Here is a 72089-nt window from a genome sequence, read left to right on the forward strand (position 1 = left end):
TGCAAATATCTGGAAAGAAGTCAGGATTGATTTTGCCTCCTTTGTTTTTGTGATAACTCAAAGCTCTATATTGAGTAAAAGCTCTGCGGTTTAGAGACTCTTGATCAAATTCGTTTGATTTTCCTTGAAGATATAGACACATGTGACATAAGAAATCTCTATGACAGACAAAGATTTGTCTATTAAGATAGAATAATTTCCTCCTTTTGATAAAAGCCTTTGAGCTCAATGGTTTTCTCTTCAAGTTGACATGTTGATGAAGATTCTTCTTTCTTAAGATGTGAAGAATGGTCATATAGTTTGACACTTTTGTTATTTGCACTTTGTTTTTGATCTCTTGTTTTTGAAAATGTTTGTTTTGGATGAATACTTGTTCTGGATTTGGATTTTATGATGTTTCCTTGATAAGAAAACAAAGCAAGCACACAAACACAAGAATGTTGCCTCAAAAGGCACAAGTAAGTATGGGTCTAGATCAACCCAATATTTTGAACTTTTATGACCCTTTCCTTCAAATGTATTTTAGGTGTTTTCCAAAGCCTGAAGTCGGCTTAATTTGGACTGGTCTTGACTCAAAAAATGAAAAACACTTCAAACACTATTTATCCCTAAGGTCAAATGGCCAGTTGCGATAATTTCAGCCCACATCTTGATATTTATTCAACTTTGGTACTACATAGCTTATGAATCTCATTGTGGCAGGTAAGGATGTGATATACTAAGTCTTGCACGAGCATAACAAATAGATGATCCCTATGATGGGGGATTCACCACTTTTATCGAGCTACAAGTAACCTTTCAAAAAGATATGTTTCTACTCAAGGAAATATGTATGGTGAGTATCTTGGGAGCAAAACCTTCTATGCTCTTGCACTGAATTTATCACAAATATCCTCAATTAATAGAACGGGTGGGCTACTACTTAGAGGTGTTTAGTAATTTTTGATATTTTAGGACATAAGTTCATTCTGCAGTGACTCACTTAAGAGCCTTGTAACTTGTGGTGGGGTCCATTTGTCCTTTTGGCAAGTTACACTGTAGGAACAACTATACCCAAGGCTACAGCTTTTGCTAACACCTAATTTCTATAGCAGCTCAAAGGATTTACCGTGCAAGGTCGTTCCCAAGAGTGATGTGTCTCTTGGCAGGCCTCTCTTAAAAAGATAAAATTTGAGTGTTACTAACACTTTTCTCTTGCACCTAGGACCATGAAAGCCAAGGGAGAGGATAGTGTGTGTTAGAAGTAGGACCACTCGACAAACGCTTTTTGCACAAGTGTGCCAAGAACAAAATACACTTGTTCTTTTTAACTTGTCATTGCAATGGTGTTCTATCTATTTGGAGATGTTGCTCCAAAAACCATGATGTTCTTTTTAACTTCAAAGGCAATATGTTTTAGTAAAATAGGAATTTGAAATCTGGGTCAACTGAAATTGAAACACGTATGCATGAAGTAAATCATTTTCACAAAATGAAATAAGTTGATTGTTCTTTTTACTTGGACAGAATTGAAGTGTTGGTTGTGAATTTCCTTAAGTTTGATGCAAGAAATGAGATTTGTCTTGTTTTGTTTTAAGCACCAAAATAGAGTGTATCCTAACTTGCAATGAAAGCAAATTTGTGGGATTTTGAATTTGTTGTTCTTTTTAACTTGGACAAATGAAGTTTGTTTTTAAACCCAAGCTGAAAAGTGTGATTTAATTTTTAGAACCCAAAATGAAGTGTGAAGTTCAATTTTAAACAAAAATAAAAAGTGAATTCGTTTTAAGACCAACTTTGAAAGGAAAGTTAGTAAAACAAATAAATCTCCTTTTTAGTCTAATTTAAACTTGCACAACAGAGAAAAACAGTTAGTAAAATCCGCCTATATGGTGGGCTTCAACAAGCCTACAAAAAAAAAAATTTATCGGTTACAAGGCCTCTTTTACAATGTTCTGTTACAATAGTGCTACTATATGTGAAAACAGAAGTGCTACTTAGCACAAATGCGCTAAAGTAAAAACAAAAGTGCTAAAACATTATATTTATGCAGCAATACAAAAGCACCAATGACGAAATAAATGCGCTAACTAATGAACAAAAGTGCTACACTATTAACAAAAGCGCTAAGTTTTGGACAATAGCGCTATTGTAAAAAAAAAGCGCTAGAAGACCAAAACCGATAGCGCTAAAGCACGAACAAAAGCGCCAAAGCATGACTTGTGTGTCAAGCTAAACAGTCAAAAAGTTAGTTTGTCAAAAAAAAAGTTGTCGTTTGATTCACATCGGGTTCACCAAATGATGCTCTGTAAAAAGGAGATTGTTAGGATGACAAAACACAAACAACGAGCGTTAGTATTAGCAAATCAAAATTTAAACAATAGCCTAATCAAGCATATCAAGAGAGATACTAAATAAGAAATGGAAAGCATTCAAAGATACAAGAAATAAAACTAAATTCCTCCAAATGCTAACCAAAACATCATAGTGGCTCCTCCCGTGTTCCTCTCCTCTCCAAGTTCCCAAATGAGTGTAGCTCTCAGTAGCTTTTTGCACTATTTTTGGATGTCTTATGGAGATTCAAGATTGTGAAATAAAAAGCTCATGAAATGCAAACATGAACAAACTTAGAAATGAGATTATTATCTAATCTAGTGTTGATTTTAGTCCAAAAGAGTAAATGTAAATGCTTATGCTAAATGCTCTCTAAAATTAAATGCATACAAGTTTTCAGGATCTGGAAATATGAAGAAATGGGCTCTATTTATAGGAAAAATGGAGCAATGGATGGTTGAGATTGAGAAATCTCAACAAGGGACAGGATTGAATGATATTCAATCCATGTGAGGGCTTTCAACCCAATCCTAAGATGACAAGTTTCAACATGAGATGAGTTGAGAGGAGAGGGAATAAGAATTAAATGCTTGACATGACCTGAGAGTTAACTTGGGAGTTAAGGTCAGGGTTGGGTTAAGTGAATAAATTCATTATTCAAAGAATAATGCTTTTATCCAATGGATAAACTCTTATGCAAAGGTTAAAGGGATAACCATGGTCAAAGCAATAAATTCCTGAGGAGACACATGGGTCACATGAGGATTGAGTTAGGGGTCAAAGTCTCTAACCATGGGTGCAAGTGGAATTAACCATAAATGGTTATGTAAGAGCCATTAATGGTCATGTAAGAGCCATTAGTGGTTTGGAAGACTTTAGACATTAAATTGTTGAACACACAAAGCATTTAATGCTTTTCAAAGTATTTGGAGTCTTTGAGAAGTGACTTCAAGTTGCTCAGGAATGTGACAATAATTAGGGGATGGATTAGGCTAATTAGGAAGGGGTTAGAAGAATCTATAAGGGGGTTAGGATTGCAAGTGGGTTTGGTGGGTGAGAGAATAGGATTTAAATTTAAAATAAATTAATTTATTTTAACTTGTGGTTGCAACTTGCATTTGTAGGAAAATGCAAGTGGGGGGGTGAATGATTTAAATAAATGTTTTTAATTATTTATTTAAAAGAGGAAAGGGGGATTTAAATTGAATAAATAGGATTTATTCATTTAATTGATTGTGAATTTGGTTTAATGAATTAATTAAAATAAATTGAATAATTTATTTAATTAACAGGAGAATGTTTAAAGATGAATTAATTAAATATTAATTTAATTAACTAATGGCTAGTGGATTTTAAATCAAATAAATAGCGAATATTCATTTAATTAAAATGGACAAATTTATGTAATGTGATTACAGAATTCAACAAAGCTAAAGGTAATCTAAAAAATAGAACTATAGAAACTACCGACGACACATATACTCACTCTAAAGTAGGTCTAATTCAATGGGTAGCTGACAGAAGATCTAGCCTTTTGCAAGAAGTTAAACCCTAATCATCAGAAGCCGCAAGCTTCAGATGTGGACAGAAATGCAACACCAAATGGGAAAATAGACATACAATTTAATATGAATAAGGGTGGCTTTATAATAAACACTGGACAACAAAGGATTGAGAATACCCCAAAAACCACTCCCTCCCCGGTCTTGGGAATCATTAGTAACAAAACCCTAGAAATTCAGATCCTTAACAATGAAGAACAAATTAAAAATTAATTGAACAAGGTTATAGATAACCTAATGGGGAAATTAGTTGAGGAATATGTAGGTGAAATACTCATCGATACCCCAGCCAAATTGACAGAGATTGATAATATCCCCAATATAGAACAAGTTCAGCCCATCCACAGAATACCCTCTTTGATTGGTAACTCTAATAAAGAGGATCAAGAAGACATAACTCCAACCTTTACCAACCTAAAGGACTCCCCTCTGGTGGAAGGGTTGAATGCAAATGAGGAAAGAGATTTCATTATCAAGGAATTAATCAACATGTAGGTAGAAGATAATAACCCAAAAATAGATAATAACCTAATCAGTCCATCAATCAGAGGTATTATCCAGATAGGAAGTGAAAGAAAAACTCCTGATTGTGCAAAATCCATAAGCAACAAAAGAAAGTCTTTTTTAGACAAAAGAAAGATGGACAGGGATGCAACGGGGCAGGCCAAAATAATAGCATTACTGGGGCTAGGAAAATCTCCCCCTCCCTTGGCAAAGGTATAAACATACTTACCTAGAATGTTAGTGGCTTGGGAGCCCGTAACAAACAAAGCTTGGTTAAGAGAAGTATACTGAAATCTACCATGGATCTAGTTCTAATACAAGAAACAAAACTAAGTAAGAATGAAATAGATAATTTTAGTAAGAAATTTAATCAATGGCAAATGGAAGTAGTAGAATCTATAGGGGCATCAAGAGGGCTAGGTATAATGTGGAGAAATAGTATGGTTGCATTCACATGCCTATCCAAAATGTAAAATTGGATGGCTGGCAGGGTTAGAACACTCAGGTTTAACCTTGAGTTTATAATCATTAATGTATATGGTCCAATCCCAATAGAAAAGAAGAAATCAGTGTGGCAGGAAATCGAACAATTCTTAAGGATGCAGGAGGGATCACACATCATCACAGGTGGTGATTTCAATACAATATTATACGCATCGGATAAAAGTGGTGGTAATACAAACATGAAACAATCACAAAGAGACTTCATTAATTGGATAAATAACAATAACTTATTTGAAATTGCAACAGAAACTGGCTTCCACACATGGAATAATAGGAGAAAGGATTTCACTAACAATGTAGAACCATTAGATAGATTCTTCTTTAAGGGAGATCTAACTGAGTTCCACATAGAACTAGAAACCACGGTGCTACCCTGGTCAAGGTCTGATCACTTCCCAGTTCTCTTAGAACTTATGGGGGAAACAGAGCAAATGGGATATCCCTTTAAATTCGAGAGAATGTGGTTTACACAAAGACTTCCTCCCCAATATACAAAAATGGTGGAAGGAGAGTAATGTTTTAGGATCAAAATTATTTTGTCTGGTATCTAAGATGAAATAAATTAAGCACAAGTTACTAGATTGGAACAAAGAGAAATTTAAAAATATTTTTGAGAAAAAGGAAAGACTTGAGAAAGAATTAAAGACAATAAATTATGATGTGATGCAAAATAGGATTATTTCTGAGACATATGAAATTGAGAAGAGGCTCCTAAGTGAATATGAAAGAATCTTAGTAAGAGAAGAGATATATTGGAAGCAAAAATTAAAAGAATCATGGTTAGAAGATGGGGATCGGAATACAAAATTATTTCACAATAATGTTAAAATTAAAAGAGCAACAAATAGAATAACCCAAATCACCAATAACAGTGATCAAATTATAATGGATCAAGACCGGATTGCAAATGATGCAATCATGTATTTTGAAAACATTATCAACAATTGAGAACATTCAGAACTCACCAACAATACAATTTTAAAAAACAACATAACCAACCTAATAACAAAAGATGATAACAAAATCACATATGAATCAAGATAAAATGGCTTTGGATCAATTCCATGGAGATAAAGCCCCTGGACCAGATGGCTTTCTTGCTTGCTTCTTCCAAAAATGCTGGTACATCTTAGGGGACGAGGTAACGAATGCATTGGAATCTGCCTGCAATGCCGGAAGATTCTTAAAAGAAATTAACAACACTTTTTTGGCCTTAATCCCAAAGAAGGAGAATCCCTCAACATGGGATGAGTTCAGACCCATTTCGCTATGCAACATGATCTACAAGCTACTAGCTAAAGTCATGGCTAATAGATTAAAAATATTAATGCCTATCATAATATTAGAAGAGAAGACATGATTTGTACCCAATAGATCTATCTTAGATGGGATCATTATTGTGCAGGAAGTCATTCACTCCTGCCAAATCTAGGGGCAGTCCAATATGCTACTAAAACTAGACATCAAAAAGGCTTATGACAAAGTGGATTGGTACTTCCTATGCAATTGCATGAAGGCCTTTGGATTCAATAAACAATGGATAGATTAAATCTACGTCTGTGTATCAAACCCTAAGTTCTATATCTTACTAAATGGGAAACCGAAAGGCTTTTTTGAAACCTCCACAGGACTCAGACAAGGGGACCCTTTATCCCCATTCTTATTTATAATAATGTCTAAAACCCTGGGAAGGAGTTTGGAGGAAGCATGAAGGTCCAACAAACTATCCAGAATATAGATCACGAGTGGAGTAGACCCGTGTACCCATCAATAGTTTATGGATGATACAATTATATTGGGTAAAGGACAGCTAAAGAAAGCTAAGGAAATTTTAAAAAAATTACACCCCTATGGAATGGCCTCAGGATAAATGGTAAACAAAGAAAAGTCAAAAATATTTTTCTTCAATACAGGTCCATAGGAAGAACATAGGATAGCTTCATATCTAGGATACAAAAAAGAACATCTACCATTAACATATTTAGGAATGCCCCTAGACAAAGGCAATAGAATAAACAAACTTTGGGATCCACTGATTGAAAAAGTAAGGAAGAAGCTGGCATCATGGAAATCCCTATGGCTGACAGGGGTAGGTAGATTAACTCTCATAAAAATAGTATTATCAACAATGCCTATATACCTTCTATCTTGTTTACCTCTTCCATCAGGAACATATAAAAAACTTACTCAAATTATGAGAGATTTCTATTGGAATGGTGCAGAAGATAAAAATAAAATGAAACTAATTTTATTGGAAAACATATGTTGGGAAAAGAGTGATGGAGGAATGGGAATAAGGAAAGTATTATGGAAAAATAGGGCCTTAGGGGAAAAATTGGCATGGAGAATATATGCATCCTTGAAAGCAAAATGGACTAGAATCCCGAGGAGAAAATATATGTCACAAAATTGAAGAGAGGCTATCTTTAGGGAAGCACATTCCCCCAAGGGATCTAGAATTTGGAACTTTATAAGAGAAAGTTGGGTACTCATTGTGAAGTACCTATCCTGGGATATCTATAATGGCAAAATAACTTTGTTCTGGGAGGATTCCTGGGGTGGTCACCCCTCAATTGATAGCTTAATGGATAAAAACAACATTAAAGATCAAATGAAATCCTTATGGGGAAACAATGTAAGGGATTACATGGTGATGGCACCTGAATCAATAATAGTATGGACATGGAAAGACATGTCTCATCTATTAGAGGATAGTAAAGATCAAGTATTGTTGCAAATAATAGAAGGCGGGACATTAATTCTCAGACTTGGGTCAAATGAGCTTATATGGTCAAAATCAAGGAATGGACAATATAACTACAAAGAGGGTTTTAGAACCATCTATGAGGAGGAAAACTTAACCAAAGAATACTCCCCGAACACAATATGTTGGGATAAATTTGTACTTCAAAAAGCTGGCTTTTTTGCCTGGGTAGCATTCCAAGAGAAAGTTCTCACAATGGAGCAATTTAAACTCACAGGGTATGAAGGGTCATCAATGTGTGTCTTATGCAAGAAAGATGTGGAAACAAATGATCACTTATTCATAGCCTATAATTACACACAAGTATGATGGTATTGGTTGATGGCACAATTGGGCTAGTCAAGAGCCATCATCCCTAACCTAAAGGACTAGCTCAAAAATTGGCCATTAATAAAAAAGAATAGCATCTTCCATAACCTATGGATTTGTAGTCCAACAATAGTAATATGGGAGGTATGAAAGGAGAGAAATAGGAGAATCTTTTAGGATACTGAAATGAAGACATAAATACTGATAGCAAAAATAGAGGCCTCCATCATAGAAACCTCCAACAATAGGAATATGAACATACAACAATATGACATAGAATCGGATAACTACATTAGGAAGATGTGGAAAGGGATTAAGATTCCCCCATTCATTGGGAAAGGGAACAAAGATAAAACTGAGGATAGGAAAGCATGCAAATGGGTACCCCCGAAAATGGGATGGTGCAAACTCAATTTTTATGGAGCATCTAGAGGCAATCCAGGGGAAGCAGGGGTGGGGCTCATTATTCACTCACATGAAGGGATATGTATTGGATCGATCTCCTGATATTTAGGACATGCCATAAACAATAAGGCAAAAATATGGAGCCTAATAGAAGGTTTAAATCTATGCAAACAATTAAAGATAAACAAAATAGAAATAGAAGGAGATTCTACTATTATTGTTAATGCAATAAGGACCAGGACAATGGCAAATTGGGAGGTCAGAAGCTTATTGGATAGAGCCCTAGAGATTTTGGGAAGCTTCACAGATTACACAATCAATCAAATATACAGGGAAGCAAACACATTGGCAGATAACTTAACCAATATAGGGGTAGATGGAATCAACAAAATCACATAAAGCTAGCCAGAGATGGTAACCCACAATTAAAATAGAAATTGAGACATAACCACATACACATACACAACATTTAGGCAAAATGGAAGGTACACATGTACTCATGCACAAATAAATATATATATGCATGTATACAAATGTATTTATGCAACTATATATGTACATGTGCATGTATATGAAAATAGACATATATGGATGCACAGATGCACATATAGACATATATATAGTTATATACGGACATAGATATAGTAATAAGTGCATGCAAGCACATATATATTTAACAAGGTTACCAGAAATCAGAAAATATTTCCCACTATAGGCACACACATAAGCTAGGAATGGTGCGAGATAGAAAGAGGCTAAGACAGCATACTCATAACAAATTAGCATTATGCGGCCTGATTCCTTAGCAAATGATACCATTAAGACATAACACCATGATTCACTAACATTATGATATAACTGGATAGAGTCCTAACCACATACAGTATGGCAATTATTTTTTTATATATATATATATACCTACATTACTGCATGACAATACTATCTAGTGTTTTCTTTCTGATAAATATTATAGACTTGATAATCTTTCAAAGTAGGAACAACAAGCTTTGATGTTGACCAAGTTTGAAAGATACCTAGGCTAGAATATTAACAGGGAAGAGGGTACTAGAATAATATTCCATGCATGAATCCAACAGTATACTGGTATGCATATAGGGATATATACATACAAATATATGTATATATATAAAACAACATCCAAGTATATATGTATATGCACACACAGACATAGACACATCCCAAAATTACGTAGAGATACACAAAATATCTATATAGATGGACATCTATATATACAAAGGCTGAAATATGTAGACTCTCTATGTAGATTGTCAAGTTTTGGCATAGCCCCAGATATGTTCCTCCAATGGTTATAAGTTACTCCAATGAGCCCTCCTTCATAGTCCGCATCTTGTTGGACACATTGGGTCATCTTATCGGGTATCAGAATAACTCATTTTATGTTTCTTTGATGAACCGATGACATCGACTTCATACTTGTGTATCCTTTAAAATCTCCTTCTTGTCCATTGTGTTTCAAAGCTTATCGGGTGTCGGGACAACCTTTCCTATGTTTCTCTGATGACTCGATGAGATTGGGCTCTAGCTTGTCTATCTTTATGTTATTCTGGTCCATCGGCCTATGTCCCCCCAATAAGGTCTCATTTCTGGCAACTACCTCATCTTCCTCATCGGGTATCGGCATAGCGGAAAATGTTTTCTACTGAATAGTTGATGTTATCCCGATGACTTCACCTTGTTTCTTTTCTAGTCACTTCTTTCATTATAGGATATCTCGATGAAACATCAATTCCATCCGCCATAATATTTATCCTATCGGGTATCGAGGTAGCTATTTTGTACACTTTCCGATATCCCAATGACTTGTGCTTGACTTTTCTTCCTCAACGGGTAGTGGAATAACCTAAATCACCTTTCCCTGATGGCTTAAGTTGCCCTAATGATTCACCTGCCTTTTTCACCTAGTCCATTGGGTATTAGGGTAATATGACTTCTAATGACCTAATGACACCGCCAACAAGAACCTGCTCTATCTGACATTGGCATAGGCTATGCCGATAACCCCATCGGGTATTGGGGTAACCTTTTCTCCATGATCCCTCATCAAGTTTCAGGGTAACTTTCTAAAATAGCTCTCCCCTATGGCTAAAGTTACCTCGATGAATCACCTATCTTTGTCACCTAGTCTATTGGGTATCGGGGTAATATGCTCTCTGATAATCAGATGACACCACCAACAAGTTCTCTGACATCGGCAAAGGGTCTTTCGATAACCTCATCGGGTATCCGGGTAACTTTCTCTCTGTGTGAATCTCTGTGCTCAGCTTGTCTTCCTCATCGGGTACCAGAATAACCTGAAATAGCTCTCCTCGATGGTTTAAGTAATCTTGAAGACTCTCTTGCCTTTGTCACCTAGTCCATTGGGTATCAGGGTAATATGCTTTCTGATGACCCGATGCCACTGCCAACAAGTGTCTGCTCCATCTGATATAGCCATAGGACATACCGATAATATCATCGGGTATCGGGGTAACTTTTTCTTCGTGTTCTGATAGTGAATGCTATGCCGATATCTATGCTCGACTTGTCTTCCTCATTGAGTACCAATATAACTTGCAACATCTCTCCCCGATGGCTTAAGTTACCTCGACGACTCACCTACCTTTGTCACCTAGTCCATTGGGTACCGGGATCCCTCTAAATAGTCGATGTCATGACTGCACCTTGGTTCTCCTTTAGTCACTTCTCTCAGTATAGGTTATCCCACTGAAACCACATTCGCATCTATCATGATATTCAATCTATCAGATATCGAGGTAGCCATTCCCTATGCTCACCAATATCCCGATCACTCTGATCTGCAATTTCCTTCATCACTGTAAAGCACTCCAATATCCTCCATCTCTGTGCCTAACTTGTCTTCCTCATTGGGTATCGGTATAACCTGAAACATCTCTCCCCAAGGGCTTAAGTTACCTTGATGACTCACTTTAGGTAGCACCTCATCAAAGTAAGTCTAGCTGACAACACTATCTTTGCCACCCAGCACATCGGGCATCAAGGTAATATAGAATAGTGCTTTTTGATGACTCGATGACCTAGCCAACAAGTATCTGTTTCATCCAATATTGGCATAGGCTATAACTGATAACCTCATCGAGTATCAGGATAAATTTTTCTCCATGCCTCCGATAGTAAACCTATGTCGATGATCCTATTTTCTTGTCACACAGATAGATACTTACTTGTTGACAGTTTCAAATCATATAGTTACATTAAATAAGTAAATTTTTGAATACAGATAGTTTTTGAATCAGGCACATACTAGAATACAGTAACAGGGAGTACTTAAGTAAATTTGGCATATTGGTTTACTTCAGCATTTAAACACTTACAAGTCCCGACTACCATGGTAAGAGAAAGAAGTACAGGCTAGATAGGTTGTGTTATTATCAGCCCTTTGCTGACCAGTGTTTATACCCCTAATATTATTGTAGACAGGGTAATATTTCATAGTATGGCCAACAAGGGTAAGTATGCATAAATAATATTGGCTCTTCATCTTTGGCACTAACAGTTAACAAGTGGTTTTGCAGAAGGATTGTTTTGAAAACATGTTTTTACAAGATAATCAAAAGTTGACAAATATGGCAGCAGTGAACTAGGAAATTTGGTAGAAGTGAGATAAAATACAACAATGAACTAGGATGGTACCTATGGAGGGCTCTTTGATCAGCCAAAATGCAGAATTTGTAAAAGATGGCAACAGGGAACTAGGTTGATACCTATGAAGGGCTTTTAATCAGCCAGAATGCAGAATCTGTTAAAGATTATATGTAAATAGTCATTGACTGGACCTATGGTCCTGGGCAAGGCCGAAGGTTTTCTCCTCTCCGCTCTTTCCTACCGGTGCCCGCACTGAGTGGAGATTGTAATAATATTTATTAATTAATAAAATATGGCTCAAGCCTTTTACCAAATATATATATATATAAATAAATTTTATTTTTAAATATAAAATTAAATGTGTGAAATTTTTTACGTCAAATATATAGAATAAACTAAAAATATTTATTGAAAATTTAAATTCAAGTGACAATATTATATTTAATAAATAATATATATTACAAATTAATTTTTTTATTTATCTTTTAAATTATAATCTATAATTTATAATCATTGAGAAAAGTTACAACCACCTAATATGTATAATAAACTAAAAATATTTACTTAAATTTTTAATCTAAGTGATAGTATTATATTCAATAAATAATATGTAAGGAGGAGGTGACAAGGTCGAAGAGGAAGAAGCCAAGGAAGTGGAGATGATGGCCTAGCTACCTTGGTTGGTCATGGTCACCATTTTGCCTTCATAGGATAGAAGGCACAACCCTTACAGACCATAAGGGATGGAATTTTGGATCATATGGATATTTCAATGGTAGATAGTAGTGCAAAATATATAAATGTAAAAAAAAATTGACTTAATATAATGCATGTCCTTAGAAGCTAATTTTTTTTTAAAAATTATTATTTTTTGTTTATTCTTTAATTTATAATCTATAATTTATAATCTTTCAAATTTATTTAGTAAGTTAGTAAATCTTATGTAAAATAGCATTGCCATTTCTAATCTTGGTAAAATTATTACATGATTTTAACTTATTATTTATAAAAAATGTACATATTATATATCAAATATATATTTATTAGATAATTTTAAGGTTTCATTTTTCTTGTAAAAATAAATATTCAAAGGACTTGAATTATGTTTATTGTCTTGTTTAAATATTTTTTAGTTTATTTCTAACTCAAATGATATATAGTCATATTTAATAAATAACAAGTTAAAAATTGAATAATATGTTGAATACCATCTTTTATGGAAATGTTTAGAAATTGATGTTTTTAAAAAGATATTATGTGATAAGGACCTAATATTTAATAAATATTTGGGCAATAGTCTTAAGTTTCAAATTGCAAGGGAGATGAACACATTTGAGAAGCATCTTCAAAGTATATATTGAGAATCTTGTATATTGGCATCCAATATGGGAGTTAAAAGAAACTTTCCTTCCAAAATAACTTATTTTGAGACTTTCCTTTTAATGCATTTCAAGTTTGGGTGCCCAAGCTGTAACACCCCACCTCACATAAAGATAATATAACTCTAAGTTGTTACATTCTTTTCTTTGATAAATGGTTAGATAGATCTAGGATGATAAATGAGATGGTTGTATGATAATATTCTTAGTATTCCTTAGCAAACTTGATGAAAAATTTATGGATAATAATGCAACTTATTATTGTGATCTAGTTATCTTGTGACCATGTTGGCTATGTGTAAAAACATAAAACAAACCAATTTCCTCTACAAGAAGTTATAAGTTTCACTATTGTTGGCTTGGAAGGAAATAAGGTTTTTATTATTTGATATAGATGTGTTTATGAAGTATATATATATATATATATATATATATATATATATATATATATATATATATATATATATATATATATATATATATATATATATTGATCGGTAATGGGCCGAAGCCGATAAGGTTTACATACCCTACCCCCTTGTGGGATTTGAACTTGTGACCTCCCATTCAAGAGTACAAATTCTCTACCAATAGGCCAACTCAAGTTGTACCCTTGAGGTGGGGACCTACTGGGCATCAATAAAGTTCCTAGGACTTTATTTCACTCCAAATGTCCTCATTAAGATGAGTGACAAAATTGGAGAATAGATGAGTTGAGGGTACCAACCCCACCCCCCATGCCTCATCTATGAGGGAAGACTTGGGGAATGGGGTGTCCTAATTTTTGTCCCATCTAAAATGAGGAAAAGACCTGATGTAGGAGAGGATGAGAAGGTGACAAGTGTCACTTGCCCATCCAAGTATTGCAAGTTAATCTTCCTTGTATTGAGTTTGTCAACAGAGAATGGGTCGTCGTGCAAAGTTTTGAGAGGGAAGAATAGGTTTGAAGGAAAAAAGGATCATTTGCATGTAGAAATAGAGGTCAATGATGCATATATTTGGAATAATAAATGAACATCAACACACAAAGGTGATGGTTACACAACTCATCCTTTTAGATACTCTTGGTGTGTAGGGGAAAAAGTGAGACTAAGCAAACAAGTCCTAATCCAACTCTCATGTACACACTATGGAATACGAAAGAGTCTAGGGAGGTAACACACTTTGGCTACTTCTTGTGAGGAAGAGAGATCCAATAATTACCTTTGAGGGTTTCTATTCCTTTGATGCAAGTGAGAGGAAGAAGCGATGCAAAGTGCAGATTTGAATGATTTACTCTAGAGTACAAGTATGCATAAACAACCCTAATCTAGAAATGCAGAACTGAGAATAACTGATATACTGCTCAAAGGTACAGATTAAGAGACAAATTTAGAGGTGCACCTGTGCCAAAAATCTGAGCCAAAAATCTAAGCCAAAATGTCTAAGATTGGATTTATATGCCCTCATCCTGATTCTGCAGACTGAAAGTTGTACCTAACAAACTAGGATTTGTAGATTCTGAACTGTTGATCTACCAAATTCTGCTAAAAACATGGGGGACCAGGGTGCCATACCCCTGTCTTAGGAAGGATTAGGGTACCATGCCCCTTTCCCAAGGGTTATTGTTGAGATTTGAGCCCTGGAACTCTCTTTGTGCACTTTGTCGGTCCTAAAACTTGCAGCGACACTCAGGTCTCGAATCTACACCTATAGCTGATAATAGGGTTTTGGGAGTCTATACGGGGTTTTTCCTTAGTCAAACCCTTGTTTCCGTGATTTCAACCTCAACAAATAGTCATTTTGTATATTAATATAGTGTGTGCAAGATCCTAGGATGAGAGTAAACAATCTAGAGCAACCCTAAAGAGTAAACCCTAAATGCTCGTAATTGACAAAGTAAATTCTCTACATCAATGATGAAAAGTGATCTAAAGCATAAATGTAAATTAAATTGATGTAATGAAGCTCATACAAAGATATGGAAACAACATGAAATCATACCTAACCCTAGGGGAGGGGTGCAAGCCAATCTTCAGTCAGTGATCTCCTGTTGCTTTCCTACATCTCCAAAAACCCCAATTGATGAAAGAATGTTTGATGAATGCTTGATAGGTATTGTTGAATTTTGTTAAAGACTCCAAAGATCTGCTCTTTCGCTACATAGAAGACTCCTTGTAATCGCTCCAAAAGATTTTTCCTAGATTTGATTCCTTTTCTTTAACCTTCAAATGAAGAAAGAAAGCTCTTATGTATGAAACCCTAGCTATTAATTTCACCTTTAGGCCGACCTAGGATTTGAATTTCCCACCAATATTTTGGGGTTAAGCATTATAATATCATAGAATTGTGCTCTCAAAATTTTGGGAAAAATGTCGGGGATCGTGTTGCACTTGCACACGGTCCGACCAACTTTTCACCAAATTTTCAGGGTCATTAGATATGATGATATTAGAGCAGAACCCAAAGTTATAGATGATTTTGAGATGTTTTGATATGTGCATTCGAGCCTTAAAGATCAAAGTAGGACATAATTAGGGTTTATGATTTAATAATTAATTGAAGGAATAAAATGAAAAAGGGGTACACTTAGGGTAAAGGGCCCTACTTTATGATGTGTGAAGTGATGAAATATGGATTTAGATTTAATTAAATTGAATAATTAAATAACTAAAAAATATTATAAATGTAAGATGCAAAACACACTAAGGCGGGTGCTAAACCAAGTATGGAATTGTACTACCCTAGCAAGGGTGTACAATTTACAATGCTACATTTATCCCCCACTTTAGCGGTAATACGACACTACGTGCATATGCAAGCTAAAGTATAGAAAAGTAAACATTATTTTTTAAAAAGGATTATCCATAAGTTGTCGGACGAAGCACTCAACAGTATCTAGAGTACATAATTAGGAACTGCACCCTACAAAACCACATGTAGATCACAAAATCACCTAATTCTTACCAAGAAAAGTGATGAAATTCATGGGTAGCTATGCCCCCCTATTTCGACTTCCTTAGTAGTGAGGTGAAACAGGATATCATGTTTACCACAATGAATTGTGATGAAAACCTTGATGAAAACATATTCTCAACAAGGCTTAATTGTACTTCCAAGCTCTATATGGAATGAATGTGGAGCAAGAGATCGAATTGAGCGAATTCATGATTCTGACACCGTCGATGGTGCTAAAATCAAAGCTCCCTAGCTCAAGTTATGATAGACACTTTCATTTGTCACATTTTGACTTTCAACACTCTTCATTGCAGAGGAGCCCACACATTAGTCATCATGCCTCGAGGTCGAGCCGAGCAACTTGATGAGGATGCAAAATACTAGAAGGATAACCTTGAAGCAACCAGCTTCTAAGGTTCACAAACTCAACCAAAACCCTACTACCAAAGGGTCCTCACACAACACCAAGTCAAGCAATGGTTTAATGACACTAAACAATTCCTTGGGTGACTCAAAGGCTCCATTATGTCCACTTACAAAAAACTAACACTCTCAAGTCTTGTGTGACTACACACACCCTTGCATACATGACTAGGCTACTACTAAGCTTTAGGGGTTTGAATGACCCACTTGACCAATTCAATACAACAACCCTTGGAGGGGTGTTCTCACGACACCTTAGCACAAATGAAATCAGATTTCATGGTTTAGACCCACCAAAACATCAATTTTGACTCACTTGCCCACAAATAGAACTGGTTTTAATTAGGCCTCCATTTGAAGGAATCGGGTGATAACTTTTGAGACCTTGAGGATCTAGGAAAAAAAATTATATTTTCAGATACCAGTTTGGGATTTCTCAACAATATCTCAATTTTTGGTACCAGACCAACTTGCAGATATTCCAACCAATACTTCACTAATAGACCTATTTGATTTAATGCCTTCCACAAACTTGTTTGGTTCTCCTAATTTCTGGCCATCACTAATCATGATATGTTATTTAAACCTCCAAAGTACTCTTCTACCACATTCAAACCCCTTTCCAGTGCTCTACCACTCAATTCTCACGCACTGCACTCATCAAACCAGTGTATCACATAGAGATCCCAGACCTCAGATTAGTTCTCCATCCTCCTCATACTGTTGTGTCCTCTTAATGTCTTTTCAAAATGACATATGATACAATGGCCTATCATCTCCTATAATGGCAGAGTGTTCTGTTAAGGATGATAGGCTAAAACCCATTATTACAGTCAAACCCTAGGGGTTTGAAGTTTTTAGGCTACCCGGTAGAGATTTGCTTGTAGAATAGGGAAGTGATAACTTCAAGGCTTCACACCAAATGAAAAAAAAGGTAAAACAATCTAGTTTTAGGATCTATGTGCTGATAATTCTTTCCAATCTACCTTCAGTATGCAATCAACATAAATTAGATGGTTTCTTGTGTTTCCAACAATTTTGATGCTTTAATTTCCTTCTCAAAACAATGAAATCAACCCCTACATCTTTTGGTGTTTGGGGTCCTTAAAGGTGTCACCCCAAATGAACATAACCTTCTCCAACCATTTTTCAAACTAAATTGATCGATGGAGAATAACGACGTACAAAAAGTGTAAAAATGTCATTGACAACAAATTGACAATATGACATTTTTTGCATTATTCAACCAACTTAGACTCTAGATTATCATAGTCCCCCAAAATGATTACATTTGATTCTAAAACATCAAAAATGACTCAAATAAACCTTTCGTCTCTTGATCCCTCAATTTAGACCATTGTGACCCTTATTGACTCAATTTGCTCTACAAGACCCTAGGTGACAATTTGACCCATACATGGACAAACTTGTCACACTCCTAGGATAGTGAAATATAAAAAGGACCCATAGGGTCTTCTTACATTCATATTAGACTAATAGAAAATCATCTTTTCTTTGGCTCATTCCTTTATAGGTAGGTTCTCCTGCACCACAACCCGTGCATATGGATATCATGCGCTAGACCATGTTGACCGGGAGACCGCTCAATGAGGTAAGTTGACCAACCATTGACTTTTCATTGAATTTTCTTATTTGCATTGTTTTCATGTTGATGATGTTAGCATTTGATTGTTCACATGCCCCCCTATCCAGGCACCATCGTCCCATGGGGTGCCCTGGTCCTCCCTGGGTGCCCTAATCCCACAAGGGTGCCCTGGTCCTCCTAGGGTGCTCTAGTCTCACTTGGGTGCCCTGGTCCTCCCAAGGTGCTTTGGTCCTAGAGGGGTGCCCTAGTCCACTCAGGGCACCCTGGTCCTTTCTCGGAGTGACCAAGGGTTGCACGGGATTAGGCATCGGATTCGTAGAATAGATGCAATGATACTTTTGATTAGATGATGATGATCGATGAGCGATTACAGATGATTTGATTGTTTCACTTTGCAAAATCTTCCCTACATCCATGAGCACATTGCCAGCCACACCTTCGAGAGCCTCCAGAGTCAGATTTTGAGGTTTTCACTAGAGGATAGGGAGTTGATGCATTAAGTAGGTTTATGGTATGTGATGACCATGCCTGCCATCAAGTTCCACCCCATGATGTCGATGGCACTAATAGAGAGATGGGACATGGATACCTCCACCTTTCTTCTACATGTGGGGAAGATGAGAGTCATGCTCAAGGATGTATACCGCATACTTCGTCTTGCCATCAGAGGAGAGATAATGAGATACCGAGCAGACCGCACCGCTACCGATTACAAGAGGGAGCAAGTCTATTGCATTGGGAGAGAGATACCCTGTGAGACAAGGGGTTGAATCATGATCAGTTGGCTCTTGCATCCCACCGGTGAGGTTCCACTAGTGAGATGATTAATGATTGCTTCCTGTATATGGTGAAAATGGATAACAATAATAACAATATTGAAAGGCTAAATGAATTCAACCACAAAACCCTAGCCTAACAATCAACAAAGATCCACCATAACATATGAAGATTACCTAAGACAACGCAAATCACATGAAATCACAAATATTATACCATCACATGTCCAATAGGGTTTTGATCTCCATTCTTCCTATCTCCATTGATCTTGCTTGATATATTTGCTCTCAGATTTTATGTGCACAAAAGCTCAACAAAGAGCGGAATGTGGTTGCAAGTAGGATCGTAGTGTAGTCAATTGATCAAGTCATTAGGTCATTAGCTCATTAGGGTTTGATAATGAGGGAAGCATCTCCTTATATAGAAGACACTATATGAAATGGAGGGATAAGATTGAGAGGTGTAAAAGGAGGTCGGCTATGATTAGAGGGTAGGTAAAAGAAATAATAAAATAATGAAAGGGGTAGGTAGTGTATGAATTAAGAGATGAATGACATGTGTCATGGGTAGAAAAGGCTAATGAATTAATTAAATAAATAAAGATTTATTTAATTAATAGAAGAAGTGGGATCAATTAAATAAATAAGATATTTATTTGATTTAGGAAAATGATAATTTAAATAAATAAATGTATTTATTTAAATGAGAAATAAGGCTAGAAGAGGATAAATGAATTAATTAAATAAATAAAGATTTATTTAATTAATAGAAGAATTGAGCTTAGATAATTAAATAAATAAAATATTTATTTAATTAGACATGACAATTTTAGGTGTCTACATTTTGCCCCTCTTTGAGACAATGCGGCTTGTCGCGTTGTTTCAAAGAAGATAATATGAACTGATACAGAGTTGCCCCAGAATGGGAATGATATGCCCCCTCGAGAGATTGGATGAAAATGTCTGAAAAGATTGTAGACAATCTCTCGAAAAGAAAGAAAGGCTAGAATGGACTGACCGGATGAAGTGACAAATTCACGGGATAACGAAGACTGACTCGGGAAATGAAGGCGAGGGCCAGGAGTAGTCTATAAGATAGACCACGGGGTAAAATACATCCTCATTGTCATCTACACATCCATGAGAGCATATTGCAGAGTGAAAATAGAGCAGGAGCAGTCAGCAGCGATGCCTTTCACTTACAGATTCGACTGTGTTCGCCGATTTCAGAGGCCAGCAGAGGCACGAGAGCCGGTAAGTACCACCAAACCTCCTCGTACTTTGACGCATTTAATTTTTTCATTAATGCATGTCAAATAGGGTAATAAATGTGCTTAGACTAGGGTCCAAAAAGTGTCAAAAAATCTTTAGGCGTGTCTGCGTTGGTGCCAGGCGCGTCTGTGTTCTCTAGGCGCGTCTGTGTTTGTGCCAGACGCATCTATGTCTGGACCCGCGTCTACGTCAATTGCAGCCGCGTCTGTGTTGTTCAGGCGCGTTTGTGCCAAGAAGGCACGTCTATGTCAACTAGGCGCATCTATGCAGAGCATAGGCACGTCTGTGTCAGGCAGGCGCATCCATGCAGTCTTTGAGCGCGTTTATGTCATGTAAGCACGTTTGCGTTTGAAAATTTTAAAGTTGCATCTTCTAGGTCAAATCGGCAGTTTTGTGATGAACATATGCTGTCGATTGGATAAGCTGCTGAGAGGATACGCTCAAGCAGGTCCTCTAGGAAGACTAGGATAGATCAAGGCACTTTGTGATGAACAGTGAGTACCAAGATAGAGTACTTTGTGATGAACAGGGAGTAATGAAATATGAGTAGCACTTTGTGATGAACAGGGAGTGCAAATGTGAGTAACACTTTGTGATGAATAGTGAGTGTCACACACGTAGTACTTTGTGATGAACAGGGAGTACCACTAGGATAAATAGGAACACTTTGTGATGAACAGTGAGTGTCACTAGGGTAGATAGCCATATGCATTTAGATAGCGAGTAGCATTTTGTGATAAACAGTGAATGCCACTATAACTGACATGATTGAGTTGTTTGACTGCAGGAGTATTTTCCTATGTTGGAGTCACGGGAGAGATTCCCATCGACTCAGAGGTTGCGACCTGAGTTGACAGCCGAGGACAGAGCCGCTATCGAGGAGATGGGTTTGAGACATGTACTGTATGTGCCTAAGTTTCAGGCGAACATGGGACTGCTGACTACATTAGCTGAGAGATGGCATTCTGAGACGTGCACGTTTCATCTGTCGATGGGTGAGATGACAGTCACCCTAGAGGATGTGTACAGGATTATGAGGATACCGATCGATGGGGAGCTGATCCCATACGATCGAGATGGTGACAGAGAGGCCCTGAGATGAGTATTCCAGGACCCTGGACTAGAGATGAGGGCAGGACACGTGGCATGGGACACCATGATAGCCACCGGGTTAGCATTGCCGGCAGTGATCGGAGGAGCTATTAGTGGTTTTTTGTGTCCGAACAGGGCGACACAGGGATTGGCTGTGGGCTAGGGAGGAGCACTGGAGACGTTGGTGACACAGCATACCAGATATGCCTGGGGACCATGTGTGTTGGCCCACCTGTATTATGAGCTTCATCAGTTTGTTTATCATGGATCAGTGGGATTGGGCTACGGAGTGACCTTGCTGCAGGTATGGGCTTACGAGCATCTACCGGTTACCCGACCGATACACTTCAGGGGCAGAGGTTATGGATGCAACTTTGTGCATTTATATGATATGATCACATCGCAGCCACGGATTGGCAGGCTAGAGCATTGGCGGCGGGTGATTGATGACATTGATGAGGTCATATGGTGACCTTATCTGGGCTATGAGCAATGGGAGGATGACGCAGTTGAGCTTCCCTACACCTTCCGAAGCAGGTATTTGATTGGGCAGATGCCCTATGTGTTGGAGACACAGCTGGTAGATAGGATTGGCCGACAGTTTGGCCGGATTCAGAGGATGCCACGGGGCTCAGGCATGTATGCCCGCACAGTGAGAGATTAGGCACAGTTTGGTCCGTTGTTGTCGTATGATCAGGAAGTGACACAGCTGGTGGAGATGATACCTCTACCCTGGGACATGTGGCTAGAGATTGAGGACACCGGCATGGATGCCGAGTATACAGCTTATTGGGCAAAGCATGTGTTCCCACGGTTGACAGATCCAGGAGAGGCACTGGAGGGAGATGGTGGGGGAGATGATGATGATGGTGGAGGTGATGGGGGTCAAGGCCGACGGAGGAGGAGGGGAGTAGTCTGAGAGAGGAGGGTTGCACCTCGGAGGGAGGGTGGTGAGGAGAGGCCAGCTCGGGTGGTGAGGGGTCGTCGTGGATTGCCGCTACAAGTACCAGCAGCACAGGGTCCTAGACAGGTACAGGCATAGGGACAGGGACAGAGACAGGGACCAGTACAAGTACCAGTACAGGTACAGGTACAGGCATAGGGGGAGCCACAGGCAGAGGCAGAGGGGGATGACCCGGTGGAGGCCAAGCTGCTAGATCTGAGGGAGATCTGTCAGGGCCAGGCAGATGAGATCCAGGAGCTGGAGAGGGAGAGGGATTGGCTCAAGATGAGGCTCAGGGATACTAAGAAAGAACAAGATCAGGCTATCCAGCGCTACACAAAGGCTGAGACAACACTTAGGGTAGGGAGACAGGCAGCTGAGGACACAGGGGCAGGATATGCTTATGTCCTATGGGCAAGAGAGGAGATAGCCTACTGGAGAGACCTCTACTATGGTGCAGTGCCAGTAGATCAGCGAGTGAGGAGCTTCCATAGACCGTCGCGTATAGCGAAAGCTACGGGAGGGAGCTAGAGGAGACAGGCATCGAGTGGTGGGGTTATGGATCCTCCACCACCACCAGATAGAGGAGACAGGAGGGATGATCCTGGGGTGGGTCCTTTAGGGGCTCAGATTCCACCGAGGCCAGGCAGCTCTGAGGGAGGGAGTTCATCATAGCCTTAGAGGGCTCCCTATGTATCAGTTTTGTACCATTTTTGTATTGTAGACACTTGCGGGTGCTTTTGTAGCCATATGATTTTGACATCATTGTATCATGACACTTTTGATTATATATATGAGATGATTCATCTTTGCGGCAGCCATATGCATGTGTGCCTATGTAATGAGATGTTTTATGTGATGGTTGTTTTTATGCTATGGATGCAAATATGTATATGATGCAATGTTTTTGTTCTTTTATGTTTTAAAATGTTATGCCAATGCAAATGTAAATGTATGAAGTGCAGATGAATATGATACTGCAAATGTAAATTGTGCTAATAGGTGTTGTGTGCAGGATGTGATGCAGTTGTGATATCTATATGTATGTATGAAATGCTTATATGTGGTAATGTAGGTGCAACTACATGAAATGCAAATGTTTTTGGTATGTCATTATACTCAGTCATGTGATAGCAGGCTATGCGGACTCGAGAAGGACAATGGAAGTCAATCAAGAAAGGGGGATGGAAGACAAAAGATATGAAAGTGAAAGAGCTTCTTTTGTGTTATCATCATTGAGCTTTATTATGGCAAAATAGGTTATGACAATCGAGGCATATGTTCGACCTAGAAAGTCATTGTACCTGTTTGCATGGAGATAAGACAGTCACAAACAAGGAATGCCCTAGTTCACACTAGACTCACAGCATCCTCATATCCTTGGACAAGTCATAGCATTACTAAGAGACAATCCACAGATAGCAAATACAAATAGGTGACGATACCCCATCCTCGCCTTTCTAGTCAAAGACATCCTGGAGATAGAATCTCTAATCAGAGACATCCCGAAAAAGCTAAAAGACATGTCACCAAAAAAGATGAAATCAAAAGAAAACCAAGACTCGACACCAACATCTACTGTAGTCCTCAAGTTTAGTGTCTCTTGTCACTTGTATAAGTCTTATTTGATTGTGGTCACAATGTTTACTTTCACAGAAAGGATAGATAGCACTGAACCATAATGTTGTCTGAGTCTGTGGAAAGATTTGATTTGTTGAAGCCCATTGTTGCTACTGTCTCATCTGAAATTGACTAAATCCATGAAACTGATACTTTATTGCAGAGAAGACGAAACTTTATTGCGGATCTGTGATGCAAATGTTGCTTTATTGCAGATTGTGTGCGGATAGACTGAAGGAAGCTAGAAGAAACTGTACTCCTCGAAACATGTGATGTTCTCAGTTCCACACCCATTACTAGACGTAGGATTTTTCCTTAGCCATAGATAGGATCTGATTTATTATGTATGGAAAGGGAGGAAAAGGGAGGTTTATTATGAATGGCTAACCAATCTTAGGGAGATCAATAACAAGCCATGATGGGAGTGGGTAAGTTTATTATGGACGAATAGGTTGTGAGTGTGTACAAAGTTGAAGGATGAAAGATAATCCTAAAGGAGGGAGGAGAAATGTCTCTACGCATGGCGCTGGTGACCCAGTTTTCACCATGGTACTTGCCCAGGGCGCCACCAAAGTGGTTTTCACTGTTGGACGAAATTATTTCTCTTTACTTTTTTCGATTTTTCAATGTTTTTTGTGCCAAAAGGCGCCTGTTTGCCAGGTTTTCACCAAGTAAAGATTTTTTTTTGTTTTATAATTTTTTTTTGTATTTTTGAATTTTTTTGATTTTTTTTGTATTTTCTGAATTAGGATACTCTGAAGAGCTATGTGTAGAACCTGCGAAGGTGCATGCTATTGATAGGATCCTCCAAAGGTTCACCTTCTATAGTTGAGAGCTGATATGCCCCAGATCCATATGTTGTTGTTATGATGTAAGGACCAAGCCAATTTGGTTCGAACTTGCCCTTCTTCTCTCTATCTTGTTGATTTTTAGGATTTTCTCTGAGAACCAAGTCACCTACCTCAAATGTGCGAGGCTTGACTTTGTGATTGTAGCTGCGACTCATTCGTTGTTGGTAAGCCTTGAGGTGATTGAAAGTAGTTTGTCATCGTTCATCCAGTAGTTCCAGCTCTTGTAAGCGAGAGACCCTATAGTCTTCATCACTGATGATGTTTTGCAAAGAGACCCATAAAGAGGGTAGCTCGACCTCAATAGGCAAGATGGCTTCAGAACCATAGACTAGTGAATAGGGTGTAGCTCCTATAAGTGTACGGACACTTGTGCGGTAGGCCCAAAGTGTAGGATTAAGTTGAATATGCCAATTACGACCAGCATCGTCGACTGTCTTCTTTAGGATTTTAAGGATTGTTTTGTTAGATGCCTCAGCTTGGCCATTACCTTGGGGGTAGTATGGTGTGGAGAAATGATGGGAGATATGGAAGTGGTCACAGAGTTCGCAAACATCCTGATTTTTGAAAGGACGCCCGTTATCAGTGATAATGGAAACAGGAATACCGTATCGGCAAATGATATAGTTGAGGATGAATGTAGCAATCTATTTTCCAGTAACTTGTGTGAGAAGCATGGCTTCAATCCATTTTATAAAATACTCTGTGGCGGTGATAATGAATTTATGACCATTGGAAGAAGGAGGGTGAATCTTGCCTATGAGATCGAGTCCCCACTGACAAAAGGGCCAAGGAGACGCAAGTGGTTGAAGTTCTTGTGCTGGCGCATGTACGAGATCTCCATGAATTTGACATTACTTACATTTCTTGACAAACTGATATGAGTCTTTCTCCATATTGGGCCAGTAATATCCAGTCCTGATGAGTTTCTTGGCCAAGGTAGGACCACTAGCATATGGACCACATATTCCTTCATGCACTTCCCATAACGCAACCTGAGCTTCGTCACTTTCTAAACATCTAAGAAGAGTGCCATCTAGACCTCGCCGGTATAGGATATCAGCTAAAATGACATATCGAGAGGATTGGCGAATGAAAGTGCGACGTTGGTTATTTGATAGATCAGGAGGTAAAGTATTGTCTCATAGGTATGTGAAAATGGAACCATATAACTGGGATTTGGGACCGACAACGCATATCATCTCAGTAGGCATGATCTCATATGAAGGGACCAAAAGGTTATCCACCAAGAACTCATAGCAGGTCTCATTTGGAGGTAGATCGATCAGTGAAGCAATTGTAGCCATGGCATCTGCGACGCGATTCTGCTCTCTTGGTATCTACTCAAAGTCTATCTTTGTGAAATTTTGTTTCAGACCATCCACCATTTGTTTATAAGGCATTAGCTTTTCATGTTTTGTTTGATAATCACCAGTTGCTTGACGGATAACAAGTTGGGAGTCCCCAAAAACACAAAGTTCCTGGATCTTCCATTGAACTGTAATTCGTAATCCTGTTGTTAATGCCTCATATTCTGCTATATTGTTAGTGCAAGGAAATGATAAGCGGTATGATTTTGGTATAGAATCCCCTTGAGGAGTTATAAAGAGGATGCCAACTCCTGCCCCATGCTGTGTATATGAGCCGTCAAAGTATAGTTGCCATGGCTTTGCATGTGACATTGTCAAAATGGATTCATCTGGAAATTCTGAACTTAGAGGAACATCATCGATCATGGGAGCATCTACTAATTGATCTGCGATGGCTTGTCCTTTTATTGCTTTTCTATCCACATACTCGATGTCGAATTCACTCAGTATCATTACCCATTTGGCCAGTCGCCCAGTAAGCGTTGCCTTATTGAGAAGGTATTTCAACGGATCTATTCTTGCAACTAACTTTGTCTTATGAGTAAGCATGTAATGTCATAGTTTTTGTGAAGCAAAGACCACAGCGAGGCATGCACACTCAATTGGTGTGTAGTTTAGCTCATATCCCACCAAGGTGCGACTGATATAGTATACTACCTTTTCCTTGCCTTCAGCGATTTGTTGCACTAAGAGTGCCCCCAGTGCTGTTGGAGTAGCTGATATGTATAGTAACAGTGGTTGATCTGGAACTGGTGGCATCAGAACTGGCGGATTTAGAAGATAATCTTTGAGCGTCTGGAAAGCCTATTGACAGTTGTCATCCCATTTGAATTTGATGTTTTTATGTAGCAGGTGCTGAAAAGGATTACACTTATCTGCCAAAAGGATTACACTTATCTGCCAGTTGTGCTATGAATCTTCGGATGGACTGGAGTCTGCCCTGTAAGGATCGAAGTTGACTGATATTTCTTGGTGGTTGCATTTCCAAGATAGCTTTGACTTTTGCTGGATCCGCTTCAATTCCTCTTTTGGATACAATGAATCCTAGGAGCTTCCCGGAGGTTACTCCAAAGACACATTTCTTAGGGTTTAATCTTACTTTGTATTTTTCCAACTGATCAAAGGCAACTGAAAGTATGTCCAAATGTGTGTTTCTGTCTATTGATTTGACCAAGAGATCGTCAACATAATCTTCCACAGTTACATGCATGAGATCATGAAAGATAGTAGTCATGGCTCTTTGGTATGTAGCACCTGCATTCTTTAGCCTGAACGGCATGACATTCCAGCAGAAAGTTCCCCACAGACAAGTAAATGCTATTTTATGTTGATCCTCGGGGGTGATCCTTATTTGATTATAACTAGAGAATCCATCCATTAATGATAGCATTTCATGACCTGCTGTGAGATCAACAATCAAGTCAATGTTTGGTAATGGGAAGTCATCCTTGGGACAAGCTTTGTTAATGTCTCTGAAATATGTGCAAATTTTGTTGTTGCGGTCTGGTTTACTAATAGGTACCAAGTTAGAGATCCATTCAGGATAATCAATTGGGCGTATGAATCCGACATCGAGTAATTTCTCAAGTTCTGCTTTGACTAGTAATGCCACTTGTGGATGCATTTTTCTTAATTTCTGTTTTACTGGTTTTGCCCCCGGCTTGACCATCAGATGATGCATTACCAAATCCGGATCCAATCCAGGCATATCAGCATATGACTAGGTGAAGTTGATTTGTCACTTTTTGAAGAAACTTATGAATTTTGACCTTTCAAACTCTATCAATGATTGAGCTAGGAATATGTTGTGTGGAACCTCTTCTGTACCGATGTTTGTTTTGATAGTCTCCTCTACTAACATGGATGATTTTTCCTCATATGATGCTGGGAGAATGTCGAGCCTTCCATCTTTGGGTGCCTCAGAGAGGTTTTCACCCTCAGATACGTCCTTTCTTTTTACTTTTTTGGGGTCAGATAGCGCCACAATGTGGTTTTCACTATAAGACCCTTGATTTGTTCTTATTTTCACATTTTTGCGACTAGAAGGTCTGACACCCTCACCAAAATATGCCACGCTATTGAGTTCTATGGTGTATCCCGCTTTATGGTCTCCAGGGGGAAGATCATCTCGTATGCCTAGATAATCAATAAAAGCTTCATCATTTTGGAATGTATCCAACTATGCAGGTCCCTCATGATCCCAGTCAATGAGTTGGTGGTGAACAAGGGGAAGGCCATTAATGTCTTTGAAGTTAGCGGGGCTAAGAGTGAAGATGTGGTTATATTCGGGTATGTCAAGGTAATTATCGAGGTCATCGATGGCACTCTCCTCATCAGTCTTGATCATGAGCGAATCCAAATTATCATCACTAGTAGCGCATTCCGGAACAGGTGTTCTCATCCTATGTGATTTCAACCTAGAACCTTGAGACAAGGACTGTGTAGAATCCTCATGGGTTGTTTCTTGACCAACTCTGAATTTGTTATAAAACTCCTCCTCTTCTGTGGGTTCACCCAACTCTCTGAATGTCTCAATGAGCTCGTAGTCACTGGAAGACTTGTCGGAACCCCATTCCCATTCGTTGGAATCTGTGGAATAGCGATTCTCTTGTTGAATCTTGGCAGCTTTGATTTGTAAGGCTTCTTCTGTCCTTTGGGTGTGGACTTTGGAAGTTAATAAACCAAGTCCTTTCGAGCGTTCCTTCTTGAAAGTCAATTCAGGTTGTAAAGGTTCAATGATGCCTTCCTTTCGTAACCCCAGAGGGCTTTTTCCATCATACTCGAATTTTTGTAGAATTTTGAAGCCTTTGCCATATTTCTCACATGGTAGATTGATGTGGTCTTGTGTTTCCTCTTCATTGTCTCTGAAAAGCATTTGGTATAAATCTTCCTCTTCTAGTTCACCCCATCTTTGAAAGGTAGTAGGGTCCCATTTGAGCGTCATGATGGAGATTTGCGTGTTAGGATGAGGTCTTCCATATTCTTTTGGGGAACTCATGACTTGTCGTAAGTACATGGTTTGATTGAAAGTATATTCCCCCATGCCTTTGTCCTGAAACTTGCCTTTAAGCTCACCTTGTTTTGATGTCAAAGATTTTAATGACTCAGGATCAATATATGTCGATGAAGGAACAGCCTCCCGATTACTAGGAATGATGGTTTCAATCTTTGATTTCAGGTTATTGTAGTATATGAATGGATTAGGATCACCGTTAACTATTACTTCCACTCCATTATGAGGAAACTTAATCCATTGGTGATATGCGGATGGGACTGCCCTAGTTTCATGAATCCAAGGACGTCTTAGCAATATGTTATAAGTGAGATTTAAATCCAGGACTTGACAGACCACATCCTTTGTAACTGGCCCAACTCTGAGAGGTAAGATGACTGTACCCTTGGATGAACGCTCTTCATCATCATATGCCTTAATGGTGATCTTGTTTGTAGAATTTACAGCTTTATCAGAATATCCCAATTGTGTGATAGTGCTTAATGTGCAAATGTTAAGACCTTCTCCTCCATCTATCAGAACTCATTTTATTCGATGTTTGTGTATGAAGGCTTCAATGTGTAATGGTGCATTATGCGGCTAACTTATAGAGGCGTCATCAGCTTCCATGAAAGTAAGTGAATGTGGAATGGAAAGGTATCCCACCATGGCTTGAAACTGGTCCACATTTAGATCAGTAGGAATAGTAGTATCTCTCAAGATTTTGTCAAGAATGGCTTTATGTGCGGGAGATATGCGTAATAGTTCAAGGATTGAAATGAGCGCGGGTGTCTTCCCTAACTGTTCTACAAGGTCATACTTAGGTTTGGTTGATGAGGAGGCTGTGTTTTTAGTTGGAGCACCTTGCAAAGTGATTTTGCCTCGACGAGTTGTAACATGACATTCAGAGGTAGGTTCGGAAGAAGATCCAACACCTTTTAGGACAATCCTGGGTCTCTGAGTAGAATTCTCGGACGCTTTGTCCTTAATGATAATGGTAGAGACGTAATTGTCCATCGAGATGTGATTGATAGTTGAATCATAGTTATAGGATGCTCTGGTATAGTTGGTTTGATCATCTGTGGCTTTAGCTTTTCCCTTGTCATGTTTTGGGAATGGTTCCTTAAACATCTCATGTTCTTGATTAGATGAGTGTCCCTCAATCTCAATGTCACCTCTATCAATGAGATCTTGTATGATGTTCTTCAATCGATGACAATTTCCTATCTTATGACCCTTGCTCTTATGAAATTCACAATACTCATCATCATTCCACCAATTTGGTTTGACCTTTGGTTCATATGGCAGGAAATCTGGAATTGTGATCACCTTGTTTGCCACTAACTTCTTGAAAACTGACTCAAGTGGTTCTCCCAACGGGGTATACTTCCTTCGTGATCTAGAAGTTGTTTGAGTATTCACTTGATTGTTTGTAGAACTTGATCCAGAAAAAATGAATTTGGGTCGCACTATGTTGGCTCGACAACACCATCATTGACTGTGTTCTTGTTTTTATTCCAAAATCTTGGCTTGTCTTTTCCTTTAAAGTCATTTTTGTTTTCCTTGAATATCTTAATGACTCTTTGTTCAATTAGGACCTTTTCTTTCACTAAGCCTTTTTCAATGACGTCCTTGAAGATGGACAAACAAGATTTCCTTAAGTCATAACCAATCTCTTTGTTAACATTCTGGGTGAACATTTCTACCATTTGTTTTTGTGGAATTTCACAAGAGCATCTGCTGGCTAGATTTCTCCATCTTTGTAAAAATGATGCAAAAGACTCTCCCTCTTTTTGCTTAGTATTGCACAAAGTAGTGACCGATATGTCTATCTCTATGTTGTAGGAGAAATGTTGAATAAATGCCTCTGCTAAGTCACCCCATGACTTAATACCAGGTGGTAGTTGGGAAACCATTCCATAGCTTGATCGCCTAAGCTTTGTGGGAATAATCTCATCAAATATGTCTCTTCTGCTGCTACTTCAATGCAAGTTGTTAAAAATTGTCTTATGTGTGCCTTAGGATCCCCTTTTCCTCTATACTTATCAAATTTAGGCGTCACAAAGTGTGTAGGAAAAGGAGGCATTGGAATGCTCTTGTCAAATGGATAAGGACATATGTCTCTCATTGTGTATGTTGGCTTCAGTGTATTTATGTCCTCCATTTTCTTTTGTAAGGCCCTGATTTGTTGCTCCAAATTGCTCTTAGGTGGAGATCGACTTCTTGGACCATACCCCATGCTTGAGGCACCAATTGGAGGAGGAGCATGTTGCATATATGGATGATATTGATCATACACATGTTCATATGGAGGAGGTCTATAATGATGTTTCATATGTGGAACACTTGGTATAGATTCATGTTGAGGAACGCCATATCTATTTTGTGCATGTATACCATATTCTACAGGCATGTCATGTTCCATTGTGTTGCCCCCAAATTTGACATGGGGTTTCCTTGTGTCCAAATTTTGAGCATGCCTTTGAACATCCCATTTCTTTGGTGATTGATGCTTAGCATTGGTATGTGATTGAGCATACTTGTCTGCATAAGACTTCCATAATGGTCTGCGAAGGTAAGTATCATATGTTTGACCCTGTGTATGTGGGACCTCTGGTTTTTGAAGCAAAGCTGATGGTGATTCAGGTACCATATGTGGTCCTCTACTTCCTCCACTATTAGGTCTCCTTTGATCCATATTGGAGTGAGGTTGTTGCAAAGGTCTATGTTCCATTATTTGAGACATGTCAAAATCATGAGGTATCTTGGCTCCACTTTGTGCCATCATTTGTAAGAAGTATTGTCTATCCCTCCTCATTATTTCCTCAACCAATCAATTGAAATGGGGATTCATAATGGATTCTTCCACATCTGCTGAATGTACTGAAAAGTTGTCCACATTGTCATTGTGTGTAGCATTGTTGTTTATAGTGTCCATGTTCTCAACATTTGGAATGTTTCTATAGGCATCCATGTCAGGTAATGTAGTATGATCAGAATTGAAAAAGATATCATTGTCATACTCATAAGAACTCATGTTTGTGGACTCTTGAGCCTCTTTAGTTTCTCTCCTAGATTTTTGAAGACAGGTTTCAACCATGAACTAGGTATTGATGAAGATGTGTGAGACTAGATGAAAATGGAAAGAGTATGGAAGACCAAGAGTTGAATGGAATGTAAATGAGTCTGAAGTGTACTTGCAATGTCCAAAGTGTAAGACCAAGTATGTATGTAGTAGAGTAGGTGTGACTTCCAAAGAGAGGATAGTTTCTTTTGATGAGGTAAGTTGACCTTGACTCTAAGTAAAACCAAATGAGACCCAAAGATAAGAAACCTTGATGAGGGACCACTTAGCAAAGTGTTGTTGTATGTAGTGTGTTGACAAAGTATGATGAGGACAAGCAAGTGACCTTTTGACTCAAGTTTAGACAAGTGTGAATGTAAAGTGAGATGTGAAGCAATGATGGACTTTGTGAGACCCAAAGACAGGTTGCGTGCTAAATGAAACCTTGGAGAAATGACCTAGGAAGCTCAAGAATTCTGAAACTGACTGTGTTTGTTTGCTGAAATGTAACAGTTTTTCAATTCTGGACACAGACGCGCCTGTATGCTTCACAGACGCGGTTTCCCGACACAGACGCGACTCTGTTTAACATAGATGCACTTCTGAGATTTTTTTGTTTATGTTTGCTGGACTGTAATAGTTTTTCAATTCTGGACACAGACGCACCTATATACTTCACAGACGCGGTTTCCTGACATAGACGCGACTCTATTTAACACATACACGCTTCTGAGATTTTTTTGTTTGCCAAATGCAATGTTGACTGTTGGAACACAGACGTGATTTTGTCCTTCACAGACGTGGCTAGACAACACAGACGCTATTATGCCCGACACAGACGCGTTTCTACAAATTTTGTGCAATTTTTCCAATCTGTGAAGTTGTTTTGTTGTGACCAAATCTGACTGTTTGACTGATTTTCATGACAAGAGGACACAGTGTTGATGAAGACCCAATGTTTGCAAGTGTCTAGACTCAAAATGACTCCAAGAAAAGTGTGTTGTTTGATGTGAAAATTTTTTGCATACACTTGAAGACACAAAAGACACAATGTTCTGCTGTTTGGTCTTGAATGTTTTGAATGTTTAACATAAGTCAAGCACAATTCTTATGGCTGGCCAAGACAATAGTTGTTGATCCCACATGGGGTTTTACCTCCAAGGCTACGCTATTCAGAGTGGATACTTAGATGCTTTACCTCACTGGCTCCACCCTTGGCACTCACTTCTCGGGTCAGCCAAGCATCAGTCCCCATGAAAACTCCCCATGGCGAACTTTGTATCTCTACTAAGAACCGTATGTGTGTGGGCCGCTACTAGAGGTCCGACCTCCTGCCCCAACAACTAGAAGGATTTGGGCCTCTAAAACAAAATGGTGCTAGTAAGGGCATCCGCTCGTGTGGCCATACATGTGGCACTTTCAGCTTTGTAAATATAGAAGGCTCCTAGCCGGTAGGGGTTACGCCCTACAACTGATCAAATAAATTTGATCAAACGGGTTTATGGGGAGACATAGTGTTGGTATGAACTAATCAGCACACGTTATTCATAGTTTTCACCATGAATACATTTGATTATAGTGGTTCGGATGAGGTGGGTTTTCCTCGCTACCACTTGGGTCGTTCTCTTCTCACTAGTAGTCCTAATGACCACACGAGATGACAGGCCCTCTAAAGATTAAACAAAAAGAGCCTATTGCTCAAGACACAAAAGACAATGATTCAATTTTAATGCACCAATGGAAGTGTTTGCTAGTCTATGAAAACAAGGCACACAATAAAAATACAAAAACCCTTGCCAAGGACCTGCACCAAAGATTTGTTAGTAGTTTGGGTTGTTTCAAATGATCACCCCTTCCTGCAAGCACACAAGTTAGGTAAATTTTAAAACCCAAAAGACTTTGTGAGAATAGGGGCCTTCAACCAAATGATTTTGCTTCCAAGACAAGCTGCACCAATTTTGTTAGCTAGATCTAAAAATGTTAGTCCAAAAATAAACCAGATCTGAAACCTTAAATGCAAAATCCGAAAACTAAATCAATAAAACTTCAAAATTTTGAAATAGGTGATACAGAGATGCGATTACCCTCGACACAGACGTGACTCTGTGACACAAACACAGTTCTGTGAGACACAGACGCGGATAAAAACCACAGATGCGCTTCCCAGACACAGACGCGGATAAAAATGACACAGACGCGTTTCCATAACACAGACGCACCTTTCGGAACCTGCAAAATAAAATTTTATTGAAAACACGGATGCGATTCCAGATGTCTCAGATGCGCCAGAAAATCAAAAACGCGATTCCAGATGTCGTAGACGCGCCAGAAAATTAAAAACGCGATCCGAAAGTATGCAGACGCGAAAATGTCAAAAATGTTGTCGGAAATGCCAAATCTGCAACTTCAAACACCAAATCTACAACAAAAGGTTAAATGCAAAAGGGACAAGGGTCCCACCGGGTGTGCCAAAATGTATATGGTGAAAATGGATAACAATAATAACAATATTGAAAGGCTAAATGAATTCAACCACAAAACCCTAGCCTAACAATCAACAAAGATCCACCATAACATATGAAGATTACCTAAGACAATGCAAATCACATGAAATCACAAAGATTATACCATCACATGTCCAATAGGGTTTTGATCTCCATTCTTCCTATCTCCATTGATCTTGCTTGATATATTTGCTCTCAGATTTTATGTGCACAAGAGCTCAACAAAGAACGAAATGTGGTTGCAAGTAGGATCGTAGTGTAGTCAATTGATCAAGTCATTAGGTCATTAGCTCATTAGGGTTTGATAATGAGGGAAGCATCTCCTTATATAGAAGACACTATATGAAATGGAGGGATAAGATTGAGAGGTGTAAAAGGAGGTCGGCTATGATTAGAGGGTAGGTAAAAGAAATAATAAAATAATGAAAGGGGTAGGTAGTGTATGAATTAAGAGATGAATGACATGTGTCATGGGTAGAAAAGGCTAATGAATTAATTAAATAAATAAAGATTTATTTAATTAATAGAAGAAGTGGGATCAATTAAATAAATAAGATATTTATTTGATTTAGGAAAATGATAATTTAAATAAATAAATGTATTTATTTAAATGAGAAATAAGGCTAGAAGAGGATAAATGAATTAATTAAATAAATAAAGATTTATTTAATTAATAGAAGAATTAAGCTTAGATAATTAAATAAATAAAATATTTATTTAATTAGACATGACAATTTTAGGTGTCTACACTACCATTGCATTAGCCATGTGCCCTAATGGACATGACACTCACATGCATGGAGGTCTCTCTTATGTAGTTAGAGCTATGGAGAGACATGAGAGAGTATTCTCCTGGGGTGGAGCATGGTAGCCCACCTCTTTCAAGACCTAGGAGAGTACATGTTTGGATAGGGATCTAGCCTGATGACCTGTACACTACTAGAGATCTAGATATTCGAGCAAATTACATGTACTAGACCTACTGGAGTACCCATTGATTTGGTTCTAGAGTAGCCTAGGGTGTTCGCATATCCTCTTACCCATGAGTGGTGGTTTGGAGATTTGTTGCATTGAAGAGTGACATTTGATAGATTAACAACAGAGGTTATCAGATGGAGACCCTATCTCAAGATGCACATCTGTGCAGGCATACATAGGTAGTTGTTTTGCATGCAAAGGAACCATCTAATTGGGGGATTGTACAACCACATTATAGTCCCATTCTACTTTGACTGAGTCTAGCAATAGTTTGGGTTTGAGAAATGTGTCCCTATAGATGTGTCTATCTATATCTGGCACTCAGTGTGACTCCTAGGTCAAGAGCCTTTCTGAGGCCTACTAGCGACGAGATTGATATCATATATTTAGATGGGTTAGATCAGGATATTATGACCGACTATAGAGATGATGTGGGTGCACACCAATGGTACATCACATGGTGGGGTAGGACATACCCTGGAGCCATCTTTCTGGTAGAGTTCCCTAGAGGGAACCCCATACCATGGAGACACGCGGGTGATGAGGAAGATCTTGATACATCCGAGCACCTTGGTGAGGACGACATAGATGATCATGATGATGATGCAGGAGAGTAGGATTTTGGTGGTGATGAAGATGATCATGATGCAGGAGAGAGAGATTAGGATGGTGATGATGAGGAGGATGGAGAGGACAAGGATGAGGATGAGGATGAGGAAGATGAGGAGGATGAGGAAGAGGAGAAGGATGAGGTGGATGAGTCAAATGTAGTCAAATGCAATTCCTCATCACTCTAAGGATGACACCATAACCCTAGATCCATCGAGCATTCTATTACGAGTGGAGAAGGACCCTATAAGGGGTCCTGATCCTAGTCCCCACCATTTTGTGCCTACCGTGTAGAGACTTTATGAGCGCGAAGAGCCTAGTGGGTCCCAGACACATGAGGTCCCTTTCCATGACCCTTATTGGTGAGAGGGAGGTCCACGTAAAGTGTTTTTATGATTATTTAATTTATGCATCTTAATTAATAAATTTCATGATATAGAATGTTACTGATGAAAAACCTCTTTCTATCTCTACAGTTGGAATCCAGGAGTGGAACTCCCTTATCTAGAACATAGTGACAGGTCTCATCACAACCACACATATTCCTAGCTCCTCGCATATAGTGCATAGACCATAGGGGAGTGTCGAGCAGCATGAGGACCATTCACCCCCATTCAAGTCAAGATGGAGGTCTGAAGAGAGAGAGAGAGAGATATATATATAGAGAGAGAGAGAGTAATTTGTTAGAGAGGCTACAACAAACAGAGCGAGATCTAGCAGCGGCTCAACCAGAGGCAGCCACATATCATGGGATCATGCTGGAGAGGGATCGTAGGAGATCCTCGTAGAGTCACTCATGCTCCACATCATGATACACACCCATGGGTCCACTCCCATGACCAGATTAGGAGGGTCCATCTAGTCACCATCCTCTAGCTACTAGTCCTAGGGATAGGAGATGATCGTATTGTGATATTTTTTATGTACAGGGATATACATGTTATGACATATATGCTTATGTTTTATCTCAAACATGTTATTTTAATTATTGAAAAAATTTATGCATTTCCTTGATTAAAAGTAACATATTTGGTAATGAACATGTATGTCTAATTTAATTTCCATGTGATTGATTTCTCAATCCTTCATGATCAAATTGATACATGTGTGATTTAATTAAATATCTAAGTATTTCATTAAATGATACCTTGATGATGTAGAAGAAAAATGTGTTAAGCTTAAGAACTATATGACTAATGTGATCTAATTAAACCCAATTAAACAAAACATGATATAATCCTACTCAACACATGTCAAATCGTATAACATGCTAGCACATATAAAAAAAATGTAAATCTATTACAATTTACATAAATGAATCCAAGACTAACTATCAAGTGAAGAAACATGCTTGTCAAGAATGAAGTAATGTAGACTAAACAATACAATATCATTTAATACCACATACTTTAATGAATATATGCTAACATATTATCCAATTTGAAGAAATAAAAGACACAAGGAGAGAGAGAGAGAATAAACTATAAAGAGAGAGAAAAAGACAGAGAGAAGAAGACTAGGTATAGTATCTACAAATATGCATAGCATTTATGGGTTCCTTGAGAAGCATACTGTAGCATCCTAAAATTGCGACACTTGCAATTTCGACTGCATTTCGGTCTTCACGATGGCGATGCAACACGCAACCTGAATGGAGACCCTGAAACTTGCTCATGACACTGAAAACTGCATTTTTTAAGCACCCTGGCCTGAACCTCCTTGCACCCTGCTGTCCCGGGAGGTGGGACCAGAGCGCCCAACGCCCTGGTCCCTGGGTCCTATTTTGGGCCCGGTCTCCTAAGGGGTCTCGGGTCTTTTTGTTTGCAATTTAGAAATTAACTTTCCTGGTCGGCCTAAGGTCGGGAAAATCAGTCTATCAGCCCTAAATGACAAGTATATAAACTACATTTTTCTCTTTCATTCGACATGATGATGATGAAGAGGATATGTATGCAAGCGTGGAAACTATACTCAAGCATTCAAGCATTCAAGCATTCAAGCATTCCTTCAAGCAATTGATCATTTCAAGTATCCATTCAAGGCTAAGTGTTGCATTCAAGACAAGGATTCGACCATTGAAGAGGAGATCACATACTACATGCTACAACATACAACATACAACATCTAAACCTTCGCACATAAGGATACAAACATCCTTAGAACAAGGTATTAGTACTTGTTTTACATACATTTACATTTACAACACTTGCTCATTTCTTGGTTAATTCCAAAACCGGGGTTTGACCTAAAGGCAAACCCCTAATCCCTAACCCCCCAATCATCTTCGCTTTTCTGTGTGTAGGTTGCAGGTACGCGGCTGAAATTGAAGATCTGGAATCCTTGTGCAGAGACGAACAGATCCCCCTTCGTTTTGCGGATTTTTCAGAGGACCGTGGCGTCGGGCGCCATCGTCCTGACAACTTTTGCTCAAATTTGCAGGACAGCGCCGTATCGACATTTTACTGCTAATTCCAGGTCTGCAGCTTCATACTGTATTCCTATCTCAGTTTATAAGCGAATCTTTATCACTTTCTATGCATGCTTAGCTTAATTCTCCTATCAACATTCTTTACGAAAGAGGGTAGCCTTGCTGTCTTAACCCTTGAAACACATTTAGCATCCAATCTTGCATTGCGTGGAATTGGATCTTGTGGGTTTCAACCCCTCTTTTGAATGTAAAGTCTCTCCCCTAAGTGAAAACCATCGAATCCTAGCGAACCTCCCTTCTCTCTCCTCGGAGTTGGAAGAGGGGAGTGCAACTAGGGTTCGATCGCGATTTTCCGCTTTACATTTTGGTGAACCCGACGTGAACATCCTTTCTGATTTTTCATGCTTAGATCTGAAAAAAAAAAAATTGATTACATTTCCATGTTTGATCTTTTGCAAAATTTTAGAGGTGATTGCATAAAAACCCTAAATTTTCTTTTTGGTAATTGAACCTGCGAAATGTCTAAATGTTAATGCCTGTTTCAGATCTGCCCTTCTATTACAAATTTTCAATTCATATTTGTGCTTTAATTCTGAAAATTAAGTGGTTAAATGTCAAAACCCTAATTTTTGAAACCCTCTTGATTCAACCTTTGTCCGACAATTTCACTGATCAAAACATCTCCAAATCAGCTGTAACTTTGGATTCCACAATAAAATCACAATATCTTTCATCCCTGAAAATTTGGAAAAAAGTTGCGAGGACCATGGCGCCGAGCGCCATCGTCCTCGACATTTTTCCCGAAATTTCGGGAGCGAGATCTTACTGTATTTTCCTGCTAAAATCCAGAATTTTGGCTGATTTTATCAATTTTAACACCTTCAAAATAACAGTCAAAGTTGGTCTTGTGATTGCTTGGATTAAGGCTTCTAAACATTTAAAAATCATTGAAATTGAAATTTTGTGTCAAAATTGTGTTCTTACTGTCCTAAATCTGAAAAGTGTGTTATCATTCATTAAAAATTTCAGTGCTTTATTCAAATTCTTGCATTTTGTGACTTTTGAAATTAAGTGCTTAATTACAACAACTTTGATTTCCGCTTTCAAAATTGAATTTTGCGTGAAATTGAGTAAATTTTTAAAATTTCAAAATTTGCATTGCTCTTGACATTCCCTCTAAAATCACAAAAATCAAAATTTCAGTTTCCCTCTCCTTTTCAAAATTCAAATTTTTGCATTTTTCGACAATCTTGATAAGGTTCAATTTTGAGATTACAACTTTAATTTGGCCTATCTACAGATCGTAAAATCACTCAATTTTTTCAGATTAGCTCTAAAATCATCATACCTTTCATCCCTGCAAATTTCAAAAAAAGTTGCAAGGACCGTGTTGCACTCCGAGCGCCACGGTCCCGGACATTTTTTTCGAAATTTCGGGAGACTATCGTGATTGCATTTAACAGCTTAAATCCAGAAGATTGGCTGATTTTACTGAAAATTGCTACCTCTAAATTCAAAATCTTCTCTCTCTTTCTAGTGCATGAGTTTTACAACAATAAGCCCTACTTACACTATTCCCGTTAGACGAAGCCGTAGAATTAAGTCTTTCCAAGATTTAACTACTGAGGAGATGGAACCTAATTTGAATAGCCTTTTTAACGAGGACATGGGTAATTCCTCTAATCCTCCTAATGATGAAGAAGCTCTCCATGAGGTTTCTGAAGAACAACTTTCGAAATTGGATAACCAATTTGACGATTTTCGACAATGGATGTCTCAAGAATACCCTGATAGTCAAGCTCTTCCTTTAATTGAGGGTCTAAAATGTATGCTTCAAAGTGATAAGAATGGAATTGATATTTTGCGTGGTATTGCACACATTGTGGATTCGAATGTGATGCCTATGAAAAGTTGTGCCGAAACCTTAGGTTATACACAACCTCCTACTCAAGTCAATCATTCTATTCCTTTGACAACTCCTATTGCTAGTATACCTACCTTTACATCAAACATCATGGCTACTTCTATACAAGACATTCCTCCTGTGATTACTAGTCATGGGGGCAACCCTTCTTCTTCAATTAACCCTCTTCCTTCATTCAATCCGACTTCTTCATTCATTCCTTCAATGAGTGTCCCTATTATATCACCACAAATGAACATGACGCAAGGGGGCAATTCATTTAACCATTCTATTCCTCCTTGTAGTGTTCCTCCTGTCCAATCATCTCCTATGACTAATTATCATAGAGTCCCACCACCTTACTCTCTACCTTCTTTCAATAACATAACACCTCCATCTCAATCTAACACATCCAATATGAACTCTTCGACTGAAGCGACCATTAACAATCTTGCACAAACTGTCTCTTCTTTACAGCAACAAATTGCCTCTATGAATCAATCTAAGTTTAGTGTGCCCACATTTGATGTTGCGAGCCCACTTTCTCTTGACATTGTTCGAGCTATCCCTCCTAAACATGTTGAAATCCCGCATTTGAAACTTTATAATGGTAAAGGAGATCCTCTAACACATGTTAAGACTTTTCAAACAATATGTACCGATTTTGCTTATGACCAAAGGTTGCTTGCAAAATTGTTTACTAGAACATTAAGAGACAAAGCCCTACAATGGTATTGCTTGTTGCCTTCTTATTCTATTACTTCTTTTGAACAACTTGCAAATGCTTTCATTCAACAATTTCAAAACAATATAAGTCCTAAAGTTACTTTGATTGATTTAATGCATTGTAAACAAGGTGTTAAAGAAAAAGTGACTGATTTCATTGGTAGATATAAGCATTTGTATGCTCAAATTTCTTTTCCAGTGCCTGACAATGATATTCAAAGAATCTTTATTTCTAATTTACAAAAAGATATTCGAGACAAACTTCTGTTTTCTGAGTTTACTTCTTTCCAACAGTTGTGTGCAACTCTTCACAATTATCAACTGACTGTAAGTCAAATGGAACAATCACATCCTATGGCTCCGAGTGATAAGGGTGATAGCAGTCAACAACCATTTGGGAAGTTTAAACCGAACAGAGATTCCATCAAATTCAATGAAAACATCATCAACAACAATGTGAATGCAGCATCAGGTGTGCCTCCTATTTCTAAATTTTTCAAGAAAGAAAGAAAGTATACTCCTTTGAATGAATCATTGCATAGTATTATGAATAAGTTATTGGAACAAAATGTGCTTACTCTTCCTCCTATAAGACAAATTGATCCTGCAAAGATTACTTCACCTTATTTTGATAATAAATCTTTTTGTCAATTTCACCGTCAACCTGGGCATGATACTGAAAAATGTTTTTCTTTAAAGGGTAAAATTCAAGATTTGATTGATAACAATACTATCTCTGTTTCTGGTGTGAATGATAAAGGCAACACATCTATAGCTCCTCCTAACCAAAATCTTCAAATTTTCACTGATCCATTGCCTTCTCATACCTCTAATGCAATTGAGGCTAATGATTCCTCTCTCTCATCTGATGGTCTTGTGTCTATGACTCCGAATGTGATTAACTTTATAGAGAAGCAAGAAATCCCTAAAGAACCTTCCATCACATTTGATTCCAGTGAAACCATTAGGGCACCTGATGGTCCTTTATACATAGTTGCAAAAGTTAAGAATACACCTTGCCGTGGAGTGCTTATTGATCCTTCGTGCATGATTAATGTTATTACTGAAGAATTCCTTTTTACTTTGCAATTGAATCAAGTGATATATGACAAAACAGATGTGATTGTGAAATTATTTGATGCATTTTCTTCTCCTGCAATTGGTTCTATTACCTTGCCTATTGAGGTCCATAACAAATCTCTTGATGTGAACTTTGCTATTATTCCATCTTCCGAACAATTTCGTGTGAAGTTTGGCTATCCTTGGCTATCTTCCATGAAAGCTATTGCTTCTCCTATTCATAAGTGTTTGAAATTTCCCCATAATGGTGAAGTTGTTACTGTCAATCATAGTCTCTTTAAACTAGCTGAAAGAACCTCTAGTGTTCCTATTGATTACTTTTGGCCTAAACAATTCCAATCTCTTCCTCCGCGAAGTGATCATCTTTTCAAATCTTATCAAAAGTGGAAAACAGATATGATCCTATCTCTAAGTGAACCTAGAGCACCTAAACTTGACATTCCTATCATTCTTGAGAAGGAAGTTCTTCCTTTGAAAGATAAAACTAATGTCTTTCCTCAAGAAGATTCCCAACCCATCCCTATGGATGTGACTATGTCTATGCCTAATAAATCTTCTAAAAGTAGACCTATCCCTCCTCGTCATGATGGACTTGGTCTTCTTCCTAAACCAAAAATTCCTTCTTTATATGGAGCAGTTCCTCCTCCTTCCTTTTATAGAGAGAAGAGACCTTCTTCTTCTCCTATTATCCAGCCTAAGAGACCACAACCTAAACACCCAAGTGATAGGGATGAGAACATTCCTCCTCCTCAATCTTCTCCACTTCCTACTAAGACTAGACGAAATCGTTCTGCACGTGAACGCCGACGAAAGCGTCGTCTTAGAGCTTAGGCAGCTGCTTCTCAAACTTTGCAATCTCCAAAAACATCTTCAACAAGCATTATTCCATTTTCTCCTCAGCCGGACATTGAGCCTAAATCTCCTAAACATAAGATGCATGATGGTCTTGATCCTGTGCGAGTTAAAGATCCTATTTTTATAAATCTTGATGATGATATAGATGAAAATGTTATTCATGATGAAAATGTTACTCCTCTTGCTTCTGATAGTGAATATGAACTTGTTGATGTCGATAACATTTTATCTAATGAATTTTCTAAAGCACTTATCCTAGCTCCTAGACAAGAACAATGTGGCTCGGAACATGAACATAGCCCTTGTTTGGATCTTGTGATAGCTCCATCTGCTGTGTTGGATGTTCCTCCTCTAGCGTGTTCCCTGCCTTCCCGAAACATTGATCAGCAAGATCGGGGGGTAGATGACATGCTAGACTAGTTACATTAGCATAGCAGATTCTCTTCTCCTCTCTTGTGTTACTTCTTCTATATGTTATTCTCATTCTTCTATTTGTTGTCCTTAGTGTTGTCTACTTGAGGACGATGCAAAGTATTGAGATCTCTCGATCTCTCTCATGTTGACTCAAAAGACACATGTGTTCCCTTCTTCTAGGTGACCTTCCTTGATTGGGGAATGAAGAACAATTATGCATACATACATATGATATATATACATGAATTATCATATAGCATACTGACCCCGAGGAAAGTGAAGTCACCTCGTGCTTTGTGTTTTGTGTCTATTATCCTTGGGTTTATCTCACACTTGGGGGCTAAATCCTTGCGATAACGTGCTCCTTTCCTTTCTCATTTCTTATATGTATCACTACGTTAAAACAATCACCCCCGGTGAGGCGTGTGCGATCGCTTTAACGTAGGGGGGCATACATCCCGTTCATATCTTTTCAAGATACTTGAAAATTTCTTGGCAAATTTAGCCTTGCCTTGAAAATTTTTGATATCTTTCTTGCATGACTCATAGTGAGGGAGCCTTACTACTGACAGTCATGGTTCTCCCTCGTGATCTTCCCTTTTACTTTGTCAATCGAAGTCGTAAGATCCTTAGGCCACTGGGGGCTTGGTGTATCTTGCCTCCTTGACATGGTGAAAGTCTTTCAATATTGTTTCCTTGTACTTTACCGGAAGTATGAGCATACATACTCCCGCTAAAGTGGGGGCTAAATGTAGCGTCCTAAAATTGCGACACTTGCAATTTCGACTGCATTTCGGTCTTCACGATGGTGATGCAACACGCAACCTGAATGGAGACCCTGAAACTTGCTCACGACACTGAAAACTGCATTTTTCAAGCACCCTGGCCTGAACCTCCTTGCACCCTACTGTCCCAGGAGGTGGGACCAGAGCGCCCAGCGCCCTAGTCCTTCAGGACCAGGGCGCCCAGCGCCCTGGTCCCTGGGTCCTATTTTGGGCCCGGTCTCCTAAGGGGTCTCGGGTCTTTTTGTTTGCAATTTGGAAATTAACTTTCCTGGTCGGCCTAAGGTCGAGAAAATCAGTCTATCAACCCTAAATGACAAGTATATAAACTACATTTTTCTCTTTCATTCGACATGATGATGATGAAGAGGATATGTATGCAAGCGTGGAAACTATACTCAAGCATTCAAGCATTCAAGCATTCAAGCATTCCTTCAAGCAATTGATCATTTCAAGTCTCCATTCAAGGCTAAGTGTTGCATTCAAGACAAGGATTTGACCATTGAAGAGGAGATCACATACTACATGCTACAACATACAACATACAACATCTAAACCTTCGCACATAAGGATACAAACATCCTTAGAACAAGGTATTAGTACTTGTTTTACATACATTTACATTTACAGCACTTGCTCATTTCTTGGTTAATTCCAAAACCGGGGTTTGACCTAAAGGCAAACCCCTAATCCCTAACCCCCCAATCGTCTTCGCTTTTCTGTGTGTAGGTTGCAAGTACGCGACTGAAATTGAAGATCTGGAATCCTTGTGCAGAGACGAACAGATCCCCCTTCGTTTCGTGGATTTTTCAGAGGACCGTGGTGCTGGGCGCCATCGTCCCGACAACTTTTGCTCAAATTTGCAGGACAGCGCCGTATCGACATTTTACTGCTAATTCCAGGTCCGCAGCTTCATACTGTATTCCTATCTCAGTTTATAAGCGAATCTTTATCACTTTCTATGCATGCTTAGCTTAATTCTCCTATCAACATTCTTTACGAAAGAGGGTAGCCTTGCTGTCTTAACCCTTGAAAAACATTTAGCATCCAATCTTGCATTGCGTGGGATTGGATCTTGTGGGTTTCAACCCCTCTTTTGAATGTAAAGTCTCTCCCCTAAGTGAAAACCATCGAATCCTAGCGAACCTCCCTTCTCTCTCCTCGGAGTTGGAAGAGGGGAGTGCAACTAGGGTTCGATCGCGATTTTCCGCTTTACACATACCATCCACATCTGCTATCTTGTAAGCACCTAATCCATAGACTTCGATGACAATATATGGCCCAAGCCAATTAGGGCTAAATTTTCCTTTTTCCTCAGGTAAGGCATTCACGTTACATTGATTTTCATACAGTACTAAATCACCTACTAAGAAGGAATGTTGAATGACCTTATCATTGTAGCTTCATTGTAAAGTTTTATGATATGCTTGAATATGTTCAAGAGAATTTATACATTGTTCATAAAGTATCTGAAGTTGTTGGACCCTCTATTCTCTATAAGAATCATCATCCACTATGCCTTTAACAGAAACCCTTAAAGATGGAATTTCTAACTCCTAAGGAATAATAGTATTAGCACCACAAACAAGATTATAAGGAGTACAACAAATAGCAATATGCACGCTTGTCTGTTAAGCCCAAAGAGCATAGATCAACTAAATATTCCAATCATTACCATTCTTATTCACGTATTTACAAAGGATTTGTTTGATTATTCTATTTGAAGACTCAGCTTGACCATTTGATTGAGGATAGTATGGTGTAGAAAATTTATGTTGAATATGATATTTCTTGAGAAACTTCTTCACATCTTTGTTTTTAAATAATGTTCCATTATCCAAAATCAAAGTGGAAGGTATTTCGAATCGAAAAATAATGTATCTAAAATGAATTGATAGATTACTTCAGCGGTAGTGGACCGAAGAGGAACTGCTTCTACCCACTTTGTAAAGTAATTAGTGAAAAAGGGGAAAAAGTGAGACTAAGCAAACAAGGCCTAATCCCACTATCATGTACACATTGTATAATACGAAAGAGCCTAGAGAGGTAACACACTTTGGCTACTTCTTATGAGGAAGAGAGAGGCAAGGATTACCTCTTAGAGTTTCTAGTCCTTTGCTGCAAATGAGAGGAAGAAGTGATGCAAAGAGCAAATTTGAATGATTTAACCTAGAGTACAAGTATACATAAACAATCTTAATCTACAAATGCAGGACTAAGAATAATCGATATACTACTAAAAAGTACAAATTAAGAGACAAATTCATGGGTGCATCCGTGACAAAAATCTGTGCCAAAATGTTCGAGACTGGACTGCTACGGCCCTCTCCTGATTCTGCAAACTAGAAGTTGTACCTAACAGATTGGGATCTATGGATTTTGAACTGCTGGTCTGCCAAATTTTGTTGAAAATAGGGAGGACCAAGCACCATGCTCTTGTCCTAGGCATGACCAAGGTACCATGCCCCTATCCTAGGGGTTTTTATTGAGATATGAGCCCTGGAACTGTCTCTATGTGCTTCGTTTGTCTTGAAACTTGCAACGACGCTCGGATCCCGAATCTACACCTGTAGCTGAAAATAGGGTTTTGGGTGGCTATATGGGGTTTTGCCTTAGTAAAACCTCTATTTTGGTGATTTTCACCTCAATAAATAGCCGAATTGTACAGTAAAATAGTGTGTGCAAGAACCTTGTTTTTGTTCAAGATCCTAGGATGAGAGTAAACAATCTAGAGCAACCCCAAAGAGTAATCCCTAAATTCTTGTAATTGACAAAGTAAATGCTCTAAATCAATGATCCAAAGTGATCTAAAGAATAAATGTAAATCAAATTAATGTAATGAAGCTCATACAAAGATATGGAAACAACATGAAATCATACCCAACCCTAGGGGAGGGGTGCAAGCCAATCTTCAGTCGGTGATCTCCTATCGCTTTCCTACATATTCAAAAACCCCAATTGATGAAAGAATGCTTGATGAATGCGTGATAGGTGCTGTTGAATGTTTTTGAAGACTCCAAAGATCTTCTCTTTCACTAAATAGAAGACTCCTTGTAATCACTCCAAAATCTTTTTCCTAGATTCAATCCCTCTTTTTTTACCTTCAAATGAAGAAAGAGAGATCTTATGTATGAAACCCTAGATCTTAATTTCACCATTAGGCTAACCTAGGATTTGAATTTCCCACCAATATTTTGGGGTTAAGCATTATAATATCATAGAATTGTGCTCCCAAAATTTTGGGAAAAGTGTCAGGGACTGTGTCACACTTACGGTCCAACCAACTATTTACCAAATTTGTAGGGCCATTAGATATGATGATTTTAGAGTGGATCCCAAAGTTAAAACTAATTCTGAGATGTTTTGATATGCAAAATCGAGCCTTAAAGATCAAAATAGGACATAATTAGGGTTTATGATTTAATGATTAAATATATATTTAAGTTTAATTAAACTGATTAATTAAATACTTAAAAGAGATTAGAAATGTAAGATTCAAAACACACTTAGGTGGGTGCTAAACCTAGCATGGAATTATACTCCATTAGCAAGGGTGTACAATTTATGACGCTACACTTGGGCTTCTAGGCTTGAATATTCACTGAGGGTTTGAACCAATATTATAAAGATAATGTAAACATTATGGCTACTTGCCATAGCTTGTGGAATCAGGATTAGCTCCAAAGTGTTGGCTCTCATCAATTCCATAGTTCCCAAATTTGATGATCACTTGGCTTTCACAATTAGGATTAATAACCATTGATGGACAAAGGCCAAATCAATGAATCTCTACACAAAACCCTCTTAACCTAATTTGGAGGACCCTACACAAGACTTATGATTGGTCCTTTAGACTTACAACATCAAAATTTACTAGCCTAGTTGGAGGCCAAGATACCAAGGGTTTATCATGCACCCTCTGACAACAAAAGGGTTTTCCCAAACTCTCTTAACCTTTAACAGCATCACCAAGCCACATCAAACCAAGCCTGGACCTAACCAAAAATAATAGCTAGAAAAATTGGGCCCTTGAAAACTGTCAGCATCAGTTTGTACTTGGCAAGAACAACAAACATAGGGTTTTTCCAAGCTCCCTCAACCATGATAGTGGGTTTTACAAGGCTCCCACAACCTGAAGTAGGATTTTTTCAGGCTCCCTCAACCATGAGCAAGGGTTTTACAAGGCTTCCACAACCTGAGAAAGTGGGTTTTATAAGGCTCCCACAACCAGAAAGAGGGTTTTAATAGGGTCCTTCAACCCACAAAATAGTTTGGGAAACTGGGAAAAGAAAGGGCACTTAGATCCGACTGTGAAGAGAACCATGATAGTATTGACAGGAAACCTTGACCAGCAATATGAACAACAATAGCCGAAATGTTCCCTCACTCCTTTTCTCCACCTTAATAGGAGAAAGATCTACCTCAATAGGACAAGGAGGAAAGAACACCGACATCCCAAAGAGTCCAATTGCAACTAGCAGAAGCCAACTCACTCCCTCACACCAAATTTGCATCTCAATAAAAGAAAGGGTCACCTCAATAAGACAAAGAGGAGAGTAGATCGAACACCTAGACAAACCTCTCACAACCCAACACACAATCAACCTCTCCACCTCAAAAAGGAGGAGAACCCACCTCAGATAGAGACCTAAGGAAACAAGGAGGAGGAGAAAAATATCCATAACCAAGAATGAGACAAGGAAAAAACCAGGGATCTGTACACACCCACAGCCTAAGGCTTCCACCAAAACAACCACACCAAAAAGAAGTCGAGCCAAGCCCTGATCCAAGCACCCAGAGACAAAGAAGAGTACCCAATGCCAGATGAGGAGAACAAGGGAGAGCATGAAGAAAGGGGGAGAGAGGCAAAATTCACAAAAGCCCGAAGCCACTCCATCCAACACAAACTCAACTCTGCCCACCCCTACAAACCCAACCCATGCCACACCCACGTCATAAACCATGCAGAGAAAGGAATCTAGAACCAGATCATCAACTCTAAACAGATTACCGCACAAAGCATAGTCGCCCACAAGTGCCTCCCAGCACACCACAGAAGCAAAAAGAATCTACCTGAAGGGAGAATCACCAACATTCACTATAGTTCCTAGAGGAGAACGAAACAAAAATTTTAGGGCATGTCCCCATGTCGCTGCTTAGCTTATTTTGGCTAGCAGCAACTGCTCAACTTTTTAAGGAGCAATTTATGGAGAAAGTTTCCCCATAGATAGTCAAAAGGCACCTTATTTTTATGCAATCTTCTTAAATTATTTTGTAAATAAAATTATTGATAATATTTTTTACAAATAAAATTCATAAGAAAAATTTTAGGCAAGTAAATAGTAGAGCAAAAAAATATGGTGAAGCCATGTGTCTTTTTTTTCAATAAGTAGCCATTGCTTATTTCTAGCCCCCCCTTTTTTTCAAAGCTTATTTTCATTTTTTAAGCAGTTGCATGGGGACATGGAGTTAGCCCACCGAAAAGAGGGAGAATCCGGTCAACCCCCAAAAGCACATAGGCACCAAAACATGAAACACCCAAAAAAGCCAGCCGTCCAGCGATCCAAGCCTAATATCTAATGTTTATTATAAAAAAATAATAAATAAATATAATAATAATAAAGTGTTAATTAATTTATTTAAAGGAAGAAAGTAAAAGTATGAATAATTGTTGTAAAGTAGTAACTTTTATTGATATAATAAACATATACATGTGTGTGTTCAAGTTAAAGAGAGTTATTATGTTGGAAATTTCACTTAATTAAGTGTTAAATTAAAAAGTGTATTGCTCTTGATAGTTTTTTAAAATAAAAAAAATTAAATTTTTTGTGATAGTTAAAGATTATAATGTCACATTGCATCACCTTTATTTTGTAAAATAGATATAAAGAAAAAAAAATTCAGGGAAAAGCTACAAAATACCACTGTGGTTGTGACTCATAAAAATAAATAAAAAATGTAATTCCAAACCTTATATGATTAGCCTTAAGTGAATATTCTAAGGAGTTAGATTTTAGTGTATATGACCATAAAAGCATTTTTTTTAAAATATTATGCTAAAAGAAAAAAATATGTATAAATGCACTGGTAACTATATATACAAGGAAAATAACATGAGAACTTACCCACTTGAGTATATTATATCATTAAAAAGTCAACTAGTGATTATTAATATCCAATTTGAGGTGGTATATTGAAATGGATATAGACAAAATTTGTAATATCATGTGAAATAAACTTGTTATATTCTTGTTATATTCTTAATACATCATTTTTCTTAGATTACTTATGAATATCTTAGAAGTCATTTATGCATATGATCCATAATCTTTATCCTTGGAAGGTATTTATACTTAAGTTGTAAACAATAATAAGGGATATAAGAAATAGATAAGAAAATAGTATTTGGACTCTAAAGTTAAGGAATATATGGAGTTATTAAATGTATTCATATTAGTTTAAAGAAAAAAATTATTGGAGTTTTCATGCCATGAAAATTAGGGTATGACACAATAACACTTAGGGAAACATGCCTATTTTAGGTCTGAGAAAGTCTTGAAAGTTGTCATTTTAAATGTTTATGGAGGATGACGCATATTTTTTTCTTAAAACCTACAGGATTAGCAATCACATACCTTGTATAAAAGAAGAAAGAACATAACATAGAATAATAATATACTACATACACCAGGAAAACACTTCTCTAAAACTTTTATTTTGAACATGAAACATCTTCAAATACCAATTCCTACAATTCTTTTGATCTCTTTTTATTCATCAATTACCTCCTAACCAGAAAAGTTAAGTCATAAATTAACTCGTATAAAGCTTGCTAAACATGTGTAATTTAAAATAGAATAATCAACTCCAAAATGAGCTCCTATAGTCCAAACCAAAAAATCAACTCCTACTTTTATGGCTTTAGTTGGCACTAAATCTCCTAATTCTTAATTCTTAGGACTCGATTTGCATTAGAGGTGGCCATTTGCACTTGAGGGAGAACAATTTAGGCAATTTTCAAAATTCATTTCTAGGCTGCTTATCTTGGTGTGAAATTTTGGGAGTTGGAACCATCCATGGTTTTGGAGACTTTAAGGGTTAACCTTCTTCACATAGTTTAGAGGAGGAGGTGGTAGTTTTGCAAGTAGGAGGATCGAGGAGCAAGTTTATTTTCAGAAATCAGATTTTTATACTTGAAGAATTTCATGGTAGTTCAAGTGCTTGAAAGTTGCTGGTTTTCATCATATGTTGTTGAATTCTGTATTTAGCCACTAAGACTGAAATCTATTTTAACTTCTTAAACAACTCTCTAATTCCATTTTAAGGGAAAAAAATTGAAAGAAAGAATCATGTCTTGCAAGTTTTCTATAATTTTATTGTTGTTTTTGTGAGTTGTGTGAGTTGGTGTATATTAAGTGAGCATATTTGCATCAAAAATATTGTAAGAAACATTAAGGAAGGTAATGGGTCTCAAGTTCTTATTTGAGTTTTGTTCTCTTGAAAATAGGTTTAATGACTCCTCGTTAGTAGCAACAAAAAACAAAAACTAGTAGATATAGCTTCATTATGAACATCCCAAAGTAGGGTGGCAACCCAATCAATGTTAGTCTTTAAAAATTTAGTTGGATCATAGCCAAAAGTTTTTATATTGCTTATAGAACCAATAACCTAAGAGATCTCATCAATAGAAATTTCATCAAGGTTCCTTGCAAGACAACAACTTAATTTATAGGGAAGACTTAATTGATAGAAGTCTTGGACTTGCCAACATTTTCATAAAACATTAGATGCAAACAAATCACTAAAGAAAGATCAAAAAGCCAATCTTATTTGAGACTACTTTAATAACTTAGTTCCAACATCAATTGTAAATATTCTCTATCTAAAATGCAAAAACATCTGAAAATTTGAAAAAAAAAACTTTTATCCCACAATTTCAACCAAATCATGCTTACTCTTTCACCTTTATAATTTCATCTCAATAAGACTCTCTTGAGCCTTCCTATTCTTATTCAGCATCTACTTAATTATATCTTTCCCTTAAATTCTTAAATACTTTTCAGCAGTCTCAATAGCAGATTACCAATCAATTGTTTTGGTATCAAACTAGGTAACTTAAGATCTACGATTCCAAACATTACTAACTCATATAGGCAGGATTGATCCTTAAGATGAGAAAAATATTGGAAGTAACGAGTACTCTGAGAGGGAGAGGGGGTGAATCAGAGTACACTAAATCTTTAATTTCAAAAGAACAATACTAAGATGGCCACAAAAACTGAAAACTAAGAGTCCATTTGAAAAGCTTGCATCAACATGTGACTGTGAAAAGAACTTAAGAGAACATGAAATTAGTGTATCAGAGAACTAAACATAACTGAGAAACCAACACAATAACACAGTTTTTGTGCTGAGTGAAAACCCTTGAAATCCAACTAGATTTCATCATAGGGAAAAAACACTCCAATCCTTTTATTAATCTTAACCACCAACCAATACATCCAATTTAGCAGCCCTGCTGCAAGGAGCTTCAACCCCTATCCTTTTCAATAGTTTCTGAGTGGATTCATGATGACATATTTTCAATCTGTTCTGAAACTGTTGTATCATGAACCTTTATTACAAAACAAAAAATATGATATCTAGTGAGTCCGCCAACAACAGAGATCTCAAAATATATAATACAACTTTTCTTTTCTTTCCACCAAAAAATGCCCATAGGCTTCTCCTACATTTACATATATATATATCCCTATCTTTTGAAAGAGACACATACGTGTAAATGTACCCAAAGCATTAACAGAACCAGACAGTTAACCACTGCCCAAAAAAAATTGATTTTGATTTAATTTAACAGACCACAACCCATGTAGGGTTTTTAATTAAATATCAACTTCTCAATAACTCTTATCCAACTGGAGGGAGAATAATAAGATCTTCTAAAGTAACCCTCGTATAGGGTAACCAACTGAACAGTCGTTAAAACTGGTTTAATAAATCTCGAAAATCCTGTAAAAACACTTGATATAATCATAGTAACAAACCCATAAAGGGTTAACAAGAATCTGCAACATGATTTCAATAAATACCTTTGAAACTGTAACAAACCCTTAACCTTTTGACAAATCGTTTAAAACAACAAAAAAAATAGTTACTAAGCTTTTACAATGCCGGAAGATGAGGGGAGAACAAAATGTTATCTGCAACTAAACCAAAAAAAGAAAACACTTGCCTCATATTTCCTTTCGACATTTATCATTTCTCTTCAAAATAAATTTACTGTGCATACCTCTGATTAAAATGGACGGTAAGATTACCAGCAGTGAGCATGATCAGAGATCTAACCGAAACAGTATGTATTGTTGACAAGAAGCCCATCAATGTCCAGAGCAAAGATGGGAGCAAGAAATAGAAGAAACCCATTATCATCAAAACATTCTCCCAGTTCCAAATCACCGAGCAAGTTCAGCTGAGAGTGGTAAAACAACACGGGCTTCAATAAACTGGTGCTTTCAAAATATCCCAAAACATAATAGATTTCTTTTTGATATCCGAAAGGAACTCATAATGCCAGCCACGTGAGTAAACTGACTCAAGTCAAACTCAACCATAATACATACGTGAGTTAAAGAATGTAGTGATTAACATGACGTGGCAAATAAAACCCACATGCTATCATCGAAGATGCCTTGTCATCAAGGACAAATAGAAAAGTTAACAAACTCCCCCTTTGTCCTTGATGGCAAAAACATAACCACCATTGAACAGAGGGATAGAAGTATATCAACCATATCATGTAATCCAGACTTGAGAATCAAATACTCATCAAATTATTAAGTGAACCAGAAGCACTTCTGACATGCTGAAGCAGTTTAACGTACAAGTGCAAACTATATTGCCGAAAGAACTGAAAATCAAACTGATAACCAAAATATCATTGTGAAGAATCAGAATCAGAGAACCAAGATGTAACCAATCTCATTGTCAAGAATCAGAATCAGGGAACCAAGATGTAACCAATCTCATTGTCAAGAATCAGAATCAGAGAACCAAGATATCATTGTAACTGTGTAAATCTGAAATCTGAAACAGATCAGCATGATCAGCATCAAAAGCATTACTGAACCAAAACACCTGTGTATAATTGTAACTGTGTAAATCTGAAACAGATCAGCATGAAAAGCATTACTGAACCAAAACACCTGTGTATAATATCTGAAACAATGGAAATAAGCAATAGAACCATCATGAACCAAATCATGAACCAAAGCACAATAGAACCAAGGCATTCTCCCCCTTTTTGTCAGCAAGGACAAAGAGGGCCTGGGTGGGAGCATGGTGAGAAGCTCCTCCATACTGAAGAAATCAGGTTGAAATAAAAGATTGAGAGTAAACTCCCAATCGATCACGCAACCGCATGAATGTATCCTTTGGTAAAGCTTTGGTAAAAATGTCTGCAACTTGTGCCTTGAAGGACACATGAACAAGAATGATTTCATTTGCAGTCACTTGATCACGTAAAAACTGTAATTTAAGTGCAACATGTTTGGTACGGGAATGCATCACAGGATTTTTTGAAATTTGAATAGCACTGGTATTGTCACAGAATATAGTCATAGGTTTTGATATCACAACACCCAGATCTGCCAACTGATAGGACATCCAAAGCATTTGAGTACAGCAAGTTGTGGCAGCAATATACTCAGATTCAGCTGTGGACAAAGTGACACAGTCTTGCTTCTTGCTGTGCCAAGAAACCAGCCGGTCACCAAGGAAGAAAGCTGCACCACTAGTACTACGTTGATCATCAATATAGCCTCCCCAGTCAGCATTAGTATACCCTATCAATGTAAAATCACCATGTTTTGGATACCATAAACCAAAATCCAGAGTACCTTGGATGTATTTAAAGATTCTTGTTACGGCATTTAAATGAGATTGTCTAGGGGCAGATTGATAGCGTGAGACCAAACAAACCGCTTGCATTAAGTCAGGTCTAGAAGCAATTAGATAGAGCAAGCTTCCTACCATAGACCGATATTTACTTTGATCAACAAGTGGAGAATCATCAACCTTAACCAACTTACACCCAGTTTCCATAGGTGTACCAACATGAGTACACTGGTCCATCTGAAACCTTTTTAACATCTCTTTTGCATATTTAGTTTGTGAAATAAAAAGTCCATGTTCTAGTTGTGATACTTGGATACCCAAGAAAAAGATAAAGGTCCCAGCATTGACATTTCAAATTCAGATTCCATAATAGTTGAAAAACTCTGTGATAATTCATCATTTGTAGATCCAAATATGATATCATCTACGTAGATTTCAATAGCTAGAAGATCATTGCTAACAACTTTAGTATATAATGTACTGTCAACATTGCCTTTAGTAAAACCTTTAGAAATCAAATGTGAATCAAGTCTAGAGTACCAAGCACGTGGTGCTTGTTTCAGGCCATAAAGTGCTTTCTTTAATCTGTAAACATGATCTGTATAATCAGAAGATTCAAAACCTTCTAGTTTCTCCTTATAAACCTCTTCTTCTAGATATCCATTTAGAAATGCGGTTTTAACATCCATCTGGTACATTATAAATTCCTTAAATGAGGCATAAGCAAGAAACATTCTAATGGATTCTAAACGAGCTACAGGAGCAAACGTTTCCCCAAAATCTATCCCTTCTTGTTGAGCATACCCTTTGCACACAAATCTAGCTTTGTTTCTAATAACTTTTCCTGATTCATCTAACTTATTTCTGAAAATCCATTTTCCTCCAATTACATTTTTGTCATCTGGACGAGGAACAAGTTCCCATGTTTTATTTTTCTCAATTTGATTAATTTCATCTTTCATTGCATTTAACCAGGATTGATCATTTAAGGCTTCAGAAACATTTTGTGGTTCAAAATCTGTTAAAAAACAAAAGTGCTCAGCCATCTGAGCTTGTTCTATTTGTTTTGCCTTTCTACGAGTTATTATACCAGCATCTTTATCACCAATCACAAGTGTTTCAGGATGTCGTTTAGCAATTATCTTGGAAGGTGTTTTCTGAGGTATATCTTCCTTAAAGTTAGGAACTTCCTCTTGGTTACGTGAGCTAGCTTCATCTTCTTTGGTCATGACTGGTTCCTTTGATGTTGAGGCGTTGCCAACTTCTAAATTAGATTCCTCATCAACATCTTGAATCTGATTTTTCATCACATTCCGATTTTCATTGAAAACTACATTAACAGATTCAACAATTTTATTCAAGCGTTTATTAAAACACTTGTATGCTTTGTTGTTTGAAGAATAACCTAAGAAAATTCCTTCATCAGATTTAGCATGAAAGCTATCAAGATTTTCAAAATCATTCTTGATAAAACACTGACAACCAAAGATTCTAAAATGCTTGACAGATGCTGTTTTTCCATACCAAAGTTCATAAGGAGTGCAAGTTGTTCTTATTTTGATTTGTACTTTGTTTAAAATATATACAGCTGTATGAACAGCTTCTTTCCAATATTTATCAGACAGATTAGATTCATTAAGCATAGTTCTTGCCATTTCTTTTACAGTTCTATTTTTTCTTTCAACTACCCCATTTTGTTGGGGAGTCTGAGCAGTAGAGTATTGTCTTTTAATCCCATGATTTTCGCAATACTCAACAAAATCTTGAGAAGTGAACTCACCTCCCTTATCTGATCTTAGGCATTTTAGTTTCAAATCAGACTCTTTTTCAACCATTTTTCTAAATATTTTAAACCTAACAAAAGCCTCTGACTTATGCTTGAGAAAGGTTACCCATACCATTCTGGTGTAGTCATCTACGAACAACATAAAATATTTTTCACCATTCAATGACTGTGTTTTCGTAGGACCACACAAATCTGTGTGAACTAATTCTAGTGGCCTTGAGGATAGAAACTCCTTAGATTTGAAAGATGACTTAGTTTGTTTGCCTTTTACACATTCACTGCAAACAGAGTTTGTAGGTCTACTGATCAGAGGTAGACCTCGAACATGTTTATTTTTGTTGATTCTGACCATATTATCGAAATTAACATGACCAAATCTCCTATGCCATAACCAATTTTCATCTATATAACTCATAAGACACATGCTTGCACTTTGTTCTTGATATTTGGAGTCTGACAAATGATACAAATTACCATGTGTTCTGAAACCATTTGCAATTATTTTCCCTAACTTTTCTTTAATCACACATCCGTAAGAATTAAACACAACTTGACGTCCACTATCACAAATCTGACTAATGCTTAGCAAGTTATACTTTAATCCTTCAACATAATAGACATCATTTATAGGAGTGTCTTTGTTTATCATGATTGTTCCCATTCCAGTAATGTATAGACCTGTATTATCACCAAATTTAACAAAACCTCCTGGATGATTTTCTAAGGCTGAAAACTTGTTTTTGTCTCCTGTCATATGATGAGAACATCCGCTATCCAAAAGCCAAATAGAAGAACTGGTAGATATTAGAGCTATTTGAACAAGCATAGATTGTTCAAGTTTTGGTCTCCACATTTTTGCAGGTTTTTGTAACTTTTTACAGTACTTAGAAGTGTGACCATATTGATAACATGTAAAACATCTTATGTCTCTGACAAAACCAAAAGACTGTTTATGACCAGAAATAGGAGCTCTAGCAAATCTGCAAGTATTTACTTTATGCCCAAACAGATTACAAAAACGACAATAGCCATGGAAAAATCTGTTATTCGGAAACTGATTTTTGTTTGCTATTACAGAATTCTGATGTGACGTTTCTCCTTTTTCAGTAGAATGTTGTTGTTTTTCAAGAGTGTATACTTGTTTTTGTAGAGTACTAATTTCATGTTCTTTTCTTTCAATAAGACTTCTCTGAGTTTCAATAACCTTGTTTGCATTTACTATATCAAGTTGTAAGATCTGATTGGAATCTTCATAAGAAATTACAAGTTTCTTAAATCTTTTTACTTCTTGAAGAGCACAAAGAAGTTCTTCTTCGAGATTTACATCTTCTATTTCAACTTCAGAATCTGATTCAGATTTTACTGCAACTGGGTTTTCAAATTCAACTTTGGTCATGAATAGTGTTTCACAACCATCAACATTTGACTCATCAGATTCGTCTTCAATCTCTTCTTTTGACACAAGACTCTTCTTTTTAAAATTGTTCAACCTTTTATTAGGATTCCAAGGTTTTTTAAATGATTTTTTAGATTTATCTTCATCTTTACTTAGATCTAAATACGGACATTTTGCTGCAAAGTGACTGGTTTTACCACAGCCAAAACATTTAAACTTTCCTTGAAACTTCTTCCTAAGTTTCCTAACCAGTAAAGTTTCAAAAACATCAGATAATTCAGACTCACTCTCTTCCTATTTCTCAATTTTAAAAGTTGTTTCCTTAGAGGTAGAAGGGGTATTACCAATTCTCATTTCATAAGTAGTAAGAGTACTTTGAAGCTGATGCACAGTCATTTTAGAGAAATTTTTCTTCTCTTCAAGAGCAGATATTTTAGTTTCAAATTTTGGTAATAATGTTCTAATTACTTTTGCAACCACATCATGTTCATCAATTTCTTCACCAAGACCCTTTCGAGCATTTACAACTTCATCAATACGAAGAAAATAACTTGCCACTGTCTCATCATTATTCATTTTCAAATCATCAAACTGAGTTTTTAACGTAATCAATTTTGATTCTTTAACCTTTTCATTACCTTGATAAATGGATTCAAGATTTGTCCATACCTCATTGGCTGATTTGAAGTACATTACTTTAACAAATACTTCTTTTGATAACCCACAAAGAATTGCAAAGCGAGCTCTCTTATCCAGTTCATATTTCGTCCTTTCATCTGCATCAGTAGGTACAATAGATGGTACATCATACTTGTTAGAAACAACTTCCCACATTCTGACATCCAGAGAATGAATAAATGCTTCCATTCTAACTTGCCAAAAAATGTAATCTGTGCCATCAAATAAAGGAGCTCTAGTGAGCGAGGCACCTTTGGCTTGTGACATGATAACTTCCAAAATAACCAGGATCAATCCTAGGACAAACCTATGAGGACCCTATGCTCTGATACCAATTGTTGGAAGTAACGAGTACTCTGAGAGGGGGAGGGGGTGAATCAGAGTACACTAAATCTTTAATTTCAAAAGAACAATACTAAGATGGCCACAAAAACTGAAAACTAAGAGTCCATTTGAAAAGCTTGCATCAACATGTGACTCTGAAAAGAACTTAAGAGAACATGAAATTAGTGTATCAGAGAACTAAACATAACTGAGAAACCAACACAATAACACAGTTTTTGTGCTGAGTGAAAACCCTCAAAATCCAACTAGATTTCATCATAGGGAAAAAACACTCCAATCCTTTTATTAATCTTAACCACCAACCAATACATCCAATTTAGCAGCCCTGCTGCAAGGAGCTTCAACCCCTATCCATTTCAATAGTTTCTGAGTGGATTCATGATGACATATTTTCAATCTGTTCTGAAACTGTTGTATCATGAACCTTTATTACAAAACAAAAAATATGATATCCAGTGAGTTCGCCAACAACAGAGATCTCAAAATATATAATACAACTTTTCTTTTCTTTCCACGAAAAAATGCCCACAGGCTTCTCCTACATTTACATATATATATCCCTATCTTTTGAAAGAGACACATACATGTAAATGTACCCGAAGCATTAACAGAACCAGACAGTTAACCACTGCCCAAAAAAAACTGATTTTGATTTAATTTAACAGACCGCAACCCATGTAGGGTTTTTAATTAAATATCAACTTCTCAATAACTCTTATCCAACTGGAGGGAGAATAATAAGATCTTCTAAAGTAACCCTCGTATAGGGTAACCAACTGAACAGTCATTAAAACTGATTTAATAAATCTCGAAAATCCTGTAAAAACACTTGATATAATCATAGTAACAAACCCATAAAGGGTTAACAAGAATTTGCAACATGATTTCAATAACTACCTTTGAAACTGTAACAAACCCTTAACCTTTTGACAAATCGTTTAAAACAACAAAAAAAATAGTTACTAAGCTTTTACAATGCCGGAAGATGAGGGGAGAACAAAAAGTTATCTGCAACTAAACCAAAAAAGGAAAACACTTGCCTCATATTTCCTTTCGACATTCATCATTTCTCTTCAAAATAAATTTACTGTGCATACCTTTGATTAAAATGGACAGTAAGATTACCAGTAGTGAGCATGATCAGAGATCTAACCGAAACAGTATGTATTGTTGACAAGAAGCCCATCAATGTCCAGAGCAAAGATGGGAGCAAGAAATAGAAGAAACCCATTATCATCAAAACATTCTCCCAGTTCCAAATCACCGAGCAAGTTCAGCTGAGAGTGGTAAAACAACACGGGCTTCAATAAGCTGGTGCTTTCAAAATATCCCAAAACATAATAGATTTCTTTTTGACATCCGGAAGGAACTCATAATGCCAGCCACGTGAGTAAACTGACTCAAGTCAAACTCAACCATAATACATACGTGAGTTAAAGAATGTAGTGATTAACATGACGTGGCAAATAAAACCCACATGCTATCATCAAAGATGCCTTGTCATCAAGGACAAATAGAAAAGTCAACAAAAAATTCATCATAAATAATCAGATAAGATATATAGCAAAACTTGGAAAACATAATTATCGTTATTATGAAAACTCCAAAGAAGGCTGTATCCTTGTAGAACCAATGAATCCTCTACGAAAGCCTCTTAGAACCTTTCTAGATATTACTCTAGGACTTCTCTCATCCCTTCCAGAGCAGGAAAAGCTGTCTGTGTTGCAGAAGATGGAGCATGTGGCACACATGCTGTTTTTGAGGAATTGGGTACGAAATAATTAAATTCCTCAAGCAAATCTTGATGGTCCACCTGTGAAGCAAAGATTTTTTTCGGAAATGTGAATTTGGATATTTATACAAATATGAACTTTTCAAGACTCCCTAGAGATAATGAGATAAGTATAATACACAAATATGATAGTAGAATAAAATAAAATAAAATAAATAAAAAAACCTACTGCACACTACCTCTTGACACACTTCACGGATTGTTTTGTTTCCCTTCCGATACATATTCAAAATTTCCAGAAAAGCTTTGTATACTTGTTCGTCATATTGAAACCGAGTCTAGCAAAACACATCAATTATTATTTAAAACTGTTTGTGAGGCAATAAAGGCTCCAAACTTTTAATCCATAATCATGAACTTGCATGGCTCGGTCAAACTGAACAGTTTGCTTTATGGGATAAAGCAAACCCTTAGGAATAAAGGTTTTAAAACCCAAAATAAGATTGGGATGCCCTTTAAATAATTCTTTCACACGGGCAATAACGCCAGTCATATCAATTCTGCAAGGCAAACAAACTATTCTCAAAATGAAGTTCCACTTAAACAGTGCAAATAAACAAGGTAGATCTACTCCATGAAAACATTTTTATACTATCAATTACAAACCTTTGTGCCTTGAAATCTCTCAATTCTTCAATAAATTCATCGTATTTCTCTTTCCTGTCTTTGAACGTTTCTTTCACTGCTTTCAGATAGGCCAATGCATCGTCATTTGTTAGCTTCTGTTTTCCTCCTAAATTTTTTGGCGGTCCGGAGCTGTTTCAACTCACCCAAGACAATAAAATTTTGAAAATCCTTCATAAATGAAAACAAAATAATCTAATCTTTTATTTGCAAAGGAACAAATTTAAGGTAATCTTTTATTTGCGAAGGAACAAATACAAGTTCACAGTAATGATGGTCGTGGTATTGTAACCACACAAACAAAAAAATTGTCAAATAAAAAATTCAGAAATTCATACAAATATAAAAAATTAACAAAATGTAAATTTGCAGAGCAGACTATGTATCCATGAAGCTTTGACCTAAATGTAAAGTGGATCACTTACCACCAAAATAGCCCACATTCAAAACTCACTGGGTTGCTCCCCACAGAGATAAAGAAACCAAACTTGCAAGAGTGTAGTTTATTCCTACTCCATGAGGCTCATAGAATAGGCTTTTCCAATGAAAATAATTTTAAAAGCTCATGTTGAAAGATTATATTACCACGCTGTGCACAAAATAAATTTCAAGAGTGCAAGATGTTAAAAGCTCATGTTGAAAAATGATATTTCCTATTAAACCCTAAGGTAAACTTGCTGCAATCCGACTCTCCCCACAGAGATAAGATACCAAAATTGCAAGAGTGCAGTTCATTACCTCTTCATGAGAATGAAAATAATTGCAGAGGGTCCTGTTGAAAGGAGATATTACCACGCTGTGCACAAACACCCTAAGGTAAGCTATTGCATGCAATCCGACCAGATGAAGAAAACCAGGGATACCTCATAAGCACTGAATACCTATATGAAAAACCTGATATCTACAAATCTTTTGATAGAACAATTAACATACGATTTAATAGGAATGGCTTAAATTACATACATTAAGTTTACACTTCTAAATTTAAAAGTGTTAAAGATTCAGAATTGACTAACATTTTCTAAACTTAATATGTTACTTATGTGTGATTTAAAACTGACCTACTTGATAAACTAAAAAATAACCCAGTTCCTTGAACCACTACGACTGATGCAGATTGACCAATATTAACAAATTTTAAGAAAAATGATATTAGATTACATTATCATGGAGGACAAAAACACACAGATCTAAAATAAGAAAGATACTAAAACTGCATATTTATTATACTATCCATAATGCATGCACTAGTTTTAGTCATTCAAAAAACAAAATAGAGATCCCTTAACAGTTCTCTCAGAATACTACAAAACAATTACCTTTGTTAGTTACCTTTGAACTAACAAGGATAAGGACAAGAACTTAGGATTCGCCTGCAGATTGATTCACTTGAGCACCCACCATGTAGCTCTCTTCGCTTCCTCTCTCCATTTATATGACCACCTCAACCTGCTTTTGCCCAAAACAACCAAAAATCATAATCATTACAACCCCTACAATCATACAAAAAAATGAATGCTTCACAAACAAAACCTCAAATTCTCAAAAGTTAAAATGGAAACAAATTCAAAACCCAATAAAACCACCAAATACTCAAATACAAAATTAAGATTGGACTCCTCTAAACACCAAAGAAGAAAAAGACAGAACAAAAGAATAAAGCTTATTTCATAACCTTCTCTCGCATTTTTTTCCTTTCTCAAACAGATCCTTGCAAACTTAATGGTAGATGAAAAATAAATGCTTTCATTGAAACCCCAACTATTAGTAAAGCCTACTTAAAAAAAAGAGCATCAATTTAAAACATAATAGACAGACAGATGGAATTGGAATACAATACAAAATAAATTAGAAAAAGCGAACCAAGATAAGCACCAAAGACCTTGTTTTGAAGCACAGAAATCCGTTGTTGAGAAAAAATCGAATCTCTGCCTATCCACTTCCAACTAAAATCAATCACAATTCCATTCAATCCATGAAAACTAAAGTAACAACATATCCTCGTCCCAGCTCCTCCTCCTACTTACAAACATAACAGTTTCATAATTAGTTGATAGGCTATTATATGTGATAAAGCATCAACGCAGTTGTTTTTCATCATTTTTTTTAATTTTTTAATAATTGTAGGGAAATGTGTACCACCTTGATGATGCTGGTTGTCAAACAAAATAGCATGCATTTCTTTCCGTTGATTCATATCTTGACAGATGGCTCTTGATATAATTTATTGAGCAAAGGGATCGTTGAGAGGTGGGAGGCTCTCATCATCAATGACATTCAACAACAATGAGTTTAATTCAAGCCAGCTGTTAAAAACTAGAAATTGTATATGTGTGAAAGCACCAATGCTAGTGTAATATCTCACGTCCCAAGAAATATATCTTATAAGGTAATCTCTACATAAATATTCCAAAATTTGAGGAGTGCCTATCCAATGACATTCAACAATGAGCTTAATTCAAGCCAGCTGTTGAAAATTAAATACTATTTTCCAATTATTATAGTAACTTGTAACAACCAGGGGAGTGTAATATCTCATGCCAGGAAATTGTTCCTCATCCTATTTTAATTTCTTAACAACCTACAAACTTGATGATTTCATAATTAATTAATAGACTATTATATGTGAGAAAGCACCAATCTTATAATGTAATCTCTACATAAATATTCCAAAATTTGAGGAGTGCCTATCCAATGACATTCAACAATGAGCTTAATTCAAGCCAGTTGTTAAAAATTAAATAGTATTTTTCAATTATTATAGTAAATTCTAACAACCAAGGGAGTGTAATATCTCATGCGGGAAAATTGTATATGTGAGAAAGCACCAATGCTAGTGTAATATCTCACGTCCCAAAAAATATATCTTACAAGGTAATCTCTACATAAATATTCCAAAATTTGAGGAGTGCCTATCCAATGACATTCAACAATGAGCTTAATTCAAGCCAACTATTAAAAATTAAATAGTATTTTTTAATTATTATAGTAAATTGTAACAACCAAGGTTGTGTAATATCTCATGCCGGGAAATTGTTCCTCATCGTATTTTAATTTCTTAACAACCTACAAACCTAACGATTTCATAATTAATTAATAGACTATTATATGTGAGAAAGCACCAATCTTATAATCTAATCTCTACATAAATATTCCAAAATTTGAGGAGTGCCTATCCAATGACATTCAACAATGAGCTTAATTCAAGCCAGTTGTTAAAAATTAAATAGTATTTTTCAATTATTATAGTAAATTCTCACAACCAAGGGAGTGTAATATCTCATGCCTGGAAATTGTATATGTGAGAAAGCACCAATGCTAGTGTAATATCTCACCTCCCAAAATATATATCTTACAAGGTAATCTCTACATAAATATTCCAAAATTTGAGGAGTGCCTATCCAATGGCATTCAACAATGAGCTTAATTTAAGCCAACTATTAAAAATTAAGTAGTATTTTTTAATTATTATAGTAAATTGTAACAACCAGGAGTGTAATATTCATGCTAGAAATTGCGATTTTTTAAAAAATATAACAATTTAATAATTAGTTGATAGGCTATTATATGTGAGAAAGCACCACCAGAGTAATAACAATTTCATTATTAATTGAGAGACTATTATATGTGAGAAAGCACCAATCTTACAAGGTAATCTCTACATAAATATTCCAAAATTTGAGGAGTGCCTATCCAATGACATTCAACAATGAGCTTAATTCAAGCCAGTTGTTAAAAATTAAATAGTATTTTTCAATTATTATAGTAAATTGTAACAACCAAGGGATTGTAATATCTCATGCCCCGAAATTGTATATGTGAGAAAGCACCAATTCTAGTGTAATATCTCACATCCCAAAAAATATATCTTACAAGGTAATCTCTACATAAATATTCCAAAATTTGAGGAGTGCCTATCCAATGACATTCAACAATGAGCTTAATTCAAGCCAACTATTATAAATTAAATAGTATTTTTTAATTATTATAATAAATTGTAACAACCAAGGGAGTGTAATATCTCATGCCCGGAAATTGTATATGTGAGAAAGCACCAACAGTAGTGTAATGTCTCACATCCCAAAAAATATATCTTACAAGGTAATCTCTACATAAATATTCCAAAATTTGAGGAGTGTCTATCCAATGACATTCAACAATGAGTTTAAGTCAAGCCAACTATTAAAAATTAAATCCAATGACATGTAACAACCAAGAGTGTAATATCTCATGCGAGAAATCACCACCAGAGTAATGTCTCACGTCGGAAAAAAAACAATTTTCGCTTAATTCAAACCAAAAATTAAATTTTTTATTTATTCTTTTACAAAAGCTACAACCACCTAATATGTAAAATAAGCTAAAAATATTTACTTAATTTTTTTTATCTAATTGATAATATTATATTCAATAAATATCATGTAAGGAGGAGGCGACAAGGTCGAACAGGAAGAAGCCAAGTGGGAAGTGGAAGCCTAATTGCCTTGGGTTGGTCATGGTCACCATTTTGCCTTCATAGGATAGAGGGTACAACCCTTACAAATTATAAGGGATGGATTTTGGATCATATGGATATTTCAATGGTGGATAGTAGTGCAAAATATATGAATGTAAAAAAAAAATGCAGTTTAAAAAAAAAAAATTTAAAAATTGTTTATTCTTTTATTTATAATCTATAATTCATAATCTTTCAAATTTATATAGTAAGTTAGTAAATATTATGTAAAATATCATCATAATTTTAACTTACTATTTATCAAAAATATACATATTATTTATCAAATATATATTTATTAGATAAATTTAAGGTTTCATTTTTCTTGTTAAAAATAAATATTCAAAGGACTTGAATTATGTTTATTGTCTTGTTTAAATATTTTTTAGTTTATTTTTTACTTAAATGATATATAATCATATTTAATAAATAACAAGTTAAAAATTGAATAATATGTTTGTTTGTTTTTTTAAAAAGGTGGCAGCACCACTTAATTTTTTTTATTTATATATATATTTCTTTTACAAAAGCTTATTCAAAGAGCTCTTAGAGAAAAGAGTGTAAGAAAAACTTTGATCCTTGGTCTACAATACATAGAAAGGTTGAGAGACTTAAATCTCTAATATGCCAAAAAATACAATATATCTTATAATGTCCAGAATACCGAGTGCCACAAATCATCCCCTAGTATCAAATGCTTTCTGGAATATATTGAACAAGGTGAAGTCCGAACCAAAACATCACTAGAGATGTACACATTTACATAGCAGTCCACACTCTATCTCACGTATGCATTTATCCAACTTGCAATACAACATGCTTCTCAAATCAATATCCATTCACATCATACAAATATAGAAGAACCACAGGACCCTGCACTTATAATACCATACATACCAATTTATATCATTATGAAAAAGACCACTGCAAAGCTATATGAAATATTATCCTATACCCATATCCTCCAAAAAATTTCCCTTGAGAATTGCATAAGAATCGAAATCACAATTTGGACCCATCATATTAAGTTCCACCTTGGAAATTCCCATATTTGCCAAATGATCTGCAACCCAGTTCCCTTCTCTATACACATGTGAAATGGTAAAGTTTGCAAATGTATCAATAAGTGTCCATTCTTGTTCAAGTAAATATCTTATCTGCCAATTGTCAATATTTCTCTTTATACAAGTATTTCTCTTTATGCAAGTATGGATAATAATAGCTGAATCGCCTTCAATATGAATATTAGAGATGTTCATTTTTTTAACTAGTACAATGCCTTCAAGTAAAGCATATGCCTCTGCAAAGTTGTTAGTACCCGGTGGAATAAAAGAAGATTTCAAAGCAAAAATACATCCTGTGTGATCCCTTATGCATACTCCTATCCCTGCATCACCCGGGTTCCCTTTAGAGGAGCCATCAAAATTCAATTTGAAATGCATTGAATCTGGAGGACACCATTTCACTTTATTTCTATCACTTTTACTAGTTCTCACTCTCGGAAGACAAGGTGATACAGGAATAGAAATACCCTTCCAGCAATTAATAACTTGACCATCCCAAGAAGTAAATTCCCTATTTGAATTGAACTGATTTGAAACATGAGCATTAACCTGTTCTGATACTAATTTTTCAATATAATTGAAAACATCAGAAAGAGGAGATGTTTGCTTTCTAAAAATATGCTTATTTCTTTCCCACCATAGTGACCATACCACTATGGATGGGATCACTTTCCAAATACATGCAAAAAGAGAGGATGAGTATAAGACTGGCCATGACTGGAACAAATCCCATACATTATTTGGAAGAGGGGTGCTAAATGAAAGCTTATCAAGCAGAAACATCCAACAATAGTAAGCAAAATCACATTGGAGGAGGAGATGATCTAATGTTTCACTGTGCTCACCACAATGTACACAAGCAAGTGGATGTGCAATATTCAATTTAACAAGTCTCTCACTGGTTAGTATTCTCTTATGTAGAGCAAGCCAAGAAAACATCCCTGCCTTCGGAAGAGCACTGTTGTTCCAACAAAAATTATAGGCTCTTTGTGAATAGGATTGAAAAGACATCTGATGAATTTCCTTATACCCTTCCTTGATAGAGTACTTTTCATTCTTCGCAAGGAACCATATCAATTTGTCCAAACCATTAGAGATAAAGATAATGAAGTTCTTGAGAATCAAAGAAAATTTTACCTTTTGACCCGGGGAGATTGGGAGTAGAGTTGGCTTCTTCCAAATGACATGATTTGAAGGCTTCTCAAGATCTTTTATGTAATCATAAAGGTGAGAGCCCCAATGAGCAGTAAATATAGGGATCACATCTACTAGGGATTCCTTAAGATTAAGACAGGGGATACCACTCCATGAATCATGCCAAAAGTTGACATCTTTCCAATTATGTACTTACCACAATAAATATCTAGTGATCACATTCCTAGAATCCATCATGAAGTTCCAAACCGCAAACCTTGATGGAGGATCAAGGATAGTAAATATACGTGATGGGGTAGGAGTATCTAAATACTTTGCTTGCATGATTTGACACCACAAAGAATGTCGTTTTTAGTAAATATTCCAAACCAGATTTCCCCCAAAGGCCTTGTTCCTTTTTGAAAGATCATGTAGACTTACCCCGCTTGTAGATTAGTGATGAATTTGAAACTTTAGTACCATAGCTATTTGGAATATTATCCTGCCCTCATTAAGATTGGTGACAAATTTGGAGAATAGATGAGTTGAGTGTACCAACCCCATCCCCCATACCTCAATTATGAGGGAAGAGTTGGGGAATAGGGTCTCCTAATTTTTGTCCCCTCTAAAATGAGGAAAAGACCTCATGGAGGAGAGGATGAGAAGGTGACAAGAGTCACCTCCCCATCCAAGTATTCAAAGTTAATCTTCCTTATATTGATTTTGTGAAAGGAGAATGGGTTGTTACCCACTTCTCCATTTTGGAGAACTCTTGCAAAATTTTGAGAAGGAAGAAGAGGTTTGAAGGAAAGAAGGATCCTTTGCATGTAGAGATAGAGGCCAATTATGCATAGATTTGGAGAGATAAGTCTTACCTACCCCATCTATCCTATTTTTTATTGGTTTTAAAATTGAGATAGGTTTGTGATGCAGAGGTAAGGGAAAAATCAATGAACATCTACACACAAATGCAATGGTTACACAACTCATCCTTTCAGGTACTCTTGGATGCATTACTTAGGCTTCTAGGCTTCAATATTCAATGAGGATTTGAACCAACATTATAAAGATAATGTAAACATCATAGCTACTGGCCTTAGCCTATGGAATTAGGATTATTTCAAAAGTGTTGCCTCTTAGCAATGCCATAGTTCCCAAAGTTGATGACCACTTGGCTTCCACAATTAGGATTGATAGCCATTGATAGTTGGAGGCCAAATCAATACATCTCTACACAAAACCCTCTTAAATTGATTTGGAGGACCCTACATAAGACTTATGATCGGTCCTTTAGATCACAACATCAAAATTTCCCACTAGGAATCTAACTTATGACATATGGTACTAGTAAGACAAAACTGTGACGAACAATCGTCTCTGAATAGTCACCACTATAATGCTTATCCCTCAATATTATGAGATCCACACATTTCAATTCGATGAATAGGATCCTCACACATTCCCCTTATCACCAATCACAAGGCAAATAAATCTCTTGTTCTTTGTAGGGCAACTTCTTCAATCTGGTTGTTTTTCTCTATCTGATACATAGGGATATCAGACCTCTTACAACATCATCACATGTGTGAACTTATTCACCAATCCCTACAAACTTGACATATGAAAATACATACAATTGCATACCATTCCACCAATTTTGAGCATTTTCTACTAGTGGGAGGCTAAAATAGACATTATTTTTAGTTACTGATTACCCTAGGTAGGGCTTCTACCAGTCCAAGAAGAGAACTATTGGCATTATGTGAACCGGTATGTGGACATAATGACATTGTATGTTGTCATCGATGTCAATATGTTGAATAGGTGTGAAACGGTATATGTGAGAACCGGTATAACACTGTGAACCGGCATTTGTGCCAAAGTGAAGCGGTGTGCTTCTTCAAGGTGAATCGGCATATGGTTATGGGAACCGACACATGGAAGCGTTGTATGACTACTGGTTGGTAGTCTCAACTTCAGGGTTTCCGGTTGATGTGCTTCAAGCCTTTTTGGCTCAACCGGTGACATTGTGTGACGAGTTAGCATTGTAATGAAGAACAGATCATGTTGTCGCGTCAGCCTTGTGTGCGTGAAGGATCTTGCATGAAGGAGATTGTTCCTATCCACCATGGGAATGAGCGAAGTATGTAAAACGGTGATAACATGTGATGGGTTATCAGCCTCCATGAAATCGCTGAAAATGGACGATGGAGAATGTCTTGAGATTGGATCAAGACTATTGTAATTAATGGAGTGTTCTCAACGATCAGGATTGAATTGTTTGAATTCCTTAACCTAATAGGTTTAGGGTTTAGGGTTTATGCTATTGACCTATCTGTTTTCCTATAAGGTCGATGTTATGCCTCTTTCTGAGGTTGTTGGCAAAAGTTGTGTGTGTGTATCCAAGAGAAGGGATACATGATTCTTGCTAGACCAAAAGGAGAGAAGTGATACCTGCAAAGTGTAAGTGCAAAAGGTGAAGAGGAGCTTAAGCAGATCTGCATTGGTATTGAGTGTTGTTACTAGATCATTGTAATACCTGTTGATCTCTAACCACCTCAACAATTGGAAAATCCCTTAACAGGGTAGCCTTAACCGGCTTGTTGAAAATCCTTTAACAGGGTAATTCAAAGCTACTGAGTTCAGAATCCTTTAGCTATTGAGTTCTTGAAATCCTCTAACAAGGTAACTTTTAACAAGGTTTAACCCTTAACTGGGTATTGTAGCCATCCCTTAACTAGGTAATCCCTAACAGGATCGGTTCCTATTAGAACCTATTGTAATGTCTCTAATCAGACAAGGCTTCTAAGAGAGTGGACTTCTAAAGAGTTCAAAAATAGCTTGTGGGTATTCATCCCCACCGTGGTTTTTCCTAGTTGGATTTCCACATGAAAATAATGTGTGTCATGTGTGATGCTTTTATCTTGTGATGCTTTGCTATTGTCTGTCAAGCATATGATGGTTTTGTGTTTTATGCCTGTCAATAAAACATGTTGAACTAGTTGTTATTGTGGTCTGATGATAGATTACCTATTTATGCATAAGGGTGAAATGGTAGTGTAGTCTCGAGTTGACTGAAAAGCTAAGTGAGTAACTGGTTAATGCTTGACTCAGACATTCTTAGCTTTACCGGTTGCACTATGTTTCAAACTGGTATCACTGTCTGCCAATCATTTGAAGTGTTTGCTATCAAACCAATTTAGGATTGTGTTTTTGCCTATATTGATTTACTGCCCCCTCTCAGTACCGATTTGGTACTATTAGCTCATCATTGA

Source organism: Cryptomeria japonica, chromosome 10, assembly GCF_030272615.1.
Source record: "Cryptomeria japonica chromosome 10, Sugi_1.0, whole genome shotgun sequence".
Taxonomy (NCBI): Eukaryota; Viridiplantae; Streptophyta; class Pinopsida; order Cupressales; family Cupressaceae; genus Cryptomeria; species Cryptomeria japonica.